The sequence below is a fragment of the Aquarana catesbeiana genome, linkage group LG03, assembly GCF_042186555.1.
Source record: "Aquarana catesbeiana isolate 2022-GZ linkage group LG03, ASM4218655v1, whole genome shotgun sequence".
In the NCBI taxonomy this organism is placed as follows: Eukaryota; Metazoa; Chordata; class Amphibia; order Anura; family Ranidae; genus Aquarana; species Aquarana catesbeiana.
Window position 1 is genome coordinate 725,016,995 of NC_133326.1, and position 72,089 is coordinate 725,089,083.

Sequence of the window (72,089 nt, forward strand, 5' to 3'; positions counted from 1 at the left end):
CTACTTCCTACTAAAGGTATTACCATTTTTTACAGCCTGGTCCAAGATAAGCTCACCTTCTCTAAAACCTCCCCTTATTTAAAATGGGAGACAGATCTTGGAAAATCCTATACAGCTGAACAATGGCAATCCACATTTAAAACAATCTATAAAGCTTGCTGTTGGAAGGCACTATGGTTAAATATCATATATTCCAGGAGTTTTACTGCAAGGTTGATACAGCCATTTGGCCTAAGTTGGGAATTGCCATCTTGGAATGCCAGTACAGGAAGTTTACCCAGCAGGGTGTTCGTAACAAGAAGTCGTAAATGGGAATTAGTTTCCTAACAGGATGTTCTCGCATAGGCCTCCTGATGTGATGTATGGGGGTAGAGGAGCGCCAGATAAGACCTCCTGGGGAGGTTACACCAATATCAAAGGCCAGCTGTTACTGAAAGATGACCCGGGTCAAAAGCAGTGATTCATGAACTAATGGTGCCCCTAGTGGAGAATACAGCATACTTTCTGAAAGACGGACAAGGAAAGAGTATACTTCCTAATCAGATGACCCGGGTCATCTTTCAGTACAAGCTGGCCTTTGAAGTTGCTGTAACCTCCCCAGGAGGTCTTATCTGGTGCTCCTCTACCCCCATACATCACATCAGGAGGCCTATGTGAGAACATCCTGTTAGGAAATGAATTCCCATTTCTGACTCACTGTCACAAACACCCTGCTGGGTAAACTTCCTGTACTGGCATTCCAAAACAGCAATTCCTTTTCATCGGGTGCCCCCCACACATTCCCCTGGGGGCACCCATGTGGGCTCACTCCCGCCCCCCGCTTCCATGTCACAGGATTTGATTGACAGCAGCCAATGGCTCCTGCTGCTATCAGTCCGTCCAATGAGGAGAGAGACAGCGGCTGGTGCACATTGGATCGGATGGGCTCAGGTAAGAAAAAGGGTGGTCTGGGTGGAGCTACAGCACAAAGCATGCATTAAGGTGAAAAAACTTACGTTTTTACAACCATTTTAAGCCTTTTTCGCTTTTCTTTTGTTTTACCTTGTACTATTTTGTACTATGTTATTCAGAAACTAATAAAAAGTAATAATCATAAAAAAAATATTCATACCAGATCCTTTGAAACCTCACGTAAAAAACAAAAACAAAAAGTGTGGTTCTCCCAAAGTCTACACCAGACCCTTTTCTGATCATGCAGCCTTTCTGACCAGGAGAGGCAGGGAACAGGGGTTCTCCTCCTGCTCCTGAACCATACAAGGCCAAATGCCCTCAACATGGGGCTAGTATGAATTTTGAGGGGACCTCATACAATTCTAAATACATCACTTATCACTGAAGATGGAGGTTCAGCCCAGCCGAACACCCAATTAGCTTGGCTGTTCACAAAACCTCTGAACAAGCAATATTCATCTGAACATGGTTTTGGAATGGACCAGAAGCTCATCTTTAATGGATATCCCTATAGAGTAGGGAATGGGCACCAGGACAAATAGAGAGAGTGAATTACAGACAGGAATAAAATCCTAATCCTACTGTACTCCATCAAAAATTAAAACGATTGATATTTACACTATTTACCAGTGGCAGCCCGTAATGCAGGGCGCACAGGCGCCGCCCCCCCCCCACTCCCCAATCCATGCATCTGGCCCCCTAATTTACATGCAGGGAGCCAGACGCATGGATTCAAATGTTTTTTTTTCTTTTTTAGAAGCACGTGATTAGAGCAAGAGATTGGATTGTTTGATTGGAACCCCTGCTTCTGAGGATCTGGCCTAGAGGCTCAAGGTACAGGGTCTGGCTGGTACTGGAAGGAGGCATCCATGTACACAGGGAAACCATGAGTGGAGGCCTGAGAGAGAGAAAGAGATCCTAGTGACTATTGCTGGCTTAAAACTGCTTCTATAATTGGAGCTCTCTGAGCTGTATGCCCATTTTACTGCTAGTCACAGGGAAGCCACCCTGAAGAATCTAGTTGTTACCATAGAGAATCCTCTCTTGCACTTTGCACTAAATTTGGACAATCCCAGGGATCACCATACACCCCAACCAAGTTCAACCAACATTGAACTTCAAAAAGACACCCACTGCCTGGTTACTGAATAGCAAGATTGTAGAATTGCTGTGTGCCTGGCTGCCATGCACCCAATAGTGAATAGAACCTGGGACAAAACTTCAAGGCCGGTCTGGGGACTGTGCTACATGTAGGGGCTCAGTCCTGGATTCCCTTTGGGTGCAGGCAGCCTTTGCTACAAGTAACTGTTTGAGAAACCGGAGTGGGTAAAGTCGCAGCCGGTGACATGTGTATGTCCATGTGGTGAGAAGGGATTGCCGGCAACTATGTTAGTACAAATTGCACCTATTACAGTAAATACTATGGCCAGTCACATAAGCATTTCTGTATGAAAAGAAAAGAGTTAGGCTCTTGCGTGGGAGAAGTGGTGACAGTGAGCCCCAGGGAGAGGGGAAGAGTTGTAGACTAGGTCCCAGAAAAGAAGTACACCCTGCACATGGTAAGGAGCACCAAGTTGGCAGGCCACATGCCATTCTTTAATCTAGGCTGGTCACTTCAAAGTACAAGTATGGCTGCGGAGGGACCGAGCCAAGTGTTGAGAAACGCAGAGTGCCTTACTGACACAGGTGTGATGCTGGTGCATGAAGGCAGCACCATTTTGGTCACCATCCAGGGGGACGAGCATCTGTGTGCTATGCGGGACATGCCGGAAGCCAGGGTTGAGAGTGTGGAGCAGATGCAAGCACTGCAAGGATCCACTGTTGGAGCTAGTGGCCAGCAGTTTGCCTCCTGTTGTTTATAACGCAGAGTGATATACAGGCTTTTGCATGGAGGCCGCTGGACCAGAGTGGCCAGAGGAACATCCGAGTGCGGTTGCAGGCTCACTTTCTACAGTTGAGCAAAGCAGAGGAAAGTTACTATCCAGGCTGGGGAGGAGGACCAGGAGATATGTGTACAGCTGCTGGTGGCATCCTTTTCTAGTGAGTGCAGGAGAGACATCCTCAGTGGTAGGGAGTATGGCCACTGGAGAGGAAACTATAGAGCATTAGTGGTGGTTAGTGTCCAGCACCATGGAAGAGCCTCTGAGGCTGACTGGGTCAGAGGAGTCAAGAGATCAAGGAAGTGATCCAGAGACTGACCTGGGATCCCCCAAGTTTCTTCATTTGACTTGTATTTGCATGAATACCTTAATAAAGCTTTGTGAAAAAAAAAAAAAGAAATAATCACCCTCTTAAAGATAGATAAAGATTGGGTACACAGTATATTATCATCCTTCATACCTGATGCTGCGATCTCTGTGCTCGGTGATATATCGCTGTTTGATACGGAAGTTGTCTATAAAATGTCTTCATTTGTTTTCGTTTTATTTCCCATCTCTGCCCTGATTTCCCCTCCCCTTCTGTTTCCTCCATTGTGTACTTTGCTCTGACTTGGCTCTGTGTTCTGTGACGCTGGTCAGTGATTCTTCATAACGTCTCCACAATAATCACACAGACACACCGACACCCACACACCATTCACTAAAGCAGGAGAGACTCTATAATGCTAGTAAATAAGGTGAAGATGTATTCAGTTTGAATATCCAATCATGTGCTAGGAAATTACACCAACGGGACACACAATGTGAAATGATCTGTCACTTCTCTAACTCTAATTTTCCAAACATCTTATTTACTGGGCAATTTCCCACATCCCTCTACGCCCCCTCCACCCAGATCCCTCTCTACCTCATCACCACCCAGATACCCCATCTACCCCCTCCACCTATATCCACCTCCACCTCGTCTTCAGCTAAATCCCCCTCTACCCCCTCAACTCAGATCCCCCTCCACCTCGCCTTCACCCACATCCCTCTCCACCCCCTCCACCCAGATCCTCCTCCATCCATATCCCCGTCCTCCCCATCATCACTCAGACCCCCCTCCACCCCCTCAACCCAGATCCCCCTCCATCCATATCCCCGTCCTCCTCATCATCACTCAGACCCCTCTCCACCCCCTCCATCCAGATCCCCGTCCTCCCCATCATCACTCAGACCCCCCTCTACCCCCTCCACTCAGATCCCTCTCCACCCCGCCTTCAACCACATCCCTCTCCACCCCCTCCACCCAGATCCCCCTCCATCCATATCCCTAACCTCCTCATCATCACTCAGACCCCCCCTCTACCCCCTCCACTCAGATCCCTCTCTACCTCATTATCACCCAGATCCCCCATCTACCCCCTCCACCCATATCCACCTCCACCCTGTCTTCGCCCAGATCCCCCTTTGCCCTCTCCACTCAGATCCCCCTCCACCCCACCTTCACTCAGATCCCTCTCTACCCCCTCCACCCAGATCCCCCTCCATCCAGATCCCGGTCCTCCCCATCATCATTCAGACCCCTCTCTACCCCCTCCACTCAGATCCCCCTCCACCTTCACTTCATCCACATCCCTCTCTACCCCCTCCACCCAGATCCTCCTCCACCCAGATCCCTCTCTATCTCATTATCACCCAGATCCCCCATCTACCCCCTTCACCTATATCCACCTCTACTCTGTCTTCACCCAGATCCCCCTTTGCTCTTTCCAGTCAGACCCCCTCCACCCCGCCTTCACCCAGATCCCTCTTCAGCCCCTCTACCTAGATCCCCCTCCATCCATATCCCCATCCTACCCATCATCACCCAGATCCCCCTCTAGCCTCTCAACCCAGATCCCCATCCACGCTGCCTTCACCCACATTCCTCTCCACCCCCCTTCGACCAGATCCCCCTCCATCTAGATCCCCGTTCTCCCCATCATCACTCAGACCCCCCCTCTACTTCCTCCACTCAGATCCCCTCCACCCCGCCTTCACCCAGATCCCTCATCAGCCCCTCTACCCAGATCCCCCTCCATCCATATCCCCGTCCTCCCCATCATCACTCAGACACCCCCTCCACTCAGATCCCCCTCCACCTTGACTTCACCCACATCCCTCTCCACCCTCTCCACCCAGATCCTCCTCCACCCAGATCCCTCTCTACCTCATTATCACCCAGATCCCCCATCTACCCCCTCCACCCATATTCACCTCCACCCTGTCTTCACCCAGATCCACCTCTAGCCCCTCAACCCAGATCCCCTCCACCCCACCTTCACCCACATCCCTCTCCACCCCCTCCAACCAGATCCCCCTCCATCCAGATCCCCGTTCTCCCCATCATCACTCAGACCCCCCCTTCTACCCCCTACACTCAGATCCCCCTCCACCTCGCCTTCACCCACAACCCTCTCCACCCTCTCCACCCAGCTCCTCCTCCACCCAGATCCCCGTCCTCCCCATCATCACGCAGATCCCCCTCTAGCCCCTCAACCCAGATCCCCATCCACCCTGTTTTCACCCAGATCCCCCCTCCACCCAGATCCCTCTCCACCCCATCATCACCCAGATCCCATGCCTGGGGGGTGTCCTAATCCTTCATGTGAAGGGACATCTCTGTGAAAGTGCTGCAGCAGCGCTGATATTTACAAAGGAAAAATGTTTTAAAATTGGCAGCAAATGACATTCCATTGCTGACTTCTTTGCGACTCCTTTGAAAGGGTCTGCGTGCTGTTTTTTTTTTTTTTTTTTAAGAAGCCAGCAATGAATGTTATTTCCTGGCAATTTAAATTGTATATTTTTGTATTTATCAGAAGGAAGGCATGTAACGAGAATGCTTTGACAAAACCTTGTACCTTCCACATACATTTACAGATTTATATTTACCTCTGTTTTGGATTTAGAAGTAGATTAGTCTTGCCTTCTTTGCTGAGTTATAAGGTGCATGCTAGGAATGTTTTTGATTGTTTTTTGTTCTGTGCTCCCCTCCCCCAGTCTCTTTGGTCGGTCATCTGGTGATCCTGGAACACGCCTGCTTGTGATGTGGGATAACCTTTGCTGGTTTCTTGCTGACTCCCCAATACAGAAAGCGTGATGTCAGTAATAGGAGGTTTCTCCCAGCCACCAATCAGATTCACACATGTCTTGGGAGTTTTAGTCTGATTGGTGAAGGAGGAAGCAGAGAGAGGAAATTACACAGCACTGACCCCAGGAACTACAATCCTACTGCCCTCCAACTGGGGTCTACTAGACTGCTTTCACAATGGTAATGGCTTGTAAATAAGGATGAGCCGAACAACCTCCGGCTCGGTTTGCAGCAGAACATGCGATCAGGCAAAAAATTTGTCAGAACACACGAACACCATTAAAGTCTATTTGACACGAACCTGAAAATATCAAGTGCTACTTTTAAAGGCTTATATGCAAGTTATTGCCATAAAAAGTGTTTGGGGACCTGGGTCCTGCCCCAGGGGACATGTATCAATGCATTTTTTTTTTAACAACGGTCGTTTTTTCGGGAGCAATGATTTTAATAATGCCTAAAGTGAAACAATAAAAATGAAATATTCCTTTAAATATCGTACCTGGGGGTGTCTATAGTATGCCTGTAAAGTGGCGCATTTTTCCCGTGTTTAGAACAATACCACAGCAAAATGACAATTCTAAAGGAAAAAAAGTCAGCCGCGATCAGTTTTAAATGACTTTTTTTCCTTTAGAAATGTCATTTTGCTGTGGTATTGTTCTAAACACAGGAAACATGCGTCACTTTACAGGCATACTATAGACACCCCCCCCAGGCATGATATTTAAAGGAATATTTCATTTTTATTGTTTCACTTTAAGCATTAAAAAAATCACTGCTCCCGAAAAAACAGACATTTAAAAAAAAAAAAATTTGCATTGATCCATGTCCCCTGGGGCAGGACCCAGGTCCCCAAACACTTTTTATGACAATAACCTGCATATAAGCCTTTAAAATGAGCACTTTTTCATGTTGGTGTCCCATAGACTTAAGCGGTGTTATGGCAGCTTTCAAATTTGCCCCGAACATTGCATATTGTTCTGTGTTCGCCGAACATCCGAACAACCAACGTTTGACCCAAACTTATGCTCGGACCGAACCGTTCGCCCATCCCTACTTGTAAACAACAAACTGAAACCGTAAGTGACAAAATGCTTGCCATTTCTGGTTTCATAGTACCAGTAGGCTCGCTTGCCTTATAGGGACTGGGACTGTTAAAGGTGATGCTACACTAAGCTACAGTATCTCACAAAAGTGAGTACACCCCTCACGTTTTTGCAAATATTTTTTATATCTTTTTATGTGACAACACTGAAGAAATGACACTTGTCTACAATGTAAAGTAGTGAGTGTACAGCTTGTATAACAGTGTAAATTTGCTGTCCCCTCAAAATAACTCAACACACAGCCATTAATGTCTAAACCACCGGCAACACAAGTGAGTACACCCCTAAGTGAAAATGTCCAAATTGGGCCCAAAGTGTCAATATTTTGTGTGGCCACCATTATTTTCCAGCACTGCCTTAACCCTCTTGGATATGGAGTTCACCAGAGATTCACAAGTTGCCACTGGAGTCCTCTTCCACTCCTCCATGATGACATCACAGAGCTAGTGAATGTTAGAGACCTTGTGCTCCTCCACCTTTGGGGTGGTTTGGGAGCGGTGTATACAGCACTCCTAAACTGCCCCTGTCCAATGGAATGCATGGGCAGCGCTTCAGAAGCACATGAAAAGCACTTTGGAGGCGCCGCAACACAGGCAGTTTTAACCTTTTCTTCGGCCGCTAGCGGGGGGTAGTGGCCGAAAAGTGCCGCTAAAACGACAGTAAAGTGCCACTAAAACTAGCAGCAGTTTACCGCTAACTTTACCGCTAACGCGGCGAGGCCCCAGTGTGAAAGTACCCTAAGTATTTCCATGCTGTGTGCTGCAAATATATTATTAAATTGCCAACTTTATGTAAAGAATTAAAAATACCAGAGCCTCCGAAAATGCAATAGGTAGTCAAGAAATTTGATGTGTAATGTATGTCCCTTGAAATCCTGAAATGCTCCTTAGATTTTGGGCCCCTTTGTGTGCATAGGATGTTAAAAAGTCTCATGCATGTGGTATTGCCATATTCGGGAGAAGTAGTAGAATGGGTTTTGGGGTATATTTCTAAGTATGCCTATGCTGTGTGTTAGAAATATTTTATTATTTGAGAATGTTGTGTAAAAAAATAATTTTCATTTTCTTTCCTGTATTTTCCAAAAGCTTGTGGCAAAAAATTACATTTTCGAAAGACTCACTATGCCTTTCAGAATATACCTTGGAGTGTTTGCTTTCCAAAACGAGGTCATTTTGTGGGTTTTTCCACCGTCCCTGTGCTCCATTGCCTCTAAAACCGTGATAGTCAGTGGTAGTCAGGAAATTGGATGTGTAATTTATGCCCCTGGAACACCTGAAGGTGCTCCTTGGATTGTGAGCCCCTCTATGCATACAGGTTGTGAAAAACTCTCACATATGTGGTATCATCATACTCAGAAGGCAAAGCAGAATGTGTTTTGGGGTATAAATGTAAGTATGCCTACGCTGTGTGTGAGAAATAACTTGTTAAAATTACAACTTTGAGAAAAATAAAAAAGCATTTTATTTAATTTCATAATTTTCCAAACAATTGTGAAAAAAAACTCACAATGCCTTTTAATAAATACCTTGGACTGTCTACTTTCCACAAATGGGTCATTTTGGGGGGTATTTGTACTGTCCTGGAACTTTAAGGTCTCAGGAAATTATTTAGGTCACCAGTACATCAGGATTGATACATTTTCAAATATACAGCATGGTTTGTAGACTCCACAATAAACCAATCCCATTTCTCCTCCCTTTGACATCATGGCTCCACAATAAACCAATCCCATTTCTCCTGCCTTTAACATCAGTCGTTTCTGGGTGGAGTTCTAAAATTTCATAATTCCCCCCCATATATCTTTATAAAACCTTTCACTATCCATAGCAAAGCATGGAGGGGCTCAGTGAAGGTGGTGGTGAAGGTGTGGAGATGTCGGATCGGGTCACACAGATCGTAAAAGGAGATCCGCCTGACCTCATAATCCAGAAATATCCTGATTCTGTTACTGGAGTTATTTGTAGATAAGAGGGTCTCTATACTGTCATGCATTACTGAATACTGATTACCAGACCTGAGCCAACCCCAGGACTTGTTATTCTTTCCTATTCATGCCTATTCCTGCCTGAAAGACTTTCCTGTCCATACTGGCATAAAATATCCCAACTCTCAAGCTATCCCCCAATATCGACTTTCCAGTAATATCTCCCTGAGGAGAAACGTTGGCTGCTCAACACCTGAGGACAATCTGTAAATCTCTCTGGTATTTCTGGCCAATTCTGGTCTATATATGACCTGGATACAGTTCTCCAGTCATTTGATATATGTAGCATATTACTAGCAGTGTTCACATCCAGTAATATGTCTGCAGCTTCCTCCACATAGAATTATTTATGTACCTCTGTTAATATATCAGTCAAACATGTATGTAAGACCCCCGCAACATCCAGACACCCTCCTTCATGGAGGAGTTCCTCATGTCTCTCTCTGTCCTCATTATCTCCATCCTCAGTATCACACAAGTCACCTGTGTCTGATTCCTGTAAGACAGTCAGTTGATCCATCATGTTACACAGCTCCTCAATGTGACACATCTTCCTGGACAGCTCCTCCTTCTTTATTTCCAGATCCCGGATGGAGATGGAGATCCGCTCTGCCTGTCTGGATATTTCCCTCAGGACTCTCTTCTCCAGGTCTTCCAGACGTCTCCTGAGATCTCTAAACAGGGCAGTGACTCTCTCGGTGTCACCAGCTGCTTCTTCTTCTACTTTCCTCCTGTGTTCCTGCAGTCTCTGGAGTCTTCCATCTGTCTTTTCAACATTTTTCACTAATTTCTGTTTAAGATTTCTCAAATTTCTTCTTCTTGGAAGCCTCATTCAGTATTTCCACCTGGTGTCTTTGATGTTCTCCAGCCAAACTGAAGGTCACACAGATACAGCTGCAATCATTAATGCAATAATATTTTAATAATTCGCTGTGAATGGAGCATTTCTGGAACTGTAGAGAAGTGGTGAGGTCAGATATGAGATGTTCTGGTGCCTTGTTGTGGGCTCTCAGATGTTTATCACAAAGATAAGCCTCACAATGTAGACAGGATCTAACAGCAGGTACAGGAGAGTCCACACAGCAGGTGCAGAAGATCTCAGACATCTTCTGATCTGGCTGTGCTCTGTAAATCATTGATGTGTTTCTCTGCAGTGCAGGACGACTCCGGAACCTTTTTTTGCATACAGGACAGAAGTAATCTCCAGACCCCTCCTGTGTATCCAGCACATGATTATTACAGACCCGGCAAAATTTGTGTCCACATTGAAGCATTACAGGCAGGGCTTTTTTTCTCAGAGAATAGGTGCAGGAACTCAACCATGCCCGCCACACACACATACCTGCCAAATGGCATCAAATAGTAGCTCTTCCCTCTGCATACAACCCCTCCCTTCACTGCACTCATCTTCTCCCCCCTCCTTAAAAGCTTCACTATCTGTCATATGTCTTACCTTTGTTGCAATATTAAGCTGAAGCATCTATCCGGCTGTAGTACCTCCCAGCATACTGTACTATACTACATTCACTTGCAAGGGATATCATGCAGTAGGAGCATCAACAACTGGTCACCAGGGAAAAAATGGAGACCACAGAGGGTGCAGTCTACCACGCACCCTCTCCTGCCCAGGACTGCACTGAACCCTGGGCACCTGTTCTGTATTTCCCTTGTCCCTGTGTGGCACTCAGTGGGATCTACGCAGGAGATCTGACCTTACATAGTTACATAGTAGGTGAGGTTGAAAAAAGACACATGTCCATCAAGTCCAACCTATGTGTGTGATTATGTGTCAGTATTACCTTACATATCCCTGTATGTTGCGGTCATTCAGGTGATTATCTAATAGTTTCTAGGCATGTGCATTTCGTTTCGTTCCGAATCGAAATTCGGACTAATTTTTCATTATTCGGAAATTCGGATGCATCCGAATTTCCGAATGACAAAAGTAAAGAATTTAAACGAATCCGAAAAAAAACGAACGAATTCGAATCGAATTCGAAAACATATTCGAAAACATATTCGAATTGAATTCGAAAACATAATCAAATTAAAAAAAAATAGAAAACGTTTTTCTAAAAAAAACAATAAGGTAGAATATAAAATAATAAAGCAATAGAATATGTATATATATATATATATATATATATATATATATATATATATAAAATGTTTTTTTATGCTTTTCTTTTCTATTATTTTATATTCTATAATAGTATTTTCAATTCAAAATCAAATTCATTCTATACGAAATTCGAATTTCGGAACATGGCTTCTGAAGTTTGAATTTCGTATAGAATGAATTCGAATTTGAATAGAAAAGATTAGAACAGAAAATAATAGAAAAGTATAGACTAGAAAAACAATAGAACAGAATAGAAGAAAATATAATATATATCTTATATTTTCTTCTATTCTGTTCTATTGTTTTTCTAGTCTATTCTTTTCTATTATTTTCTATTCTATTCTAATCTTTTACATTCAAATTTGATTTCAGTCTATATGAAATTCGAATTTTGGAAGATGTTATATATATATATATATATATATATATATATATATATATATATATATATAATTTTCTATTCTGTTTCATTGTTTTTCTATGCTATTCTTTTCTATTCTATTCTAATTCGAATTCATATTATAAGAAATTCAAATTTCGGAAGATGGTTATATATATATATATATATATATATATATATATATATATATATATATATATATATATATATGTGTGTGTATATATAATATGTGTATATGTATATGTATTTTATATATATATATATATATATATATATATATATATATAAAACCATCTTCCAAAATTTGAATTTCTTATAAAATGAATTCGAATTTGAATAGAAAAGATTAGAACAGAGTAGAAGAGAAAAGACTAGAAAAACAATAGAACAGAATACACAAAATTATATATATTATATTTTATTCTGTTCTATTGTTTGTCTAGTCTATTATTTTCTATTCTAATCTTTTCTATTCAAATTCGAATTCATTCTATACGAAATTCCACTTTCAGAAGCCATCTTCCGAAATTCGAATTTCGTATAGAATGAATTCAAATTCGAATAGAAAAGTTTAGAATAGAATAGAAAAGAATAGCATAGAAAAACAATGAAACAGAATATAAAATTTTATATATATATATATATATATATATATATATATATATATATATATATATATAAAACATCTTCCAAAATTCGAATTTCATATAGACCGAAATCAAATTTGAATATAAAAGATTAGAACAGAATAGAAAATAATAGAAAAGAATAGACTAGAAAAACAATAGAACAGAATAGAAGAAAATATAATATATAATATATATATATATATATATATATATATATATATATATTATATTTTCTTCTATTCTGTTCTATTGTTTTTCTAGTCTATTCTTTTCTATTATTTTCTGTTCTAATTCGAATTCATTCTATAAGAAATTCAAACTTCAGAAGCCATGTTCCGAAATTCGAATTTCGTATAGAATGAATTTGAATTGAAAAGACTATTATAGAATATAAAATAATAGAAAAGAAAAGCATAAAAAAACAATAGAAGAGAATAATACAAAAAAATTACCGTATTTATCGGCGTATAACACGCACTGGTGTATAACACGCACCCCAAGTTTAGGAGGGAATTTTAAGGAAAAAAAAACTTTTAGGAGGGAAGTTTAACGGAAAAAAACTTACATTTAAATGCCCATCATTGCAGCCTTCTCAGTGCAGCCTTGCCCCAGTGCAGCCATGTCAGTGCAGCCTTGTCAGTGCAGCCTTGTCAGTGCAGCCTTGTCAGTGCAGCCTTCCCAGTGTCCATTGCAGCCTTATCCCAGTGCAGTCTTGCCCCAGTGCAGCCTTGCCCCAGTGCAGCCTTGCAGCTCGCAGTTTGAAAATCCTGTGATCCCCTGCGATCCTGAGCTTCAAAATCGCCGACCGCGATTTGAAAATGGTGCCGCCGGCGCCAAAATACACAGAGCCGGTCCTCGGCTCTTCTCGGCGGCTCTCGTTCACTTTCGGCTCCACTCGTAGTCCCGCCCGAGATGGGCGTGACTGTGAGCGGAGCTATCCGAACCTAGCCGAGTACACTCGGCTAGGTTCGGGCGGCACTCGAGTGAAGCCGAAAGTGGCCGAGAAGAGCCGAGGACCGGCTCTGTGTATTTCGGCACCATTTTCAAATCGCGGTCGGCGATTTTGAAGATCTGTCAGCTCAGGATCGCAAGGGATCGGCGTATAACACGCACCCATGATTTTCCCCTGATTTTAAGGGGAAAAAAGTGCGTGTTATATGCCGATAAATACGGTATATATATTTATATATATATTTTTTATTTTTTTTCTATGCTGGTCTATTGTTTTTCTATTCTTTTCTATTCTTTTCTATTTTATTCTAATCTTTTCTATTTGAATGCAAAATCATTCTATATGAAATTTGAATTTCCGAAAATGGTTATACAGAAACAGAATGAAATAGAATGAAATCGAATTCTAATAGAAAAGACTAGAACAGAAAAACAATAGAACAGAATAGAAAAAAAAAAAAAATAAATATATATATATATATATATATATATATATATATATATATATACACACACATCTTCTGAAATTGGAATTTGGTACAGAATGAATTCAAATAGAAAAGATTAGAATAGAACAGAAAATAATATAAAAGAATAGCATAGAAAAACAATAGAACAGAATAGAAAAAAATATAAAATATTCTATTCTAATCTTTTCAATTCTAATTCATTCTGTACCAAATTCCAATTTCGGAAGATGGTTCTATTTATTTTTATATATATATAAAATATTTCTTTCTATTCTGTTCTATTGTTTTTCTATTCTATTCTTTTCTATTAGAATTTGATTTCATTCTATTTCTATATAACTATTTTCTGAAATTCGAATTTTGTATAGAATGAATTTTAATTCAAATAGAAAAGATCAGAATATAATAGAAAATAATAGAAAAACAATAGAACAGAATAGAAAAAAAAAAAAAAATATATATATATATATATATATATATATATATATATATATATATATATATATATATAAAACCATCTTCCAAAATTCGAATTTCGTATAAAATTAATTTGAATATAAAAGATTAAAATAGAGTAGAAAGATTAGACTAGAAAAACAATAGAACAGAATAGAATAAGATATAATATATATATTATATTTTATTCTGTTCTGTTCTATTGTTTTTCTAGTCTATTCTTTTCTATTCAAATTCAAATTCATTCTATACGAAATTCGAATTTCAGAAGCCATCTTCCGAAATTCGAATTTCGTATAGAATGAATTCAAATTCGAATAGAAATGTTTAGAATAGAATAAAAAAGAATAGCATAGAAAAACAATGAAACAGAATAGAAAAAAATATATATATTATATTTTATTCTCTTCTGTTCTGTTGTTTTTCTAGTCTATTCTATTTCTATTCTAATCTTTTCTATTCAAATTCGAATTCATTCTATACGAAATTCTAATTTTAGAAGCCATCTTCCGAAATTCGAATTTCGCATAGAATTAATTCAAATTCGAATAGAAAAGTTTAGAATAGAATAGAAAAGAATAGCATAGAAAAACAATGGAACAGAATAGAAAAAAAATATAATATATATATTTAACCATCTTCCAAAATTGGAATTTGGTACAGAATGAATTCGAATTCAAATAGAAAAGCTTAGAATACAATATATTATATTTTTTTCTATTCTGATCTATTGTTTTTCTATGCTATTCTTTTATACTTTCTATTCTATCCTAATCTTTTCTATTGGAATTCGATTTCATTCTATACGAATTTCAAATTTCGCAAAATGGTTATATATAGTTTACTTTTTCAAATTCAGTTATTGTTTTTTTCGAATTTTATAGTTTTTTTCGAATGTGGTAGAAATTTTTCGAATTTGACAGTTTTTTTCGAATGTGGTAGAATTTTTTCGAATTTGATAGTTTTTTTCGAATACGGTTGAATTTTTTCGAATTTAATATTTTTTTCAAATGTAGTAACATTTTTTTTGAATTTGATAGTTTTTTTCGAATACGGTCGAATTTTTTCGAATTTAATATTTTTTTCAAATGTAGTAACATTTTTTTTGAATTTGACAGTTTTTTCGAATGTGGTAGAATTTTTTCGAATTTGATAGTTTTTTTTCGAATACGGTCGAATTTTTTCGAATTTAATATTTTTTTCAAATGTAGTAACATTTTTTTCGAATTTGACAGTTTTTTTCGAATGTGGTAGAATTTTTTCGAATTTGATAGTTTTTTCGAATACGGTCGAATTTTTTCGAATTTAATATTTTTTTCAAATGTAGTAACATTTTTTTTTAATTTGATAGTTTTTTTCGAATGTGGTAGAATTTTTTCGAATTTGATAGTTTTTTTCGAATACGGTCGAATTTTTTCGAATTTAATATTTTTTTCAAATGTAGTAACATTTTTTTCGAATTTGACAGTTTTTTTTCGAATGTGGTAGAATTTTTTCGAATTTGATAGTTTTTTTCGAATGTGGTAGAATTTTTTCGAATTTGATAGTTTTTTTCGAATGTGGTAGAATTTTTTCGAATTTGACAGTTTTTTTCGAATGTGTTAGAATTTTTTCGAATTTGATAGTTTTTTTCGAATACGGTCGAATTTTTTCGAATGCGGTCGAATTTTTTTGAATGCGGTCGAATTTTTTCGAATTCGAATACGAAACGAAACGAATTCCGAAAACGAATGTAATAAATGCAACGAATTTAACTAAACGAATTAAGTTAAATAACGAATCGAAACTAAACTAAACTAAACAAATTTTTTCATCCTGCACATGTCTGTTTCTTGAAGCTATCAATGCTCCCCGCTGAGACCACCGCCTGTGGAAGGGAATTCCACATCCTTACCGCTCTTACAGTAAAGAACCCTCTACGTAGTTTAAGGTTAAACCTCTTTTCTTCTAATTGTAATGAGTGGCCCTGAGTCTTATTAAACTCTCTTCTGCGAAAAAGTTTTATCCCTATTGTGGGGTCACCAGTACAGTATTTGTAAATTGAAATCATATCCCCTCTCAAGCGTCTCTTCTCCAGAGAGAATAAGTTCAGTGCTCGCAACCTTTCCTCATAACTAAGATCCTCCAGACCCTTTATTAGCTTTGTTGCCCTTCTTTGTACTCGCTCCATTTCCAGTACATCCTTCCTGAGGACTGGTGCCCAGAACTGGACAGCATACTCCAGGTGCGGCCGGACCAGAGTCTTGTAGAGCGGGAGAATTATCGTTTTATCTCTGGAGTTGATCCCCCTTTTAATACATGCCAATATTCTGTTTGCCTTATTAGCAGCAGCTTGGCATTGCATGCCATTGCTGAGCCTATCATCTACTAGGACCCCCAGGTCCTTTTCCATCCTAGATTCCCCCAGAAGTTCTCCCCCCAGTGTATAGATTGCATTCATATTTTTGCCACCCAAATGCATTATTTTACATTTTTCTACATTGAACCTCATTTGCCATGTAGTCGCCCACCCCATTAATTTGTTCAGGTCTTTTTGCAAGGTTTCCACATCCTGCGGGGAAGTTATTGCCCTGCTTAGCTTAGTATCGTCTGCAAATACAGAGATTGAACTGTTTATCCCATCCTCCAGATTGTTTATAAACAAATTAAATAGGATTGGTCCCAGCACAGAACCCTGGGGAACCCCACTACCCACCCCTGACCATTCTGAGTACTCCCCATTTATCACCACCCTCTGAACACGCACTTGTAGCCAGTTTTCAATCCAGGTACTCACCCTATGGTCCATGCCAACGGACCTTATTTTGTACAGTAAACGTTTATGGGGAACTGTGTCAAATGCTTTTGCAAAATCCAGATACACCACGTCTACGGGCCTTCCTTTATCTAGATGGCAACTCACCTCCACATAGAAGGTTAATAGATTGGTTTGGCAAGAACGATTCTTCATGAATCCATGCTGATTACTGCTAATGATATCGTTCTTATTACTAAAATCTTGTATATAGTCCCTTATCATCCCCTCCAAGATTTTACATACTATTGATGTTAGGCTAGCTGGTCTGTAATTCCCAGGGATGTTTTTTGGGCCCTTTTTAAATATTGGTGCTACATTGGCTTTTCTCCAATCAGCTGGTACCATTCCAGTCAATAGACTGCCTGTAAAAATTAGGAACAACGGTCTGGCAATCACCTGACTGAGTTCCCTAAGTACCCTCGGATGCAAGCCATCTGGTCCCTGTGATTTATTAATGTTAAGTTTCTCAAGTCTAATTTTAATTCCGTCCTCTGTTAACCATGGAGGTGCTTCCTGTGTTGTGTCATGAGGATAAACACTGCAGTTTTTGGTTACTGAAGCCCCCCGTTTCACTCGTGAAGACTGAGGAGAAGAATAAATTCAATACCTTTGCCATCTCCCCATCCTTTGTAACCAGATGTCCTTCCTCATTCTTTATGGGGCCAATATGGTCTGTCCTCCCTTTTTTACTGTTTACATACTTAAAGAATTTCTTGGGATTTTTTTTTGCTCTCCTCCGCTATGTGTCTTTCATGTTCTATCTTAGCCGTCCTAATTGCACCCTTACATTTCTTATTGCATTCTTTATAAAGTCTGAATGCTGAGGATGATCCCTCAACCTTGTATTTTTTGAAGGCCTTCTCCTTTGCTTTTATATGCATTTTTACATTGGAGTTAAGCCATCCAGGATTTTTGTTCACTCTTTTAAATTTATTACCCAATGGGATACATTGGCTAATGCCCTTATTTAATATGCTCTTAAAGCAAACCCATCTCTCCTCCGTATTCTTTGTTCCTAATATTTTATCCCAATTTATGCCTTTTAGCAAGGTTTGTAGTTTAGGGAAGTTGGCTCTTTTGAAATTCAGTGTCTTTGTATTCCCTTTATGTTTCCTATTTGTGTGATTTATACTGAAACTAATTGACCTGTGATCGCTGTTACCTAAATTTCCCCTTATTTCCACATCTGTGATCAGGTCTGTATTGTTGGTAATCAGTAGATCCAGTAATGTTTTATTTCTAGTTGGTGCGTCTACCATCTGACCCATAAAATTGTCCTGCAAGACATTAAGGAACTGGCGAGCCTTAAATGAATGCGCGGTTCCCTCCGCCCAGTCTATGTCTGGATAATTAAAATCCCCCATTATGATAACACTTCCCATCCTTGCTGCTAATCCAATTTGTGATAGGAGATCCGTCTCCACTTCCTCCTTCAGGTTAGGGGGCCTACAGCATACTCCCAGTATTATTTTCCCCTTAGCTTCATCCCTTTGGAGCTCTACCCATAAGGATTCCACCTCCTCTCTAGCTCCCTCAGTGATGTCATCTCTCACATTCGCTTGTACATTATTCTTGATATATAGGCATACCCCTCCCCCTTTTTTACCCTCTCTATCCTTGCGGTATAGGGTATACCCTTGAATGTTTGCCAGCCAATCATGAGAGCTGTTGAACCAGGTCTCTGAAATTCCCACAAAATCCAAATCCTCCTTGTACAACAGTATCTCTAGTTCACCCATCTTGTCCGCCATGCTCCTGGCATTGGTGAACATGCCACATAGTTTAGACCGGTCGCATATTGTCCTCGTATTGGGCGTTTCAAAATTGCAACTAGGACTTGCTACTATACTCACCTTGTGTTTTTGTGCTTTGGTTAACCTACCACTAATGCCCCCAACACTACCCTCTGGAATATCATCCGCGCTGGCTATCACTGTCTCTGGACCCTCCCCCCATCGCCTAGTTTAAAAACCCCTCTAACTTTTTGGCCATCTTCATTCCCAGCAGATCTGCACCCTCCTCATTTAGGTGCAGTCCGTCCCTTCTATAGTACCGGTTACCGACTGAGAAGTCGGCCCAGTCCTCCAGGAACCCAAACCCCTCCTTACTACACCAGCTCTTCAGCCACTTGTTTACTTCCCTAATCTCCCTCTGCCTTTCTGGTGTGGCTCGATGTACTGGTAGTATTCCTGAGAATACTACCTTGGAGGTCCTTTTCCTCAATTTAGCACCTAAGTCCCTAAAATCGTTCTTTAGGACACTCCATCTGCCTCTGACTTTGTCATTGGTGCCAACGTGCACCATGACAGCCGGGTCTTCCCCAGCCCCTCCCAGTAATCTGTCCACAAGATCCGTGATGTGCCGAACCCGAGCGCCCGGTAGACAACATACTGTTCGGCGCTTCAGGTCTTGGTTACAGATTGCCCTCTCTGTCCTTCTAAGAATTGAGTCCCCTACCACCAGAATCTGTCTTTCCTTTCCCTTTGCTGCCCCCCCACTCTCACTGGAGGAGTTCTTCCCCTGGCAGCTAGGAGAGTCCCTCATCTCCACCAGTGCTGGTCCCTGACTGGTTTCACCAATGACACTCAATGGAGCGTACTTATTGGGATGCTCCAGTCCTGGATCAGCCTCCCTGGCACTTCCCCCTCTACCCCTCCTGACTGTCACCCATCTACTCTTTGCTAGTGCCTGCGCCTCTTTGTCTCCACCCGCCTCTGTGCTGGCCCCTGCCGACACCTGCCGTGTACATTCCTGGCTCACCTTTAGTATGGAGGGACTTCTCAGTGCTGACAGTTGCTTCCCTAGATTCAGAACCTGGGCTTCCAGGGAAACAATGTGCTTACATTTTGCACAGCAGTATTCACCCTCGATCGGATGACCTGTGGGAGCTACTGGGAGATGAGCTATCACTTGTAAATGCAGAAGCTGGACTTCAGTGTTACCAAGTGATATTGGTGAGTAGGGAGCAGAAGACCTGAGCCAGAGGTGGTGGAACTGAGTTCCCCCTAGTTCCTGCTGAAAAAAAGCCCTGATTACAGGATCTGCATAAATGTTCAGACAGACGGAACATTCCAGCTCATTTCTCAGATCACCAGACGCCATCGCTGACAATAGAAGAGTGGAGTTGGAGTCTCTGATATTCTCTGAGCATCTCTTGACTTGTTTCATGATCCTTTGGATATTACTGTAAATTAAAAAAGTATAATTCATGGTTGGCTGTTCGTACAGTACAAATATAACACAAACATGACATTCTTTTATAGTAAGGTGATGGTTGATATGTTATACTGAATCAGTCAGTCAATGCTGTACTATGCAGCTGCGTGATCAATTTAGCTACACAATTTCATAGTTGCCTAGTTTACAAGTTGGCAAGGTTGAATAAAGACACCAGTCTATCCAGTTCAACCTGTGCGGGTGTGTGTGTGTTTATGTCAATACCATTTCCCATATTCTTGTATATTGCATATGCTGAGATGTCCATCTTAAAGCTTTTTTAAATTATTGACACCCCTGCTGACATCACCAACTGTGTAAGGCACAACCTTACCACTCTGAGAGTAAAGAACCCCTTACACAGTCTAAGGTTAAACAGCTTCTCCTCCAACTTCAATGAGATGCCACATGTTTTCTTAAGCGACCCAAGATGAAATTGTTTTTTTCCCTATGCTATACCATTGAGGTATTTGTATATGGCTATCATATCTCCTCTTAAAAGTCTCTTCTCCAGGGAGAATAAGTTTAATGTGTGTAGCTGTTCCTCATACTGAGGTCCTCCAGCCCCCTTTTAGCTTTGTTGTCCTTCTCTGGACTCTCTCCAGCTTCAGCACCTTCTCCCTATTGACTGATGACCAGAACTAAATGGCATTTCAATTTAACCACTTCAGCCCCGGAAGGATTTAGCCCCTTCCTGACCAGAGCGTTTTTTGCGATTCGGCACTGCGCCGATTTAATTGACAATTGCGCGGTCGTGCGACGCGGCTCTGAAACAAAATTGACGTCCTTTTTTCCCCACAAATAGAGCTTTCTTTTGGTGGTATTTGATCATCTCTGCGATTTTTATTTTTTGCGCCATTAAACAAAATAAGAGCGACAATTTTGAAAACAACGCATTATTTTTTACATTTTGCTATAATAATTATCCCCAAAAAATATATAAAAACATTTTTTTTCCCTCAGTTTAGGCCGATACGTATTCTTCTACATATTTTTGGTAAAAAAAAAATCACAATAAGCGTTTATTGATTTGTTTGCGCAAAAGTTATAGCGTTTACAAAATAAGGGATAGTTTTATGGCATTTTTATTAATAATTTTTTTTTTACTAGTAATGGCGGCGATCAGCGATTTTTATTGTGACTGCGACGTTATGGCGGACATTTTTTACACATTTTTGGGACCATTGTCATTTATACAGCAATCAGTGCTATAAAAATGCATTGATTCCTGTATAAATGACACTGGCAGTGAAGGGGTTAACCACTAGGGGGCGGGGAGGGGTTAAGTATGTCCTAGGGGAGTGATTTCTAACTGTCAGGGGGATGGGCTGGTGTGTGACGTCACTGATCTCTGCTCCGATGACAGGGAGCAGAGATCGAGTGACACTGTCACTAGGCAGAACGGGGAGATGCTGTTTACAACGGCATCTCCCCGTTCATCCACTCCATGAGGCGATCGCGGGTATGCCCGCGGCGATCGAGTCCGCGGGACCCGCGACCCGACTCACGGAGATCGCGGCGCGCGCGCGCACGGTGCAAAGTTCAAAGCAACGTACGGGTACGTTACTTTGCGCAGCCGCGCCATTCTGCCGACGTATAAGTACAGGAGCCGGTCGGGAACTGGTTAAAGTGAACCTGTCATCCAGGACAAACCAACAGGTAAACCAAATTTCTGTTCTTCCTATTCTTTTTTTTATTGTTTTCCAGTTACCTTGAGTTTATATTTATTGATATTTGTTTCAATACTTGCTTGTGGATGACAGCCACTGCCAACTCACCATTTACTTGCCAAAAATGTTGTGGTTTCATCTCTTTCCCACCCTTCTTCCTCTAAAATTTCCCTTCACCCTTTGGACCTCGGTAAACACCTCTGTTCAGTAGTGGAACTATAGGGGTCTCTGCAGTCGCACTTGCCACTGGGCCCTGATGTTCTGCCCTTGTGGGGGGGCCCCAAGACCCGGCATCTCCCCCTGCACCCCTGGCTGTCTGTTTAACATGCAGGGGGGAGGTGGAAGGCATTGATCAGCAGCTCTATGGTGCCCACGAGCCACGGGATCTCCGTAGGGCTTGTAGTTCTCTCTCTGAATGTATACAGTGGAGAGGGGAGGGGCCTCTGATCCGGGCATGTATCGGCTTTACTCTTCAGTGAGTCGCTCTGCTTCATCACTCTTGATGATAAATGCCCATGTCAGAGGCCCCTCCCCTCTCCAGTTGATACAGTCAGAGAGAGAACTACAAGCCCCAAGGAGATCCTTCGGCCAGTGGACACCATAGAGATGCCGATCGCCGCCTCCCACCTCCATCCAGATGGGGGAGTACAGAGATGTGCTGGGGGTCCAAGGTGCATAGCGGAGACCAGCCAGGTACAGGGGAACCTCTGGAAGGGGGGGGTGACTGTCTGGGGACCCTGATGTAAGTGGGGGCTCTCTGGAGACCCTAATGTAAGGAAGGGGATCTCTGGGGACCCTGAGGTAAGGAAGGGGCTTTCTGGGGATCCTGATGTAAGGGGGGACTCTCTGGGGATCCTTAGGTAAGTAGGGAGGCTCTCTGATGATCCTGATGTTAGGGAAGGCTCTCTGAGGACCCTGATGTACGGGGGGCTCTCTGGGGACCCTGATGTAAGGGGGGAGACTCTCTGCGGACCCTGATGTAAGGAGGGCTCTCTGGGGACCCTGATGAAGGGAAGGGGCTCTCTGGGGACCCTGATGAAGGGAAGGGGCTCTCTGGGGACCCTGATGAAGGGAAGGGGCTCTCTGGGGACCCTGATGTAAGGGGGGCTCTCTGGGGACCATGATGTAAGGAAGGGGCTCTCTGGGGACCCTGATGTAAGGGGGGGCTCTCTCTGGGGACCCTGATGTAATGGGGGCCCTCTGGGGACCCTGATGTAAGGAGGGGCTCTCTGGGGACCCTGATGTAAGGAAGGGGATCTCCGGGGACCCTGATGTAAAGAGGGAGCTCTCTGGAGACCCTGATATAAGGAGGAGCTCTCTGAGGACCCTGATGTATGGGGGGCTCTCTGGGGACCCTGATGTAAAGGGGGAGACTCTCTGGGGATCCTAATGTAAGTAGGGAGCCTCTCTGGGGACCCTGATGTAAGGAAGGGGCTCTCTGGGGACCCTGATGTAAGGAAGGGGCTCTCTGGGGACCCTGATGTAAGGCGGGCTCTCTGGGGACCCTGATGTAAGGAAGGGGCTCTCTGGGGACCCTGATGTAAGGGGGGCCCTCTGGGACCCTGATGTAAGGGGGGGCTCTATGGGGACCCTGAAGTAATGAAGGGGCTCTCTGGGGACCCTGATGTAAGGGGGGGCTCTATGGGGACCATGAAGTAATGAAGGGGCTCTCTGGGGACCCTGATGTAAGGGGGGAGACTCTCTGGGGATCCTAATGTAAGTAGGGAGGCTCAGATCCTAATGTTAGGGGAGGCTCTCTGAGGACCCTGATGTTAGGGGAGGTTCTCTGGGGACCCTGATGTAAAGGGGGGGGCTCTCTGGGGACCCAGATGTAAGGGGGGGGCTCTGGGGATCCTAATGTAAGTAGGGGATGAGGATCTCTGAGGATCTTGATGTTAGGGGAGGCTCTCTGGGGACCCTACAAAAATAACAAGGAAAAAGAGATTCCCCAAAGGAAGGCAAAACCCAAACTCAATCTGTCAAAAAACAATATATTTATTAGGCTATAAACACCACACAAAGATACAAAAATTGGCAATTATGGGCAAATCAGGGAAGAATTCAAATGACTAAATAAAATTGATAACGTTATCAATTTTATTTAGTCATTTGAATTCTTCCCTGATTTGCCCATAATTGCCAATTTTTGTATCTTTGTGTGGTGTTTATAGCCTAATAAATATATTGTTTTTTGACAGATTGAGTTTGGGTTTTGCCTTCCTTTGGGGAATCTCTTTTTCCTTGTTATTTTTGTATGCCTTATAAGGCGACCCAAACTGCACCCATCATTATTATTATTATTTTTTGGATGAATATCTGCTCATACTCAATTAATTGATATAACCTGGTGGTTGATCCGGGCTAAAATCACTTTTTCCTCTCTGGGGACCCTGATGTAAAGGGGGATCCGCACTATGTAACAATATTTTATATATTATTATTATAATTATATATATATATATATATATATATATACCCTGTTTCCCCGAAAATAAGACCTAGCGTGACTGTCGGTGATGGCTGCAATATAAGCCCTACCCCCCAAATAATTAAAGTCCTTGTAGGTCTTATTTTTAGGGTAGGGCTTATCTTCGGGGAAACAGGGTAGGGCTTATTTGGGGGGTAGGGCTTATATTGCAGCCATCACCGACAATCACGCTAGTTCTTATTTTCAGGGAAACAGGGTATATATATATATATATTTATATATATATATATATATATATATATACACACACACACATATGTATATTATATACATGTGTATGCCCGCCCACGCGTATGACTTTCTTTACTTTGCTGCTATGGGCTCTAGCCCGATATCTTTTGTAGACCTAGCAAAGCCCCTGGTGGGGGCCCTTCATGGTTTCTTGCACCGGGGCCCTGAAGATTCTAGTTATGTCTCTGCCTCTGTTGTAACCTTTTGCTTACTTTGAGTGGTGATAGGTTGTATGACTGCTTATTATGCTGCCAAAATTGTTATATTTGAATGCACAGGGGCTAAATTCCTAAATAAGAGAACATGCAATTCAAATCATCCCTGACCATATAATTTGCTGTAAGCACCACATCTGTGCCCTGCTGAGCAAACATACTGTAAAGGCAGATATGCTGGTTTTGAAATTGATTTCATATCAAGTGAAACAAACCTGATACTCTTCTGGCCTATAGACTTAAAAAACACCACATGTGGTTTTAAATCTATTCTGTTAAATGTTAAAAATGTTGGCCAACCCTGGAAAAATAGTGCATGAATTCCACACTCTTTTTTTCACACTTTTTATGGTTCTACCTCCTCTGACTTGTGCCCCGACGCATTATCCCTCTTCTCACATATCTGCCTTCCCAGTCTTTCCACAGACCTCTAATATTGGAGGTCCAAAGAGAAATTACATTTACATACAAGGAATTACATACAAGGCTATCCCCCCTTCAGTCTATTATGAATGCTGCTGCTAGACTAATACACGTCACTAATCGATCCGTGACTGCTGCTCCTCTCTGCCAATCCCTTCACTGGCTTCCCCTACCCCACCGTATAAAATTCAAAATGCTAACCATAACATACAACACCATCCACAACATCGCCCCCAACCTCATCTGCAGATATCGCCCAAATCGCCCCCTCCGCTCCTCCCAGGACCTCCTGCTCTCTGGCTCCCTTGTTACCTCCTCCCATGCTCGCCTTCAGGACTTCTCCAGAGCCTCTCCCATCCTCTGGAACTCCCTGCCCCAGTATGTCCGATCAGCCCCTACCCTGTCCACCTTTAGGAGATCCTTGAAAACTCATTTATTCAGGGAAGCCTATCCCACACCCACATAACTGTCCCTGAGCCACCCCCATCAAATCATTCTTTGCAGCTATTACCTTTTGTACCACCACCCCCTCCCTTTAGAATGTAAGCTCTATGAGCAGGGCCCTCCTGTACCTTTTGTATTGGACTGTACTGTCCCCCTTATACATTGTAAAGGGCTGAGTAAACAGTTGGCGCTATTTAAATCTCGTATTATAATAATAATAATAATAATAATAATAATAATTTCTGAACTTTAACAAGCAGCCTGGTCCAGATGGATTCACTGTGTGCTATTATTAACAAATTATATATACTCATTACCCCAACATTGCTTTTTTAACAAGCTGTTTTTAACAAGCTGAGTGAACTGCGAGCGCCCAGCATGGCACTCGCTGTTCACCTTTTTGATGCCTATTAGAGCCTTTGGCTCTAATCAGGTGCTTCAAAAAAAAAATACCCCGCCACTGTAATTCAGGCGCCCGGCGCTCGAAAAGGGGCCGGGTGCCTGAATAGGGGGTGTCAGCGGCAGCCATAGATATATAGATTCATGCAATGCATGAATCTATCTATTGGTGATAGAGGGGGTGGATGGAGAGAGGGGGGCGGCGCTCGTGCGCCCTTATGGACTGTAAAGCACTGTTGGCTCCAGCTGTCCAATAAAAATGCGGCAGCGGAGGCTGTCCCCTCACTGCAGTGTCATAGAAAGGGGCGTGTCTAAAATACAAATGCTCCCTTCCAGTCCAGCCTTCTTAACTAGAAGGAAAAAACGTGTTTATGGGTATAAGATTTACCCACAATCCCATGTTTTTCTCACACAGTTAAGAGGGAGAATGAGAATCGGCTGCTGCTGAAAAGGTACAAGATAAATCATATATTATTATGCTATATGTTATAAGACAATCATTTATTATTTATCTATTTACTGTGAAATTACTGGTTGGAAGTTATAACTTCAAACTTCAGTAATTTGTCCATTAACCACTTGCTGACCACCTAACGCAGATATACGTCGGCAGAATGGCTTGGCTGGGCAAAGCAACAGACCTGTATGTTGCTTTGAAAATCCCGCCGTGCGGGCGCCCGCCGCAAGCTCAGTGACCATGCCCGATTGTGTCACGGAGCGGCAGAATGGGGAGATGCCTTTGTAAACAAGGCATTTCCCTGTTCTGCCTAGTGACAGGACAGGGATCTACTGCTCCCTGTGATCGGGAGCAGCAACCAGTGTCGTGTCACTGGTAGCCCATCCCCTACACAGTAATGCCCCGTACACACGGTCGGATTTTCCGACGGAAAATGTGTGAAAGGACCTTGTTGTCGGAAATTCCGACCGTGTGTGGGCTCCATCACACATTTTCCATCGGATTTTCCGACACACAAAGTTTGAGAGCAGGCTATAAAATTTTCCAACAACAAAATCCGCTGTTGGAAATTCCGATCGTGTGTACACAAATCCGACGGACAAAGTGCCACGCATGCTCAGAATAAATAAAGAGATGAAAGCTATTGGCCACTGCCCCGTTTATAGTCCCGACGTACGTGTTTTACGTCACCGCGTTCAGAATGATCGGATTTTCCCACAACTTTGTGTGACCGTGTGTATGCAAGACAAGTTTGAGCCAACACCCGTTGGAAAAAATCCTAGGATTTTGTTGACAGAATGTCCGAACAAAGTCCGACCGTGTGTACGGGGCATTAGAATCACTCCCTAGGACACACTTAACCCCTTCCTCGCCCCCTAGTGGTTAACCTTTTTTTTTATAGTTATTATTTTTATAGCTCTGATCGCTGTATAAATGACAATGGTCCCAAAATAGTGTCAAAAGTGTCCGCTGTGTCCGCCATAATGTCACGATAAAAAACGCTGATCGCCGCCATTACTAATAAAAAAAAATAATAATAATAAAAATGCCATAAATCTATCCCCTATTTTGTAGACGCTATTACACAAACTAATCATTAAACACTTATTGCGTTTTTTTTACCTAAAATATGTAGAAGAATACATATCGGGCCTAAACTGAGAAAGAAATTTGTCTTTTATATATTTTTTGGGGATATTTATTATAGCAAAAAGTAAAAAATATTGCTTTTTTTTCAAAATTGTCGCTCTTTTTTTGTTTAAAGCGCAAAAAATAAAAACTGCAGAGGTGATCAAATACCACCAAAAAAAAGCTCTATTTGTGGGGGAAAAAGGACGTCAATTTTGTTTGTGTACAACGTCGCACGACTGCACTATTGTCAGTTAAAGCGACGCAGTCCTCTATCGCAAAAAGTGCTCTGGTCAGGAAGGGGGTAAAATCCTCCGGGGTTGAAGTGGTTAAGCCACCTGCTTGAGTACAGATTTTGAAAATATAGTAAATTACCTTAAAAACAATATATAATAATTATTTGTATATTACTTATGGTAATTAACTCCTTGCCACCCAGGCCAATTCTGACTTTTCTCTCCTACATGTAAAAATCATCATTTCTTTGCTAGAAAATTACTCAGAACCCCCAAACATTATATATATATATATATATTATTTTAGAAGACACCCTAGGGAATAAAATGGCGGTTGTTGCAACTTTTTATGTCACACGGTATTTGCACAGCAACTGAAAGAAACTGTTTCGTGAATAAAAAAAAGCAAAAAAAAAACCCCACAAAAGTTAGCCCGATTTTTTTGTATACTATGAAAGATGATGTTACACCGAGTAAATAGATACCTAACATGTCACGCTTTAAAATTGTGAACACTTGTGGAATGGCGCCCAACTTCAGTACTTAAAAATCTCCATAGGCGACACTTTTTCACCGTATGTAACCTGTGTGTATCCGGCTCTGATACTAGCCAGTGCCTCACCAGCCACTCATCTCACCGCACGTCCCTGTGTGCTGGCTACTAGATTGAGGGACTGCTACTACCAGTGAATCGTGTTCTGTGTTGCTGAGAGCCTATAGAGCCCAGTGTACCTGCTGTGTCCAGTCTGCTGTGATGGATCCAGGTCCTGTGGTTCGAGAGGAAGTTGTTTTTAGATTCCAGGTTTTCTGGGCATGCCGTTCCAGATGTGGCTCAGGACCAGCTACCTGCAAGAAAAGGGCTTGTATCTTCCATAACTTAAAAAGGCCCCTAGAGAACTCAATGGACAACAGCAGCCACCCTGAAGATGATGGGACCTTTGAGAAGCCTCTAGGTTGCAGGCTTCCTTCACTGCCTGTTCCTTTGGACAGTACTTCCCTTTTAGGATTACAAATTGATTTGAGCACTCCAATGCAGGACTTTGAGCCCCAGAGCATGTCAATGTATGTCAATGTATGTCAATGTGAGTGCTACATACAGACAGGACAGGGGAATAATTTTGTAACCCCTTCGTAACACAAAGTACCCAGACAAGGATCTTTATATCAGTATCTCACCAGTAGAGATGGGTCAAACACCACCCTGTTCGTTCTGCATGGGTCGGTGACATCACAAGAGGGGCCGTAATGCACTTACAAGAAAGAAGACATCAAAAGCATATCTGCGGTATGGAAGGTCCTCCTTGAGGGGTGCCTGTGCAGGATGCTGAATCTAAGACAAGGAAGTGAGGAGAATCCAGGGAGCCTGGCGTGGACCCCACAAAAGGAAATTATATCACCCGGTGGGCAGGCCTCGGTGTAGGAAGGACAGGAAGCTTCTGATGTCTTCTTTCTTGTAAGTGCATTACTTTGCACTATTAAAATATCTTTACTACACTTGGGTGCGCCTCCCTCCTTTTCTCTTTTGCATTTCTCACAGAGTACTCTGGATACGCTCTGGGGATGGCTGGCACCTGAACTTTCTTAAGTATATATGGACTAACTCCAATCATATTAAGGACAATACCACCCACATATATAAATTTGAATTACTATGCAAGCTTTCTCATTGTTATGCGCTGGGTAACCTTTTCTCTTTGTTGCATTCTGTTTGATGCTCTGGAATGGCAGGTCAGCAACCCAGACCGAGATCTATCAGTCACCTGTCCATGATCTACTGGTCTAAAGGTTCTAAAGATACACTATTGCCTGGTTTCCACTGAGCGGATCGGTTCGGGTCGGTACAGTTTGGAAGGCCTATTCAGGTGAGCATTTCCACTGCAGGGGACTGACAGGGGCCATACGTGGGTTTAGAAAAAATGCCTAGCATGGCGTCACATGTCCACCAATCAGTGGAATGTATCGTAGCTCCGCCCTAACCAAACCGTACCATTTTCTATGGCCCCACATCTGAAGCAGGACCCTGAATGGTTTGGTTCGGTTGTATGGGCCGCTTTCATAATGGAAACACTCAAAATAGTATACCGTACCGAACAGAACCGATTCGCTCAGTGGAAACGAGGCATAATTTGTCAGACAAATGTTCCCTGTTATCTGTCAATTAAGGCCTGAGAGGATAGAAACTGTTATCTACTGTACCCCAACAATCACCCAACTGTAGGAGGTACAAGATGGAGCCAACAAGGAAACTAAAGTCTTTCCCCTGCACTGCCCCCTAGTGGCAGAAATGCATACTTCTCTTGTTTGAAAACTGCATTGAGAAGGACAGTGCTACTTGAATTGTATTCCAGGATTTGCTTGTCTTTAGCAGAGAGAACTTGCAATAATTTAAGACTTTACGTAAAGTTCCAGAAATCTTTTATTAAGGTTGTTGTTATATAGTCTGAATACCATGTATAGATATGTTATTTATCATTGTAGAAGAACATATTACACTTTTCTTTTTTTTTTCAGAAAAAAAATGAAAAAATGGCTTTGAAAAAAAAATTTTTTTTCCCATTTTTTCCCCAGGCCTTCCCTTCTCTAGATATGGATGTAAGATTTAAATCTGATAATTGACTAATGACTTGCAAATGTTGGGGTTAGCACTGTGTGCAACACAACTGTCTTATTCTCCTCATTCATCACACCCAATGTCATCATAGAGAGAGAATAAGCTCCCAGCCGCCAATGTGGCCAAAAACAGTTCTTCTGTTCTAGCATGTCATTTAATAACCAAGGAAGGAAAGGGATAGCATTGTGGGGTGGTGATGATGCCCTAGACTGTGCGGCTCTGCATTGAAGCGACTGCCAGGCAGAGCTACAGCTGTATGTAGACAAGTGAGGACGCACTCATCATATATTTGTCATCTCTGTTTATTACAATAAACCACTTTGCTTGGATTAAGGATCATCCTTCTGACTTGAATAAACACAGTGGACTAACACCAGCAGATGACATGGCTACCCAAATCATCACTGACTGTGGAGACTTCACACTGGACCTCATGCAATTTGGATTCTGTGCCTCAGCACTCTTCCTCCAAACTCCGGGGCTTTGATTTCCAAATGAAATGCAAAATTTTCCACAGTCTGTGACAATTTGGGGAGCCATGTCATCTGCAGGTGTTGGTCCACTGTGTTTTATTAAGTCCAATATCAACGCTGCCCTCTACCATGAAATTTTAGAGCACTTCATGCCGACCAGCTTTATGGAGATGCTGATTACATTTTCCATCAGGGCATTTTCACCTGCCCACACTGCCAACAGTACCAATACCTGGTCACATGATCATAGTATCACTGTATTATCAAGAGGAAGATGAGAAACCGCCTCCATACCCTGCCGCATTGATGCAGTAATTCACGCAAAAGGAGCCCCAACCAAGTATTGAGTACAGAGTTTCCCCTTACCCCCTCCTGTGTTGTGTTGGCTGTGTGTGTAGGATGGTTCTAATGTTGGAAGGTGAATCTTCAGCCCAGTCTGAGGTTCTGAGTGCTGTGAAACAGGTTTTCATTGAGAATATCTCTGTAGTTTGCTCCATTCAGCTTTGCCTCAACCCTGACCAGTCTCCCAGTCCTTGCTGCAAAACACCCCCCCCCCCCACAGCATGATGTTGCCACCACAATGATTCACTGTTGGGATGGTATTGGGCAGGTGATGAGTGGTGCCTGGTTTCTTCCAGACAGAATGTTTAGATTTGAGGCCAAACAGTTCAATCTTGGTTGCATCAGGCCAGTGAATCATGTTCCTCACAGTCTGAGAGTCCTTCAGGTACTTTTATGCAAACTTTTATGCAAACGCCAAGCGGGCTTTCATGTGTTTTGCACTGAGGAGAGGCTTCTGTGTATATTTTTAAAAAATAATAATTTGTTATATTTAAACATTCCACATGCTCCAAGCATTGAACCAATCCCACCCTTCCTGCCTGTGATGTCACCAGACTCTGGGAGGAGTTCTCACATCTCTTAAGTCCCTCCACATATCTTTATACAACCTATACATACACATAACACAGCATGGAGGGGCTCAGTGAAGGTGGTGGTGAAGGTGTGGAGGTGTCGGATCGGGTCACACAGATCATACAAGGAGATCCGCCCGGCCTCATAATCCAGATATATCCTGACTCTGTTACTGGAGATATTTGTAGATAAGGGGGCTTCTGTACTGTTATGTCTCACAAAATACCGATTTCTAGACCTGATCAAACCCCAGGACTTGTTATTCTTTCCTATTCCTGCCTGCAAATCTTTCCTGTCCATACTGGGGTAACACATCCCAACCCTCCAGAATAGTGATCCCCCGACATCCACTTCCCAGTAATGTCTCCCTGAGGAGAAACTCTGACTGCTCAACACCTGAGGATAATCTGTAAATCTCTCTGGTGTGTCTGGGCGCTTCTGGTTCCTATCTGACCAGGATAACATTTTCCTGTCATCTGATATATGCAGCTTATTACCAGCTGTGTTTACATTCAGTAATATGTCTGCGGCTTCCTGTATATAGAAGTATACATTTACCTCTGTTATTATATCAGATAAACCTGTGTGTAAGACCCCCGCCACATCCAGACCCCCTCCATCATGGAGGAGTTCCTCATGTCTCTCTCTGTCCTCATTATCTCCATCCTCAGTATCACACAAGTCACCTGTGTCTGATTCCTGTAAGACAGTCAGTGGATCCGTCATGGTACACAGCTTCTCGATGTGACGCATCTTCCTGGACAGCTCCTCCTTCTTTATTTCCAGATCCCGGGTGAAGACGGAGACCCGCTCTGCCTGCCCCGAGATCTCCTTCAGGACTCTCTTCTCCAGGTCTTCCAGACGTCTCCTGAGATCTCTAAACAGGGCAGTGACTCTCTCTGTGTCACCAGCTGCTTTTTCTTCTACTTTCCTCCTGTGTTCCTGCAGACTCTGGACTCTTCCCTCCATCTCCTCTTTCATTGTCAAAAGTTTCTGCAGAACATTCCTCAGTGTCTCCTTCTTCTTCTCAGAAGCCTCATCCAACATTTCCACCTGATGTCCTTGATGTTCTCCATCCAAACGGCAGCTCACACAGATACAGGTATCATCCTCAGTGCAGTAATAATCCAGGATCTTCTTATGGACGGAGCATTTCCTGCTCTCCATGGACAATGTGGGGTCACATAAGATGTGTTCTGGGGACTTTTTGTGGACTTTCAGGTGTTTATCACACAAAGAAACCTCACAGTGCAGACAGGATCTAACAGCAGGTACAGGAGAGTCCACACAGTAAGTACAGAAGACCCCGGACTCCTCCTGATCTGGATGAGCAGACAGGAAATTCTCCACTATGTTACGCAGTGTTATGTTCCTGTGTAGTACAGGACGGCTCCTGAACCTTTTTCTGCACAAAGGACAGAAGTAATTTCCAGACCCCTCCTGTGTATCCAGCACATGATTAATACAGACCCAGCAGAAGTTGTGTCCACATTTCAGGTTTACAGGATCCGTATAAATGTTCAGACAGACGGAACATTCCAGCTCAGCTCTCAGATCACCAGATGCCATCACTGACAGCAGAAGAATAAATGTCTTTGATATTCTCTGAGGTTACCTCTTGAGTTGTTTCAAGGACTTTTGGACATTGCTATAAATGACAAAAACATTAATAGTTGGCTGTTATTAAAGAACATAAAGATCATAAACTTGACATTTCTTTCTACAGTAAGGTGTCAGCTGATCACACATTTGTGCCTCATGTCGTACTCACTGAGTCATCACTTGCAATGAGCTTCTGGTTCAGAACAAACTTTGCTTGTTGGGAAGCAAACCAGAGTTTTAGCCTAATCAGCAGAAGCCAGCTTCCTTCCCCCATGATTTATACCAAGCTCTTCAGGTCTGGTATGAGCGTTAATGGGAACCCCATCCCAAAAAAAAGCAAACAAACAGCATGGGGTCCCCCTCCAATTTTATACCAGACTTTGTGTCCAGAAATGGATCTTATAGGACACAGGGCGCCAGACGTATGGATTTTAATGTTTTTTTTTTAAGCACATGATTGGAGCCCGAGGCTCTAATTGGCTTCAAAAAGTGTGTGCTCGGGGCACAAAGCACTGCGCCCTGAGCCCACCCAGTTTGTGACATTAGCAAATTTATATTCCCTAATGTCTTCCTGCTTCTCCTCCAAGCCAATCAGGAAGCGGGTCCTGAACACGATTGTCCGGGAGTCCTAAGACCCAGTTGGCTGTGAGTCCTAAGTCCCAATTGGCCGGGAGGAGAAGCGACCGCAGGGACTCGGCAGGAGACGCAGGGGGGGAGCCGCAGCTAAAGCCACGACCTGGATGAGGTAAGTGCGGGGCTGGTGGTTGATTGATCGAGCGGGGTTATGGGTGGGTGGCTGGGGAGGGGGATTGCATGGCTGGCTGGGTGGGGGTTGCAGGCTGCCCCCTCAAGAAAATTGAGTACCAGCCGCCACTGGGGAAAACCCCAAGCAAAATTAAGAAGAAAGATTGTGGATACCCCCCAAAAATTTACATCAAACTGTTATCCAAGCTTTCAGCCTGGCAAGCCAGTAAAGTGGCTTGCCAGCCCCCCTCATTACATCACGGTTCCCAGAGAGCCTCCCCTTAAATCAGGGTCCCCAGAGAGCCTCCCTACTCACATTAGGTCCCCAGAGCCCCCTCATTACATCAGGGTCCCCAAAAAGCCTCCCCTTACATCAGGGTCCCCAGAGAGCCCCTCCTTACATTAGGGTCCCCAGAGAGCCCCTCCTTACATCAGGGTCCCCAGAGAGCCTCCCCTTACATAAGGGTCCCCAGAGAGCCTCCCCTTACATAAGGGTCCCCAGAGAGCCCCTCTTTACATCAGGGTCCCCAGAGAACCCCCCCTTACATCAGGGTCCCCAGAGAACCCCCCCTTACATCAGTGTCCCCAGACAGCCCCCCCTTACATCAGTGTCCTCAGAGAGCCCCTCCTTACATCAGGGTCCCCAGAGAGTGCCCCCTTACATCAGAGTCCCCGGAGAGCCTCCCCTTATATCAGGGTCCCCGGAGAGCCTCCCCTTACATTAGGGTCCCCAGAGGGTCCCTCCTTACATCACTGTCCCCAGAGAGCCCCCCCTTACATAAGGGTTCCCAGAGAGCCCCTCTTTACATCAGGGTCCCCAGAGAGCCTCCCCTTACATAAGGGTCCCCAGAGAGCCCCTCTTTACATCAGGGTCCCCAGAGAGCCTCCCCTTACATAAGGGTTCCCAGAGAGCCCCTCTTTACATCAGGGTCCCCAGAGGCCCCCCCTTACATCAGGGTCCCCAGAGAACCCCCCCTTACATCAGTGTCCCCAGACAGCCCCCCCTTACATCAGTGTCCCCAGAGAGCCCCCCCTTACATAAGGGTTCCCAGAGAGCCCCTCTTTACATCAGGGTCCCCAGAGGCCCCCCCTTACATCAGGGTCCCCAGAGAACCCCCCCTTACATCAGTGTCCCCAGACAGCCCCCCCTTACATCAGTGTCCCCAGAGAGCCCCCCCTTACATAAGGGTTCCCAGAGAGCCCCTCTTTACATCAGGGTCCCCAGAGGCCCCCCTTACATCAGGGTCCCCAGAGAACCCCCCCTTACATCAGTGTCCCCAGACAGCCCCCCCTTACATCAGTGTCCCCAGAGAGCCCCCCCTTACATAAGGGTTCCCAGAGAGCCCCTCTTTACATCAGGGTCCCCAGAGGCCCCCCCTTACATCAGGGTCCCCAGAGAACCCCCCCTTACATCAGTGTCCCCAGACAGCCCCCCCTTACATCAGTGTCCCCAGAGAGCCCCCCCTTACATAAGGGTTCCCAGAGAGCCCCTCTTTACATCAGGGTCCCCAGAGGCCCCCCCTTACATCAGGGTCCCCAGAGAACCCCCCCTTACATCAGTGTCCCCAGACAGCCCCCCCTTACATCAGTGTCCCCAGAGAGCCCCCCCTTACATAAGGGTTCCCAGAGAGCCCCTCTTTACATCAGGGTCCCCAGAGGCCCCCCCTTACATCAGGGTCCCCAGAGAACCCCCCCTTACATCAGTGTCCCCAGACAGCCCCCCCTTACATCAGTGTCCCCAGAGAGCCCCCCCTTACATAAGGGTTCCCAGAGAGCCCCTCTTTACATCAGGGTCCCCAGAGGCCCCCCCTTACATCAGGGTCCCCAGAGAACCCCCCCTTACATCAGTGTCCCCAGACAGCCCCCCCTTACATCAGTGTCCCCAGAGAGCCCCCACTTACATAAGGGTTCCCAGAGAGCCCCTCTTTACATCAGGGTCCCCAGAGAGCCCCCCCTTACATAAGGGTTCCCAGAGAGCCCCTCTTTACATCAGGGTCCCCAGAGAGCCTCCCCTTACATAAGGGTCCCCAGAGAGCCCCTCTTTACATCAGGGTCCCCAGAGGCCCCCCCTTACATCAGGGTCCCCAGAGAACCCCCCCTTACATCAGTGTCCCCAGACAGCCCCCCCTTACATCAGTGTCCTCAGAGAGCCCCTCCTTACATCAGGGTCCCCAGAGAGTGCCCCCTTACATCAGGGTCCCCAGAAAGCCTCCCCTTACATTAGAGTCCCCGGAGAGCCTCCCCTTATATCAGGGTCCCCGGAGAGCCTCCCCTTACATTAGGGTCCCCAGAGGGTCCCTCCTTACATCACTGTCTCCAGAGAGCCCCCCCTTACATCAGTGTCCCCAGAGAGGCCCCCCTCACATCAGTGTCCCCAAGAGCCCCCCTTACATCAGGGTCCCAAGAGAGCTCCCCTTTACATCAGTGTCCCCAGAGGGCCCCTTCCTTACATCAGGGTCCCCAGAAAGCCCCTCTTACATTAGTGTCCCCAGAGAGCCCCTTCCTTACATCAGGGTCCCCAGAAAGCTCCCCTTACATAAGTGTCCCCAGGGGGCCCCTTCCTTACATCAGTGTCCCCAGAAAGCCCCCTTTACATCAGGGTCCCCAGAGAGCCACATCCTTACATCAGGGTCCCCAGAAAGCCCCCCTTACATTAGTGTCCCCAAAGGGCCTCTTCCTTATATCAGTGTCCCCAGAAAGCCCCCCCTTACATAAGGGTCCCCAGAGGGCCCCTTCCTTACATCAGTGTCCCAAGAGGCCCCCCCTTACATCAGGGTCCCCAGAGAACCCCTCCTTACATCGGTGTCCCCAGAGAGCCCCCCCTTACATCAGTGTCCCCAGACCGCCCCCCTTACATCAGTGTCCTCAGACAGCCCCTCCTTACATCAGGGTCCCCAGAGAGTGCCCCCTTACATCAGGGTCCACAGAAAGCCTCCCCTTACATCAGAGTCCCCGGAGAGCCTCCCCTTATATCAGGGTCCCCGGAGAGCCTCCCCTTACATTAGGGTCCCCAGAGGGCCCCCCTTACATCAGGGTCCCCAGAGAGCCCTTCCTTACATCAGTGTCCTCAGAGAGCCCCCCTTACATCAGTGTCCCCAGAGAGCCCCCCTTACATCAGGGTCCCACGAGAGCTCCCCTTTACATCAGTGTCCCTAGAAGGCCCCTTCCTTACATCAGGGTCCCCAGAAAGCCCCCCTTACATTAGTGTCCCCAAAGGGCCTCTTCCTTATATCAGTGTCCCCAGAAAGCCCCCTTTACATCAGGGTCCCCAGAGGGCCTCTTCCCTACATCAGTGTCCTCAGACAGTGCCCCCCCCCCTTCCAGAGGTTCCCCTGTACCTGGCTGGTCTCCGCTGTGCACCTCCAACCCCCAACACATCTCTGTACCTCCCACCTAGGATGAGGTGTGAAGGGGCAATTGGCAGCTCTATGGTATCCATGGGCGGCGGGATTTCCCTGGGGCTAGTAGTTCTCTTCCCCAATGTATACAGTGGAGAGGGAAGGGGCCTCTGATCCGGGCACCCAAACCTTTACCCCAATACCTTAACATGCATCCCTCTATCCCTCTACCCCCAGGAAACCTATTACATTCCCCCTTATTACTATCTTATCTATAGGGATCCCCTATTACCTTATCCCACTGATATTAATTCAGGGTAAGCCTGAGCAAGCTGCCCGTCCAGGTATCTGGGTGGATCCTGACTTTTGAGTGACATCAGCCAACAGCAGGCTTTATCCCTCTGTTGGCTGAAAACAGGTCACAGGAGTACAAAACCAAATGCACTCCTGTGATTCATAGGAGAAGGCCACATTCCTCCTTTTAAACTGGGTGACTAAACACTAACATAAAAAGGCACATTAACAAGAAAAGAAATGGTTCTTTAATAAATATAAGACTCAAAGATCAATATCAGCATACCAAAACTACAAAGAATGCAATGAACAATGCAAGAGCGAGATCAGGGCAGATGGAACCAAAGACTCAACCAAGGCTTGTCATTTCTTGAATGTAAAGCAGAACAATTTCATGAGTTGAATGGTGTAAGCCCCAACTAGAAATATTATGTTTGCCATACATTATAGGTAAAATGGATTATTAGTATTCTCCTGCTAATCTTCCTGCCCAGGCCATTTTTCAGCTTTCAGCGCTGTCACACTTTGAATTTTTACTAAAAAAAAAAAAAAGGACCAAAAAATGTGAATATATTCTTTATTTTTATATTTTTTTTACTTTGTTTTTGTCAGTAAATTTTGTAATTAAGTAATTATTATTATTATAATACAGGATTTATATAGCACCGACAGTTTACGCAGTGCTTTGCAACATTAGGGCAGACAGAACAATTACAATACAATTCAATACAGGAGGAATCAGAGAGCCCTGCTCGTTAGAGCTTACAATCTAGGAGGGAGGGTCAAGGTATACAAAAGGGTAATAGATGTGGGAGATGAGCTAATGGAGAAAATAGTGCAGTTGTTAGATGGAGGCAGGATAGACTTCTCTGAAGAGGAAAGTTTTCAGGGATCGCCTAAAAGTGGATACATTTGGAGACAGTCTGACAGATTGGGGTAGGGAATTCCAGAGGATGGGCGAGGCTCGGGAGAAGTCCTGGAGGTGGATATGGGAGGAGGTGATGAGGGAGCTAGAGAGCAGGAGGTCCTGGGAGGAACAGAGAGGGCAATTAGGTTGGTATTTTGAGACTAGGTTAGTGATGTAACTGGGCACAGAGTTGTGGATGGCTTTGTAACTTATTGTTAGTATTTTGAATTTAATTTGTTGGGTGACTGGCAGCCAATGGAGGGATTGACAGAGAGGGGTAGCAATATTAGTAATATTGCTCCTTCAGTAATATAAGTAATATTTCTCCTTCACTGATGTGCGCTGATGAGGTGGCACTGATGGGCACTGATAGGCTGAACTGGCGGGCATTGATGAGGTGGCACTTATGGACACTGATGAGGCAGCACTTATGGGCACTGATTAGGTGGCACTGATGAGAAGGCACTAATATGCTGCACTTATGGGCACTGATAGGTGGCACTGATAGGTGGCACTGATGAGCAATGATAGGGGGTACGGATGGGCACTGTTAGGTGGCATTGATTGGCACTGATAGGCAGCACTGGTGGGCACTAATAGGAGGCACTGCTGGGCACTGATGGTGGGCACAGATGGGCATTGATGGGTGGCACTGATAGGAGACACTGATGAGCATTGATGGACAGCAGTGATGGGCATTGATGGGCAGCACTGATAGGCGGGACTGATAGCCAGCACGGACTGGCATCACTAATGGGCACTAATTGGTGGCACTTGTGGGCAGTGGTGGGCACTCATCGCTGGCACTGATTTGTGGCACTGGTGAAGCTATTGTAATCAGGGCACTGATGATCAGTGCCCTGATTACATGTGTAGATGTCTCCTGTGAGGAGATGCCGCTGATTGGCTCTCCTCGCCACACACTCTGACAGTGTGAGGCGAGGAGCGCAGCTCTTTACAGAGATTGCGGTAGCGCCGTGTCCTAGCACCATGCCGCGTGCCCCCGCAGGTGCGCAAGAGCGGCCGTTCTGGGATGCCATCATATGACGGTGGGCGGGTGGCAACTAGTTAAATATAGAGCTGAAAGACCAACATCAGCATGCCAAAACTACAAAGAACGGAATAAACAATGCAAGGGCGAGATGAGGGCAGCTCAAATACATTATGTGAGACACATAGTGGAGGAGAGTAAAAAAATCTCCATAATGATTTCAAAAATTTTAACAGTAAAAAGGCGAGGTCAGAACATATTAGCCCCATAAAAGATGATCAGGGGAAATTGATCACAAGTGACCAGGAGATGGCAGCTGCAGTAAATACATTCTTCTCAGATATATGAATGAAAAGGATGGTTATAAAAAAACAACGAAAGTTTGGCCCGAACTTATGCTCGGGCCGAACCGTTCGCCCAACCCTAGTAAGGACTCCTCTTGCATAGGGACAGGCCCAGGATTCATTGCAACTTGAGCACATGGAGTAGGCCTCAGTGCCTATGGAGAGCCTCCACCTTCGTCTCCCCACCACCCACTGCATGGTGGTTGGGGGAGAAGCCTGCAGGACAGGCCCAGGCTTGATGTTTCCTCCAACTGAGAGCAAAGCAGAGTGAGCCAACAGCACCTTGCAAAACAGCACCACCTGGTGGAGAAGCTCCTCTGGTGCAGCGACTGATGTAACTGGCTCAGTGTTCTCTGCACAGCGCTGCGGTATATGTCAGAGCTATATAAATGTATAATAATAATAGTGTGTGACTCTGGGGGGAGGGGACATTAGAGTGTAAGCTCCTCTGATACAGAGACTGATGTGACTGGCTCAGTGATCTCTGTACAGCACTATGGGAAGACTACTCCATGTATTGGGGGAGTCAGAAGAAAGATTTCTGCCTATAACAGATAGGTAAAGATGGGATACACAGTATACTCTCGTTCTTCATACCTGTCCTCTGGGCTCGGTGATATCTCGCTGTGTGATATGGAAGTCGCCTATAACACGTCTTCATTGTTTAGTTTCGTTTCCCAGCTCTGCTCTTAAATCACCCCTCCCCCTCCTGTTTCCTCCATCGTGTAGTGTGCTCAGACTTGGCTCTGTGTTCTGGGACGCTATGAGGTAGATGAGGTTTAATGATAAATGTAAAGTTCTGCACTTGGGGGCTAAGACTATGCATCATACATACTAGGGGGAGTACAACTGGGGGGGGGATTCGTAGTGGAGAAGGATCTGAGGGTCTTGGTAGATCATAAGCTCAATAATAGCATGCAAGCTGCAGTTTCCAAAGCGAGCAAAGTCCTTTCTTGTATAAGAGAGGTCTCCAGAGAGAGAGAGATATCATTTTGCCCCCCTGTACAAATCATTAGTAAGTAAAAAAATGTTTACCCTGTGAGGGGTCCCCCACTGATTGTCGGTCAGTAAAAAATATATACAGTATCTCACAAAAGTGAGTACACCCCTCACATTTTTGTAAATATTTTCTTCTATCTTTTCATGTGACAACACTGAAGAAATGACACTTTGCTACAATGTAAAGTAGTGAGTGTACAGCTTGTATAACAGTGTAAATTTGCTGTCCCCTCAAAATAACTCAACACACAGCCATTAATGCCTAAACCGCTGGCAACAAAAGTGACTATGAAATGTCCAAATTGGGCCCAATTAGCCATTTTCCCTCCCCAGGATCATGTGACTCGTTACAAGGTCTCAGGTGTGAATGGGGAGCAGGTGTGTTACATTTGGTGTTATCGCTCTCACTCTCTCATACTGCTCACTGGAAGTTCAACATGGCACCTCATGGTAAAGAACTCTCTGAGGATCTGAAAAAAAGAATTGTTGTTCTACATAAAGATGGCCTAGGCTATAAGAAGATTGCCAAGACCCTGAAACTGAGCTGCAGCACGATGGCCAAGACCATACAGCGGTTTAACAGGACAGGTTCCACTCAGAACAGGCCTCGCCATGGTCCACCAAAGAAGTTGAGTGCACGTGCTCAGCGTCATATCCAGAGGTTGTCTTTGGGAAATAGACGTATGAGTGTTGCCAGCATTGCTGCAGAGGTTGAAGGGGTGGGGGGGTCAGCCTGTCAGTGCTCAGACCATACGCCGCACACTGCATCAAATTGGTCTGCATGGCTGTTGTCTCAGAAGGAAACCACTTCTAAAGATAATGCACAAGAAAGTCCACAAACAGTTTCCTGAAGACAAGCAGACTAAGGACATGGATTACTGGAACCATGTCCTGTGTAGGGATGAGCTTCGAGTTCGAGTTGAACTTATGTTCGACTCGAACATTGGCTGTTCGCAAGTTCGCCAAACAGCAAACAATTTGGGGGGTTCGCGGCAAATTCGAAAGCCGTGGAACACCCTTTAAAAGTCTATGGGAGAAATCAAAAGTGCTCATTTTAAAGGCTTATATGCAAGTTTTTGTCATAAAAAGTGTTTGGGGACCCGGGTCCTGCCCCAGGGGACATGGATCAATGCATAAAGAAGTTTTAAGAAAGGCAGTTTTTTCGGGAGCAGTGATTTTAATAATGCTTAAAGTGAAACAATAAAAGTGTAATATTCCTTTAAATGTTGTACCTGGGGGGTGTCTATAGTATGCCTGTAAAGGGGCGCATGTTTCCCGTGTTTAGAACAGTCTGACAGCAAAATGACATTTCAAAGGAAAAAAAGTAATTTAAAAATACTCGCAGCTATTAATGAATTGCCGGCCCCACAATACACATAAAAGTTCATTGACAAAAACAGCATGGGATTTCCCCACAGGGTAACACCGAACCAAAATTTAAAAAAAAATGCGTGGGGGTCCCCCTAAATTCCATACCAGGCCCTTTAGGTCTGGTATGGATATTAAGGGGAACCCCGCACCAAAATTAAAAAAAAATGGCGTGGGGTCCCCCCAAAAATCCATACCAGACCCTTATCCAAGCACGCAACGTGGCAGGCCGCAGGAAAGGAGGAGGAGACAAGAGAGCACCCCCCCCGAACCGTACCAGGCCACATGCCCTCAACATTGGCAGGGTGCTTTGAGGTAGCCCCCCCAAAGCACCTTGTCCCCATCTTGATGGGGAGAAGAGCCTCATCCCCACAACCCTTGCACGGTGGTTGTGGGGGTCTGCGGGCGGGGGGCTTATCGGAATCTGGAAGCCCCATTTAACAAGGGGACCCTCAGATCCCGGCCCCACCCTGTGTGAATTGGTAATGGGTACAAATGTACCCCTACCATTTCACAAAAAAAATGTCAAAAGGTTAAAAAAACACAAGAGATGGTTTTTGACAAGTCATTTATTAATTTCTTCTTCCTTCATCTTCTTTCTTCTGGTCTTCCTTCGGTGTTCTTCTTTTTCCTCAATCTTCTTCCCTGAAAAACAACCCCACACCATAATCCCCCCTCCACCAAATGATTGGGACCAGTGCACAAAGCAAGGTCCATAAAGACATGGATGAGCGAGTTTGGGGTGGAGGAGCTTGACTGGCCTGCACAGAGTCCTAACCTCAACCCGATAGAACACCTTTGGGGTGAAGTAGAGTGGAGACTGTGACTTCTATGACCATTTCATGTCAGCCACCAGTCAAAACTCACTCACCGGACTCACTGTGACCCCTTATAATTAAAAAGGTTTGTTTGCCTGTGTATATCCTCCTGCTTTCCACTGGTTCTATAACTGAGCCAGCCTTCAGCTGTCTCCATGCCACCATATAAAATAAATAAATAATAATACCACTTTTTATTAAAAATTTGAATCACAATGCTTAAAACTGCTCTCACATTCAATACAAAAAATGGGTGCTATGTACAACCAAACTGTGCCACTGATCCCAATCCAAGATTGTTGTGCGCTCCAATTACCGAAAGTGACATCATGGATGTAGGCCTCTCCAACGCGTTTCATCTATTGGACGTCTTCAGGGATCTGTGCTGCACGCCGCCACTCCTTTACTTTTAAAATTATTTCAAAATATAAAAAGGCGCCAACCCTATGTAAATGCGTGTGACAGCTGCCCCTTTAAGTGTGAATCACACTAATAAATGAAATAAAAAATATAAAGTAGGCGCTAGTTAAACTATATACATCCTAAAATTAACTTTTGCAAAGTATTGATAGTTTTTCTGTTTTCGGTATTGTACAATAGTGATTATTACAGTGGGTGTAATCTTCATTACTTAGCATGCCAACCAGCCGCCGCAGTTATACGGTTGGCATGGCTACGCAAATCGCTGTAGCTATACGTCGGCTCTTTAAGATGATATAGCAGGTACCTGCGCACCCGCAGCGTGTCCCCAAAGCCGACCTGCGATCGTTAATGACAGAACAATAACGGGGATGAGTGTGTGTAAACACACAAATCCCGGTTCGCACAGGGGAGTAGAGACAGATCGCGTGTTCCTACTAAGTAGGAACAAAGATCTGTCTCCTCCCCCCATCAGTCCCATCCCCCACAGTTATAACAGACCCAGGGAACACATTTAATCCCTTGATCGCCCCCTAGTGTTAACCCCTTCCTTTCCAGTGACATTTATACAGTAATCAGTGGCTATTTTTTTTAGCTCTGATCGTTGTATAGATGTCAGTGATCCCAAAAAATGTGTCAAAAGTGTCCGATGCAGTGTCGCAGTCCCAATAAAAATCTCAAATCACTGCAATTACTAGCAAAGAAGATAATAATAAAAATGCCATAAATCTATCCCATATTTTGTAGACGCTATAACTTTTGTGCAAACCAATCAATATACACTTATTGCGATTTTTTTTTTTTTAACAAAAATATGTAGAAGAATATATATCGGCATAAACTGAGGAAGAACTTTGTTTTTGTTTTGTTTTTTGGGATATTTATTATAGCAAAAAGTACAAAATATTGCTTTTTTTCCCAAAATTGTAGCTCTTTTTTGTTTATAGCGCAAAAAAAACTAAAAAAATAAAAAACGCAGAGGTGATCAAATACCACCAAAAGAAAGCTCTATTTGTGGGGAAAAAATGACGTCAATTTTGTTTGGGTACAGCGCCACACGGCCGCGCAATTGTCAGTTAAGGCGACGCAGCGCCGAATCGCAAAGAATGGTCTGGTCAGGAAGGGGGCACATTTTTTTTCTGGGGGCTGAGGTGGTTAATCCATGCAAGCAAAAAAAATAATAGGAAGGACAGTGGAAAGGAGGAAATTGAAACTGCAAGAGGTGGAATTGAAAATGCAGCTGGTTAACCAGTTCCCACCCGGGGCCAATTCTGTCATTTCTCTCCTAAATGTAAAAATCTGTATTTCTCAGAACCCTCAGACATTATATATATATTTTTTTAGCAGAGACCCTAAAGAATAAAAAAGGCGGTGGTTGCAATATTTTATGTCACATCGGTATTTGCGCAGTGATTTTTTTTTTAAATACACTTTCATGAATTTTTATACAAAAAACACAATCTATAATGCCATTTTTTGGCATAATATAAAAGATGATGTTACGCCGAGAAAATAGATACCTAACATGTCAGGCTTTAAAATTGTACACGTCTGTGGAATGGCGCCAAACTACGGTACTTAACAATTTCCATAGACGGCGTTTTAAATGTTTTTCCAGGTTACCAGTTTAGCATTACAGAGGAGGTCTGATACTCGAATTATTGTTCTCACTATAACATTCACAGTGATACTGCACGTGTGGTGCAAAGAATGTTTAAATTTCGGGCGCAACCTACATATGGGTTCCCTACTGCGTGTGAGTACGAGGGCGATTTACTTTTATTATTTTTACACTGTCTCTTTCATTTTTTAATTTTTATTCCTATCACAAGGAATGTATTCCGTTCTAAGAGGCGGGGTCACCCTGCGATGTCACCTGGTGTCACCAGTCAACCCTGTGACATCATCATTCGGTGCATACTGGGCTGCCGATGTCACAGGAGGGAAGTGCCACCAGGTGATGTAGCCAGGTGGCCCTGCCCCTAACTATTTAAGAACTGTTAGATGACGGAGCAGGCAGACAGCGGGAGCCTTTGGCGCAAACTGAGCTTTTTTTTTTTTGGGCCCAGCGAAGACTCATCGGAGGGCATTGTTTTTTTTTTTTTTTAATAAAGGACTGATCAAAAACCTTGTGTAAAGACTCTTTAATCACTTTTTACCCTTTTTTGGTGAATGGGTACTTATTCACATATGGGGATCGGGATTTGTGGGGCCCCCTTGTTAAATGAGGGCTTCCAGTTTCTGATAAGCCCCCTACTTGCAGATCCCCACAACCACCAGCCAGGGTTGTAGGAAAGAGACCCTTGTCCCCATCAACATGGGTACAAGGTTCTTTGGGTTGGGGGGTAAGAGCCAAAGAACCCCCCTATGTTGAGGTCACGTGGCCAGGTATGGTTCAGGAGATGGGGGGACACTTGTCCCCACCATTTCCTGACCTGCCGCTGAGCTGCATGCTCGGATAAGGGCCTGGTATGAATTGGGGGGGGGGCACACCATTTTTTTTTTTTACATTTTTGTATTGCTGGTACTGTTTTGTAGAGCGGACGATCGGCTTTCCTGGTATAACAACCGATGCGGCTTAAAGCCGCACGGCTGTTATACCGGGAGGAGCGGGAGGGGACATCCCCCCACTCCTGCCGCCTCCCGCCGCTCTTACCGGGCCTCCCGTTCGATCGGGAGGCCCAGTGACCAAGCGGCTGCCTCCGGCGGCCAGGGGAGGGCTGGAACAAAGTGGTGGGCAGCTTCGTTCTAGCCTCCTAATCGTAAACGCGAAAGCGACGTCATGACGTCACTTCCCGTTTACTCGGCTGCCAATGGCGCCGGTTTAAAAAAAAATACACAGTATTCAGAATTGCCGTTTTCGGCGATCTGAATACTTTGAAGTCCCTCCATAAAGAGTACCTGTCACCACCTATTAATGTCACAAGGGAGGTTTACATTCCTTGTGACAGCAATTTGGGGTGGTCGCGGCAAATTCGAAAGCCGCAGAACACCCCTTAAAAAAAAAGTCTATGGGAGCAATCAAAAGTGCTAATTTTAAAGACTTATATGCAAGTTGTCATAAAAAGTGTTTGGGGACCTGGGTCTTGCTCCAGGGGACATGGGTCAATGCAAAAAAAAGTTATAAAAAAGGCATTTTTTCGGGAGCAGTGATTTTAATAATGCTTAAAGTGAAACAATAAAAGTGTAATATCCCTTTAAATTTCATACCTGGGGGGTTTCTATAGTGTGCCTGTAAAGGGGCGCATGTTTCCCGTGTTTAGAACAATCTGACAGCAAAATGACATTTCAAAAGGAAAAAAAAAGCCATTTAAAACTACTCGCGGCTAATAATGAATTGCCGGTCCGACAATACACATAAAAGTTCATTGATAAAAACGGCAGGGGAACCCCGAACCAAAATTTAAAAAAAACGTGGGGGTCCCCCTAAATTCCATACCAGGCCCTTCAGGTCTGGTATGGATATTAAAGGGAACCCCCTCCAAAATTAAAAAAAAAAATGGCGTGAGTTCCCCCAAAAAAACCTATACCAGACCCTTATCCGAGCACACAACCTGGCAGGCCGCAGGAAAAGAGGGGGGGGGCGAGAGAGCGCCCCCCCTCTTGAACTGTACCAGGCCACATGCCCTCAACATTGGAAGGGTACTTTGGGTAGCCCCCCAAAACACCTTGTCCCCATGTTGATGGGGACAAGGGCCTCATCCCCACAACCCTTGCCCGGTGGTTGTGGGGGTCTGCGGGCGGGGGGGGGCTTATCGGAATCTGGAAGCCCCCTTTAACAAGGGGACCCCCAGATCCCGGCCCTCCCCCCTGTGTGAAATGGTAAGGGGGTACAAGAGTACCCCTGCCATTTCACAAAAAGGCTGTCAAAAATGTTAAAAATGACAAGAGACAGTTTTTGACAATTACTTTATTTAAATGCATCTTCTATCTTCCTTCGGTTTCTTCCTCCATCTTCTTCTTCTGGTTCTTCCTCCGGTGTTCTCGTTCAGCATCTCCTCCTCTTCATCTTCTTCTCCCGCTCCGCATCCATGATGGCACGGAGGGAGGCTCCCGCTGTGTGACGCTTCTCCTCTTCTGACTGTTCTTAACGGAGGGCGGGGCCACACGGTGACCCCGCCCCCTCTGACGTCACGGGGAATGCCACAGGGAAGTCCACGTGCGTCAGAGTGAGGCGGAGTCACTGGGTGGCCCCCGCCCTCCGTTATATAAGAACCGCCAGAAGAGGAGAAGCGTCACACAGCGGGAGCCTCCCTCCGTGCCATCATGGATGCGGAGCGGCCGGGAGAAGAATATGGAGAAGAAGACGCCGTGGAGGAGATGCCGGAGGAGAACACCAGAGGAAGAACCAGAAGAACAAGAAGATGGAGGAAGAAACCGATAGAAGAAAGAAGAAGCATTTAAATAAAAGGAATTGTCAAAAACTGTCTCTTGTCATTTTTAACATTTTTGACCCCCTCTTTTCCTGCAGCCTGCCAGGTTGCGTGCTCGGATAAGGGTCTGGTATGGATTTTTAGGGGGACCCCAAACCAATTTTTTTTTAAATTTTGGCGCGGGATTCCCCTTAAAATCCATACCAGACCTGAAGGGGGGACCCCACGCCATTTTTTTTTTTTTTTGGCTGGGGTTCCCTTTAATATCCATACCAGACCTGAAGGGCCTGATATGGAATTTAGGGGGACTCCCCACATCATTTTTTTTTTATTTTGGTTCGGGGTTCCCCTCTGGGGAATTCCCATGCCGTTTTTAATCAATGAACTTTTATGTGTATTGTCGGACCGGCAATTCATTAATAGCCGTGAGTAGTTTTAAATGACTTTTTTTCCTTTGAAATGTCATTTTGCTGTCAGACTGTTCTAAACACGGGAAACATGCGCCCCTTTACAGGCATAATATAGACACCCCCCAGGTACGAAATTTAAAGGAATATTACACTTTTATTGTTTCACTTTAATAATTAATAAAATCACTGCTCTCAAAAAAACTTTTTAAAACTTTTTTTTGCATTGATACATGTCCCCTGGGGCAGGACCCGGGTCCCCAAACATTTTTTATGACAATAACTTGCATATAAGCCTTTAAAATTAGCACTTTTGATTATTCATGTTCGTGTCCCATAGACCAACGGTGTTCGAGCAAATTTTTTGCCTGTTCGCAAGTTCTGGTGTGAACCAAACAGGGGGGTGTTCGGCTCATCCCTAGTCACCAGTACGGTGTTTATTGAAATCATATCCCCTCTAAAGCGTCTCTTCTCCAGAGAGAATAAGTTCGGTGCTCACAACCTTTCCTTTTAACTAATATCCTCCAGACCCTTTATTAGCTTTGTTGCCCTTCTTTGTACTCGCTCCATTTCCAGTACATCCCTCCTGAGGACTGGTGCCCAGAACTGGACAGCATACTCCACGTGCGGCCGAACCAGAGTCTTGTAGAGCGGGAGAATTATCATTTTATCTCTGGAGTTGATCCCCTTTTTAAGGACAATATTCTGTTTGCTTTGGTAGCAACAGCTTGGCATTGCATGTCATTGCTGAGCCCATCTACTAGGACCCCCAGGTCCATTTCCATCCCAGATTCCGCCAGACGTTCTCCCCCCCCAGTGCGAATGAATATTTGCTGTTGCAACACTGATCCTCCTCCCGGCCAATCGGGAAGCGGGTCTGATACCCATCACCCGATTGGCTGAAAAGACAGGCACTCTTACTGGATGCTTAGGAGGAAGGGAGGAAACGGGGGAGCGAGGAGGAGAAGACACAGGAGCTGCTACCCGATGCCTGCCACAGCCTGATGTCTGCCGATGCCCCGATCCCCGCCGCTCCTTGATGTCCTCCGCTGCCCGATCCCCGCTGCCTAGATGGGGTAAGTAGACCGACAGGCAGACAGCGAGCGGAGCTTTATGGTGCTGCAGGGGGGGGGGGGGGTTTGTTTGCCGCCAATGCTGTGTACCCCTGACAATCACACCTATAGGAGCTTGGCAATGAGTATGAAGCTGCAATAGTCAAAGAGCAGCTCCTGCCTTAGTCCTCATTTGTACTCAGCATTTATCCCCGATGCAGGAGGATGGTTTGGGTACACCGTCCAACCCCGTCACCAGCAGCCTGTCAAACTCTGTGAGAGGCTAATACAGTAACTACTGTGGCTGGATGGTACACCGAGTGGTACTACTGTTTAGTTCAGTATGTGCCCAGGGATGAATGGGGGGACCCCGACTGCTTGCATCCTGAGAAATCATCCCTGGGTATATATCGCAGCAAACGTTAGTACAGTGGAACCTTGGATTGTGAGTAACGCAGTTAACGAGCATTTTGCAATACAAGCTATTTTTTTTTTTTTTTAAATCCTGACCCGGTTTGCGAAGTTTCTCACAAAACGAACAGGATTCAAGCCTCTGCAGTGTGCAGTACCGCATCTGGCCAGAGGTGCGGGGGCGCCGGTGACACTCAGAGCCACTCGGAAATACTCCGTTCCTGAGTGTTTCCGAGCCTTTCTGAGTGCATCTCAAGCGGTCTGAGTATTTCCTAGTCTCTCCGGCGCCCCCCACCTCTGACCAGATGCGGTATTGCATGCAACAGAAGTCAATGTGGAACGAATTATCTTTATTTTCATTGACTTCTATGGGGAAACTTGCTTTGATATGCGAGTGCTTTGGATTACAAGCATTCTCCTGGAACGGATTATGCTCGTAATACAAGGTTCCACTTAGTGCACCCTCCAGCCCCATCCAGTCACAGCAACTGTCAGCCTCTCAGAGTTTGACAGGATCCAGTTTGGAGCTGGATGGTGTACCTTCTACTGTCATCTAAACACTGGAGCCTCATGCACCAGACCAAACAATCACTATGCGTGAGGCATTAGGCTCCTCGCAGGTTTTTCATTCATGGGAGGTTCTCTTTGACTGCCTCATGTTAGGCGATTTGTGACATGTGTAAAAGGGGAGCTGTCAGAATGGAGATTAGGGATCTGAAATTTTTACAGCCTCCTGGGGACATCACCGGGATTCTAGTTTTCCTACCTTGTGAGCCACCGACCTACCACAAGGATGGAGGACAGAATTCAGATATTCTGGAAATTGGTCAAAGGTTCCTTCACCCATTTTTTTTTTTCAGTTACAGGAATGCATGACTTTTATTAGAGATAAATATAGATTTTTTTTTTTTAATTTAATCCTCACTTGTTTATTTTATTTTTAACCATATTAAAAGAAAAGCAGACCAAATATTTTGCAAAAAAATAAAATCCTGTTTTCCTTAGTGTCTTTTACATGCGCACGGGGTGTGCCTAATCACCCAATGCGGCGTCAATTCCCCCTGCTTCCCGTTCCCCCCCCCCCCCCCCCCCGCAGTGCTGCCAGCTTCCCTCTTGGGCAAGGAAGGGGCAGGCATATATTATTTTAACCACTTCAGCCCCAGAGGATTTGGCTGCCCAATCACCGGGCCATTTTTTGTGGTTCGGCACTGCGTCGTTTTAACTGACAATTGCGTGGCCGTGCGACACTGCACCCAAACTTTATTGACATCCCTTTTTTTCCCCCACAAATAGAGCTTTCTTTAAGTGGTATTTGATCACCTCTGTGGTTTTTATTTTTTGCGCTTTAAACAAAAAAAAAAAAAAGCTATATTTTTTGCTATAATAAAATATCCCCCCAAAAAATATATATATATATATATATATATATATATATATATATATATATATATATATATATATATATATATATATATATATATATATATATATATATATATATATATATATATATATATATATATAAAAATATTTTTTTTTCCCTCAGTTTAGGCCGATATGTATTCTGGTTTGCGCAAAAGTTATAGCGTCTCCAAAATAGGGGACAGATTTATGGCATTTTTAATAATTATTTTTTTACTAGTAATGGCGGCGATCTGCGGTTTTTATCGTGACTGCGACATTACGGCAGGCACATCAGACACTTTTGACACTATTTTAGGACCATTGTCCTTTATACAGCAATCAGTGCTATAAAAATTTACGGATTACTGTGTACATGACACTGGAAGAGAAGGGGTTAAACACTAGGGGGGTGATCAAGGGGTTAAGTGTGTCCTAGGGAGCGATTCTAACTGGAGGGGGGGTGGGCTACAAGTGACACGACAGCGATCACTGCTCCAGATGACAGGGAGCAGTAGATCAGTGTCCTGTCACTAGGCAGAACAGGGAAATTCCTTGTTTGCATAGGCATCTTCCCGTTCTGCCTCTCCATGGCGCGATGGCCGGGACATCAAGTCCACGGGTATGCTCACCTAGCACGCGGCAGTGGCGGGCGCACCCACACATTCAAAGGGATGTACAGGTACGTCCCTATGAGCAGCCATGTCATTCTGCCGACATAAATTTACATGCGGCAGTCGGCAAGTGGTTAACTGGCCTTCCTTTTCTGAATGAACACAGCGAGTGATCTGCACTGTTCGCTCCTGTCTTCAGACCGCCCGCCCTTGTTATACGTTGGTCCTTTGAAGAAGGGTATCGCTCTTCTTCAGCGGGCCGTCCGCTTTCAGATAAAAGTGGTCTCTGCAGTGGATTTGCCGCGAGATCACTTTTCAGTGGCGGGAGAGGGGCTCCCGCCGCTCTCCAGAGCCAATCGGTAGTGGCGGAGGCGATCGCGTCCATCTTCATATATCACTGCAGGGTGGAAGGGACGTCAAAACATCACTTCCGCCCATAGATCTTAAAAGGGGCATTTAAAAAAAAAAAAAAATTTACATTTTTTTTTTATTGCATTTTAGTGTAAATATGAGGTCTTTTTGACCCCAGATCTCATATTTAAGAGGTCCTGTCCTGCGTTTTTCTCCCCTTTTACAAGTGATGTTTACATTCCTTTTAATAGTAATAAAAGCAACACTTTTTTTTATTTTTTTTTTTAAAGAGCAGTGAAAAAAAAAAAAAAAAAAAAAAAAAAAAAAAAAAAAAAAGTAAAATTTAAATGCGCCCCGTCCCACTCACATGCGTGAGTAGCGCCCGCATATGAAATCAGTATTCATACCACACATGTGAGGTACTGCCGTGATCGGCAGAGCGAGAGCAACAATTCTAGCCCTAGACCTCCTCTGTAACTCTAAACATGCAACCTGTAGAAGAAGTTTTTAAACATCGCCTATGGAGAGTAAGGGTAAAAGTTTGACACCATTTCACGAGCGTGCACAATTTGAGCGTGACATTACATTATCAATTATTACAATTATCATTGTGAAAGAGAAAAGGGGCGCTTGCAAAACCGCTGAGAGAAAAAAAAAAATAAATAAAAAAATTAAAAAAAAGGAAGAAGAAGAGGAGAAAAAAAAAAAAAAGAGAGAGAAAAGAGAAAGGGACGCTTGCAAGACCGCTGAGAGAAAAAGAGAAAGGGGCGCTTGCAAGACCGCTGAGAGAAAAAGAGAAAGGGGCGCTTGCAAGACCGCTGAGAAAAGAGAAAAAAAAAGAGAAAAGAGAAAAGAGAAAAAAAAAGAAGAAGGAGAAAAGAGAAAAAAAAAAAGAGAAAGAAAAAAAAAAAAAAAAAAAAAAAAAGAGAGAAAAGAGAAAGGGGCGCTTGCAAGACCGCTGAGAGAAAAAGAGAAAGGGGCGCTTGCAAAACCGCTAAGAGAAAAAAAAAAAAAAAAAAAAAAAAAGGAGAAAAGAAGAGAAAAAAAAAAAAAGAGAAAGGGGCGCTTGCAAGACCACCAAGAGGAAAGGGGAAAGAGGAAAGAGGAAAGAGAGAGAAGAGAGAAAGAGAAAAAGAAAAAAAAAAAAAAGAGAAAAAAAAAAAAGAAAGAAAAGAATGTTTGGTGGGTTGTAAGTAATTTTCTAGCAAAAAAAAAAAAATTATTAACTTGTAAAAATAACAAGTTTGAAAGAATAGGCCCGGTCCTTAAGTGGCCAACTGAAGCATAGTAAACTGTTTGCTGGAGAGAAAGACTGGGGAATCTCTGTCCTTAGTTTCTTTGTCCTTTCAAAAGTGATACATCAGGGGTCTGTTTAGAACCTTGATTTTTCACCAAAGCCCCATAACAGGGCTCCTTTTGTAAAAGATAAACAAACAATAGTGTAAAAAAAAAAAAAATACTGCCCCGCTGACACCAATCTGCTGTAATGACACCGTCCACTGCTATACAAACATGTGCGTTTGTGCTCTGGGGTGCACACCCAAATGCAATAGGCTGCACACACCTATGGTCTTTAATAAAACTTTGCAAATTCCTAGACAATTCAAACTCGGAACATTCGCCGGGTTTCCAGTGGACATCAGGTCCACCTGACCCGCTGATTGGCTCCCGCTATGTCCATGTGCACCCCCAGACCTAATGCACAAAATGACGTACATGTATGCGATTTCACGCAATAGAGCCGCCGCCCCGCAGTACATGTACGTGGGGCGGACGGTAAGCGGTTAATGTTGCTCTTTAGGCCACCTGAAAAGATCCTATCCCCTGAGAAAGATCTTTTTTTTTCTCATATCATAGTGACCACAACACAACCCAATCTGAGGAAATGCTTCATCTCCATTATAAAGAAATCACTTCCAATACAATTCCATACAATCACTTCTAATTACTAGACATGATTGGGACAGAAAAGATCTGAACATTTTTTTTGACAGAACTGATCACATGACTCCAGTGATAGAGATAGAAAATGACCAATAGAAACATGAACATTCCTAAATCAGGTCCTCTGGTGGACAGCAGGATGACTAACAGATGATAGATGTCTCTGGGGTTATTATAGGGGACATCTGACGTGGATTGTCAGCTCTTCTGCGAAAAAAGAAAAAAAGAAAAAAAGAAAAAAAAGAAAAAAAAAAGAAGAAGAAGACACTGATATATTTATGAATTATTACCAATTTTTATATCAAAGATTGATATCATGAAGACATTTCCAGGACTGCAAACTGCCGACCTGAACTGAAACAGGAAAATGAAAAAAACAAAAAAAAAAAAACAACCCCACACAACATAACCAATCACCGTTTTAGATAACAATAATAGACATATATTCAAACTGACTTAAATTAGCAATATTTCTAAATCCTGGGACTGTCCGTGGAATCCACACACACACCTGCCAGTTATACGGTCTCGGTCTTTGACTCAAAACACATATAGAGATAAAGAATTGACACTTTACTGATTCTTCTTCACAGCATGCTGGTTTCTGGTTGGAGACTTAAAGCACGATTAAACTCCAAAACAAAAATTATATAAATCTTTATTAGAGATTACCAATCCTTAGATGTGCTGGCTGCATTTGTTTTCTGGGGTTGTTTTACCTTTATTTCCACCTGGCGATCCTGCCAGTAATACGCTTTCCGTCTTGGGGTGGCTTCCCCATCTATGGAGGAGCAGTGGAGACACTCTTGGACAAGAGCATTGTCTGGAGAGGGGGGGGAGGTAACACTTTATAGGTGCATTTTTGTTCCCTTTTGTGATAAAGGACTTACACAAATGAATAAAAACCTTGGTCAGTGGCTAATGGTTTGTCCCAACCTTGGGACAACAAGAGTTGAGAAGAGACGGAAGGAAGAGACGGAAGGAAGAGACGGAAGGAAGAGACGGAAGGAAGAGACGGAAGGAAGAGACGGAAGGAAGAGACGGAAGGAAGAGACGGAAGGAAGAGACGGAAGGAAGAGACGGAAGGAAGAGACGGAAGGAAGGGACGGAAGGAAGGGACGGAAGGAAGGGACGGAAGGAAGAGACGGAGGGAAGAGACGGAGGGAAGAGACGGAGGGAAGAGACGGAGGGAAGAGACGGAGGGAAGAGACGGAGGGAAGGGACGGAGGGAAGGGACGGAGGGAAGGGACGGAGGGAAGGGACGGAGGGAAGGGACGGAGGGAAGGGACGGAGGGAAGGGACGGAGGGAAGGGACGGAAGGAAGGGACGGAAGGAAGGGACGGAAGGAAGGGACGGACGGACGGGACGGACGGAGAAAAAAAAAAAAAAAAAAAAACACACACAAAAACACACACGACGACAACTACCAAGTTACAGGGAGAGTCAAAAAGAAAGTCATCTCTGTAATTTTTCATTTTGTTTTTAGCACCACTTTACCGGTTTTACGTTAGACACAGTCAGGTAAGAAAGTCTGCAAGGACAGCCCTTATACTTTTCCCAGGAACCACCACTTCCTAAAAGCATTGGTTGAACAATAAACCAATCCCACCGCCTGTCCCTGTGATGTCACCAGACTCTGGGTGGAGTTATCACAACTCATAATTCCTCCCCACATATCTTTAAATAGCCATCCCACACACCTAATATAGCATGGAGGGGCTCAGTGAAGATGGCGAAGGTGTGGAGGGGTCGGATCGGGTCACACAGATCATAAAAGGAGATCCGCCCGCCCTCATAATCCAGCTCTACCCTGACTCTGTTACTGGAGAAGGCAGGTATAGGGATCTCATCAATGTTATGTACCACATAATACCGATCCTCTTCCCTGTACAAACCCCAGGACCTGGTATCCTCTCCAATCTGTGTGTGACATCTGTTACCCCTGCCTATACTGGGGTAACATATCCCGACTGCCCAACTCTCTGATCCTCCAATTTCCACTTCCCAGTAATGTCTCCCCGAGAAGAAACTCTGGATGCTCATCACCTGAGCACTATGCTCAAATCTCTGCGGTCTTTCTGGGCGATTTTGGTATCTAACTGACATGGATACAGTTTTCCTGTCATCTGATATCTGTAGGTAATTATAAGCTGTGTTTACATCCAGTAATATGTCTGCCTCCTGTATAGGGAAGCATACATTTACCTCTGTTACTATATCTGCTATAATCGTGTGAAAGACTCCTGAACATTCCAGACCCCCTCTACAATGGAGGAGTTTCTCATATCTCTCTCTGTCCTCATTATCTCCATCCTCAGTATCACACAAGTCACCTGTATCTGATTCTTGTAAGACAGTCAGTGGATCCGTCATGTTACACAGCTCCTCAATGTGACGCATCTTCCTGGACAGCTCCTCCTTCTTTATTTCCATATCCTGGATGGAGATGGAGATCCACTCTGCCCACCGGAAGATGTGCCTCTCCAGGTCTCCCAGACGTCTCCTGAGAGCTCTAAACAGGGCAATGACTCTCTCGATGTTACCAGCTGCTGTTTCTTCTACTTTCCTCCTGTGTTCCTGCAGACTCTGGACTCTTTTTTTAATCTCCTTTTTCTTTGTCAGAACTTTCTTCAGAACATTCCTCAGCAGGTCCTTCTTTCCATAATCCTCATTCACTGACACCACATTATGTCCTTTATGTCTTCCAGTACAGCAGTGTTCACAGACACAGGTCTCATCATCAGTGCAGTAATACTCCAGGATCTTCTTATGGACGGGGCATTTCCTGCTCTCCATGAACAAGGTGGGGTCACATAAGATGTGTTCTGGGGACTTGTTGTGGACTCTCAGGTGTTTATCACACAGAGAAACGAAACAGAGCAGACAGGATCTAACAGCAGGTACAGGAGAGTTCACACAGTAATTACAGAAGACTCTGAACTCCTCCTGATTTGGCTGAGCAGACAGGAAGTGCACCGCTATGTTACGAAGGGTTATGTTCCTCTGCAGTGCAGGACGACTCCTGAACCCTTTTCTACATACAGGACAGACGTAATATCTAGACTCCTCCTGTGCATTTAGCACACGATCAATACAGACCCGGCAGAAGTTGTGTCCACATGGCAACATTATAGGATCGGTAAAAATGTTTAGACAGATGCCACATTTCAGCTCAGCTCTCAGATCAGCAGACGCCATCGCTGACAGCAGAATATAAATGAAAGTCTTTGATTCTCTCTAGGTTGTTACACGGACCTTTGAAGATAGCTATAAAATTAAAAAAAAAAAAAAAAAAATTCAAGTTAGACTTACCGGTAACTTGTTTTCCCAGGAGTCTTTCAGGACAGCACATGAAAGAGTGGCTCCACCCACTAGGAAACACAAACGCCACCACATTTTAAAAGGAGGCTTCTCCTCTCAGTTGTAGTAAAGTACCTCCGGCCCAAGCTGGAACACATAATCATAATATGGCTAACCACAGCGCATTGCTATCTATCTACAATAATTATATATAGATATATCTCTATCTATATACATACACATATATACATATATACACATACTGTATATACACACACGAAGGGCAGGTAGTTTGCTGTCCTGAAAGACTCCTGGAAAACAAGTTACCGGTAAGTCTAACTTGAATTTTCCCTTCTCGTCTTTCAGGACAGCACATGGGAGGGACAACAGCCCGCAGGACCTTTCTGCCAAATGCCTGATCACCAGCTGACAGAAGATCCAGTCTGTAATGACGAACAAACATTGGATAACTTGACGACGTAGCCGCCTTACAAATTTGATCTGGGGTGGCACCAGCTTTTTCTGCCCATGTAGTGGCTAGAGCTCTTACTAGAGAGTGTGGTCGAATTCCCGGAGGAGACAAACCCATCTGGAAATAAGCTTCTGAAATAGTCACTCTTAGCCATCTGGCAATTGATCCCTTTGATGCTTGGCGCCCCCTTCTGGTGCCAGGAAAAAGGACAAATAGAGTCTGAAGACCTAAAGTCTTTTGTTATTTCCATGTAATGTAATAAAAATATTCTTACATCTAAATTATGGAATAATTCTTCTTTACATCCTGAAGGATTTGAACAAAAAGTTGGCAGGATGATTTCCTGCGATCTGTTATGAACTGTCGCCACCTTTGGTAAAAACCCCGACTCTGTTTTAAGTACAATCCTGTCTGGGTAAAACATATGCCTCTTAGGGCTCTTTAACAAAGAGCATGTAGTTCACCAATTCAAGTCTTAAGAGTCAAGCACCTTAATGAGATTGTATAACGATTCAAAAGGATCTTTTGTGAGTGCTTGCAAAACTACTGACAGGTCCCATTTTGGAAAAGGTTTAGTAGGAACTGGTCTGGACCTAAAAAAAAAAAAAAAAAAAAAAAAATCTAACCAAGGGAACTGAGGAAATAGGTTGTTCCAGGTATACTCCCAGGGCAGCCACTTGCACTTTAAGAGTGCTAATTGCAAGACCTTTGTCCTCCCAATTTTGCAGAAATTCCAGAATCGACACAATGTCCTCCAAGGTTCGGTTTGCCGGACACCAAAAGTTGTAAATTCTACAAACTTTAGCGTAGATATCTCTAGTTACTTTCATTCTACTGGCGAGTAGAGTGGACACTAGAGGCTCTGACAAACCTTTGTTTTTTTAACAGCTGCTCCTCAGATACCAAGCAGTGAGACTTATGCTGGCCATACACTATACAGAAAAATCGGCCGAACCCATTTTCGAAAAACGAACGTTCGACCGTGACCGCAAACGATCGTACCATCATGTAATGACCGATAAATTGTTCAGTGGACATGAATAAATAATTTTTTGTTCGTTTTTTTTACATATACCTAGTGCAGACAGTTCGGACGGGAAACACATTAACCTTTCAATTTATCGTACGTTCGGCAGAAATTTTCCAAACTTCCCGTTCGTTTTTTTCCCACAAAAACGTCACAAACGATTATCGATTTGTGCCCATTAACTTGCCGAAAAACGAACGAAGTGTCTATACGAACGATTTTTCGGCCGATTTTTCCTATAGTGTATGGCCAGCATTATTCTGGCTACATCCGGATGATATACTGGGCCTTGAAGTAGTAAGTCCTGTCTGTAGGGAAGCTGTCAGAATGGTTTGATCGATATTTGTAGGATGGAGGAAAACCGGCCCCGTTTTGGCCAGAACGGAGTGACCAAGATTACTGACACACTTTTGCATTTTCCTCAATACCAGAGGAATTAGCTGAAAGGGGGGGGGGGGGGAGCATAGCCCAGGTGAAAGTTCCAGGGATGTGCAAGGGCATCTATCCCTATCGATCCGCTGTCTCGGAGCAGAGAGAAAAAAAAAAAAAAAAAAAAAAAAAAAAAAACTGAGGGAGCTGAGCATTTTCTTTTGATGCAAACAAATCCACTTGCAGGCACCTCCACATCCGGGTGATTAAAGTGAATATTTCCGGATTCAGGCTCCACTCTGCTTTCTGAATCTTGTCTGCTTAAGAAGTCTGCTACTCCGTTTAGTGTGCCCTTGAGATGTATTGCTGATAGGGAGAGTAGATGCCTCTCTGCCCATTCTAGGATTTCTGATAGAAATAGAAGAGTCCCGCTCCTTGTGCCCCCCCGTTTGTTCAGGTATGCCACCGTGGTGGCATTGTCTGACAGAATCTGCACATGGGACCCTTGAAGGTCTGGAGAGAATGCAGCTAAGGCTAGAGTGACAGCTTTTAACTCCCTCCAGTTTGATGACCTTCCTGCTTCTGCTTGGGACCAAACTCCCCGTGCTATGTTTTGACCCCAGTGGGCTCCCCATCCCCAACTGCTGGCATCTGTCATGACCCTTCTCTGTTGGGAAGGACCAGAGTAAGCCCTTTGACAGAACTGCTTGATTTTTCCACCACCGTGTCCTCTTTACTCTGGTGTGAAGCTTTACTCTTGAGTCTAAGGTTTCTGGACTGCGATTCCAAACTCTTAAGAGAAGGGGCCTGAAATGGAGTCTTGCCCATTGAATGGCCATCTTAGTTGAGGTCAAGGTCCCCAGAACTGACATAATCCTTCCGATTGATACCCCTTGGTTTGTCTGAAGGCTGGATACTACACCTAATACTTTTTCCTTTCTTCTCTTCTGGAAGAAATATCCTTTGCTCTACAGAGTCTATCAGATAAACTGGAAACTGAACTCTTTGTGCTGGATTGAAATTAGATTTTTGAATGTTTACAATCCAGCCCAAGGCCTCCAGATGACTGCAAGCCTTGACCAAGTCCACTTGTAGGATAATGAGTAGCAGCGCTAAGCCTATTATTGAATAGAAAATACCAACAGTGTTTTACAATGTGCAATATCAAAACATAGATGTGAAAAACTATATAAAATAAAAGTCCATCTATATGGGATAGGCAGTGTTCAAATTATCCGGAAAGTGAGTGTAGTTCAATTAGTTGGATACATCCTCAACTGCAACCCCAGTGATACACCACACAAAATGCTTGCTTACCAGACAGCAAGCTCTATAAGCCTGCGACCCATACCCGGCCAGGGCCTTTATCCAAAAGAGGACCAAGAGGGCAATATCCAGGCAAACCCCACAGGGTGGTCAGCATTCAGAGCAGAACCCGCCAAACTCGCCAGTCACGGATCAAATATGTGGGCCGATTGTGGTACCATTCAGATGTTTCCCAGAACGAGAAAGGATCACCATAGCATAATACTGATAGATATTTATTGAGTAAAAAGAATGTCAATTACAATAATTCGGAATTATAAAAGCAAACAGCTGGCCGGCTAATGCGGACACCCATCCCACGAACGGCACACGCGAGACGTCAGCTCCTCTCGACGTGCGTTTCATCATACGATGACGAGGTCATCAGCTCCTCCTGACGCGCATTGTCATACGATGGCGAGGTAATCGTATGACGAAACATGCATCGGGAGGAGCTGACGTCTCGCGTGTGCCGTTCGTGGGACGGGTGTCCGCATTAGCCGGCCGGCTGTTTGCTTTTATAATTCCGAATTATTGTAAGTGACATTCTTTTTACTCAATAAATATTGATTATCAGTATTATGCTATGGTGATATAGACTTATTTTATATAGTTTTTCACATCTATGTTTTGATATTGCACATTGTAAAACACGGTTGGTATTTTCTATTCAATAATAGGCTTAACGCTGCTACTCATTATCCTATTTACGTTTGTGTGCATCTCACTTTTAGCAGCTGATTTTTTAGTTTTTCTTATTATACATTATATGTAAAATTTTGCATTTCATTATTTTTCTCACTTCAAGTTTTAAGAATATTTCATCTACAGCGTGGTATTTTTTACATAATTAAGTCCACTTGTAACTTCTCTCTAGAAGGGGCAAAGAATAGAAGATCGTCCAGATAAGGGACGACCGCAATTCCCTGTAGCCGGAGAGGAGCTAGGGCTTCCGCCATAATTTTGGTAAATATACGGGGGGGCGGAAAAAAAAGACCAAACGGGAGGGCCCTGAATTGAAGATGCAGCACCTCCCTCCCCATATTTACTGCCAGCCTGAGGTATTTCTGACACTGAGCAGCTATAGGTACATGTAGGTACGCATCTCATAAGTCGATCGCTGCCATGAAGCATCCCTTGACTAAGATTTACCTTACCGAAAAGATGGAGTCCATGTGGAATCGCCTGTATTGGACTGATCTGTTTAACGGTTTTAAATTGAGGATGAGACAAAAGCTTCCTGACGGTTTCCTTACCAGGAAAATATGGGAATAGAAATCGTGGTAACGTTCCTCTGGAGACACCTCAATCACAACATCCTGTTTTATCAGATCCCCCAACAGGTTCTTCATGGCTAGGGATTTTGTTGTGTCCTTTGGCAGGTCTGTTAGACGTTCCTCCAGAGAGATACTGTGTAACAGCTCTATTTTGTATCCCTGGGCCAGCAAGTCCAAAATAAAAGGGTTTTTTGTCACGTTTGCCCAAAGAGGAAGGAATTTTTGAAGCCTTCCTCCCACAGGCAAAACCAAGTCATTGTGTTTTATTAGCTGGCGTAGGAGGATTGAAAAGGACATTCCCTCTGCCTTTGCGCCGACCAATTCCTTCTTTTTTTCTTGGGGCCCGTTACCCTGCTCCTGATTTTTTTGAGGTCAAAAAAAAAAAAAAAAAAAAAAAAAAAAAAAAAAAAAAAAAAAAAAATCGCTTAACCGGCTGTTTTTTCTTTTTTATAGGAAAGGATTTCTATCAGCTGTTCTATCGAAAACAGACTCCAAATCAGGACCGAATAAGATCTCCCAAAAAAGGAACACCACACAATTTATTTTTGGAAGCTGCATCTCCAGACCATGTTTTCAGCCATAGAGCTCTCCTAGCTGAGTTAGTCAAGGCCCCTGATCTGGCTGACATCCCTATTGATTCTGCAGAGGCATCAGAAATAAGCTACAGCTGCTGTTAGAGTTGGAAAGGAATCGAGAATCTCCTGCTTGGGTGAATCAGCTATGTGTGCCTTTAGCTGATTCAGCCAGAACTCCATATTTCTAGAGACACAGGTGGTAGCCATAGCTGGTTTAAGATTCCCCATAATGGATTGCCAGGCTTTTTTAAGTTGCTGATCCATCCTCTTGTCCATAGGATCCTTCAGAATACCCATGTCCTCAAATGCCAAATCCGTTGATCTGGACACTTGGGAAAAAGCTGCATCCAACTTCGGAACTTTGATCCAAAGTGACTCTGGGTCTATAATAAATGGAAAACGCCTCTTAAGGCGCTCTTGGGAAAAAGGGTTTTTTCTCTGGATCAGCCCATTCCTTCTTAATGGTCTCCAAGATTACCGAATGTAAAGGGAAAGTGCCACTTCTTGCTTCACTAAGCCCTGTATACATTCGATAATGCAGCGAATTCTCTTTTTTCTTCCTCTAATCCCAACGTGGCATATATTGCTTTCAACAGACTGTCTACTTGCTCTAAGGACAGTTTGTATCTTGAAGGTGCATCCTCTGCTTCTTCCTCTTCCTCCTCCTCCTCCTCTTCCCTGGAGTGTGAGGGGGAACATTCCCTTTGGGTAGGAAGCCAGCCTCGGCCTCTACCGTTGGGATTAACTGAGTCCTTAGAGGGGTCTGAGGTAGTTGTCTGACTCGGTGCTGGTGTTACAAGAGAAGAGCGAAAAGCTTGTATGGTAGCATCTAGCTCCTTAACTGATGCGATTATGTCGCTCCATGCAGAAGAAGCCTCTTCCTTGACTAAGGAGTCAATGCAAACTTGGCATAAAGTCTTCTTCCAGCCCTCTAGCAATTTCATCTTACATGAAGGGCATCTCTGTTTGATAGCTGGTTCAGAGCTCTTAGTCTGCCAGAAAAAAAAAAATAAAAAAAAAAAAAAAAGGACAAAAAAGAGAACACCAGCATCCCAGTGAGTCAAAGCTTCCTCCTAACGGGCTCACCACAGGTGCACAGGTAGAACACCAGCTAACTCCCTGTGCCCAGACAGGCCCCAGCCACCAAGGGGGGAAAAACAGTGTGAGAGAGGCACCATAGTGCATAGGGTAGACTCCCCATCCCCTGTTATTTGGGCCTTGCTGGTGCCTGTCCCACTCGCGGCTGCCACAGAAACCATAGTGGTGCCGCTTTACTTTCGGTGGCTTCCAAACGCCGGTTCCAGAGTCCAAAGACCTGGCTGCGCCAGACCGGAATATAGGCACCAGGACCGCTCCTCCCTTCTTCCCCTGCACCATTTCCGCCAGAAATTACGATGTGCCTGTTCCTAGGGCCGCCCCCTTGCCGGTTAAATCACTTCTGGCTGTCCGAGTCTCTACTCTGCCTCTACCAAGATGACGGCTGCTAGTAACGCCGTCATGCGGTTAAAAAAAAAAAAAAAAACCCAGTGAACGGCAGCCACCATCTAAGGAGCGGCTCTAGGAACAGTCCTGCTCGCTTCTGAGCAGGAAAGGAAAAACAAAAAAGGAGCCCACTTACCAGCTACCCTCTGGTGCGGTGTGGAAGGAACAGACTCTGGAGGAAATAAGGTATGGTGGGGTAGGCAGCACCATAAGAGACCCTGGCGCCTACTAGGTGTTCCCTTGCCGGAGGTAACACAAAAACTGATGAGCTGTGGGGAGAAGCCTCCTTTTAAAACGGGGTGGAGTTTGTTTCCTGTTTCCTAGTGGGTGGAGCCACTCTCTCATGTGCTGTCCTGAAAGACGATCAGGGAAAAAAAGATTAACTCATGGTTGGTTGTTCTTACAGGACAAATAACATGACATTTTTCTATAGTAAGGTCTGTTGCTCACACTTTTTGTCCTCCATGTTTTACTGACTCATCACTCTACTAAGCAGCTGTCTGGTCAGTTTAGGGGAACCTGTCCTTTGGCCATTCCGGGTGAAATCAACAGTTTAACCTCCCTCCCCAGTATCACATTGTAATATTGGGTTCATCTCTATTAATTATTTTTTGATGACAGGTTACTCTGCTTTAACTTTTCAGATACTTGTATGCAGTGCGCTAATTTAACTCACGCAAAGTATATTAAAAGACAATTATCGCATTTATCGGCGAACAACATGCACCCCAAGTTTAGGAAGGAATTTTGAGAAAAAAAAAAAAAAACAAAACAAACACTTACATTTAAATGCCCATCAATGCAGCCTTATCAGTGTCCATCTGCAGTGGGGATGAGCTTTCTGTTAGAGTCGAACAGGAGTTCGACTCGAACATCGGCTGATCGATGAAGGTTGAACATTATGGGGCGTTCATGCCAAATTCGAGCGGCTCGTCATGCCCCATAATGCACTGCGTCATTGCAGTGCATTGCTGGCTGAGGATTGGCCAAGCATAGCGCCGTCAGCAAAGAGCCATAATTAGCCAAAGGCAGGGTGCCTTTGGCCAATTATGGCTCAGGGGGTTAAGTCCACGCCCCACACTATATAAGGCCGCATGCACGTCGGCCCTGTGTAGTGTGTTGCTGGAGATAGATAGATCCATACATTTTCTAAATCCAATTGTCATTGGGACAGAAAGTGAGGTGAAATCTTCTGAAGAGGAGCACAGACAGCAAAACAAATGTTACAGGCGTGATAACCCTTCCCTATGTTTTCCAAAAAGCTTAAAAGATATTTTTTTTGGCTGGAGCTACACTTACAAAATGTAAATGTTCCAAATTACAAACAGATTCAACTTAAGAACAAACCTACAGTCCCTGTCTTGTTTGGACCGCCTGTATACTGCTATTCAGTGTATATAGGGCCTGGGGGCCCCATGCCTTTTCCTTTTTTTAATTCGGGTGCGGGGTTCCCCTTAATATCCATACAAGACCCAAAGGGCCTGGTAATGGACTGGGGGGTACCCATGCCATTTGTCTCACTGATTTTCATCCATATTGCCAGGACCCGACATTACATTAAAGCCGCAAGCAGTTTTAAATGACGACTTTTTTTCCTTTAAAAATGACATTTGGTGCAGGGACTGTTCTAAACACGGGAAACATGCGCCACTTTACAGGCATACTATAGACACCCCCCAGGTACGATATTTAAAGAAATATTACACTTTTATTTTTTCACTTTAAGCATCATTAAAATCACTGCTCCCGAAAAAACAACCGTTTTTAAAACCTTTTTTTGCATTGATACATGTCCCCTGGGGCATGACCCGGGTCCCCAAACACTTTTTAGGACAAAAGGAGGGGGCTGAACCGCGCTAGACAAGATTGGCGATAATATACATCATCGCCAAACCAAATAAATGAGTGAAAGGATTCCCATCAGTGTAATAACATGAAAATTCAAAACATATTAGTAGTCACTCAAAAACAATGAAACCAAAAATAATTATGAAAAAGTCCATGTGTTAAATTTGTGAATCACCCCAATGATATAAATATGTGTAAGACTCAAAAAGTTCCAAAAAACAGATTCTTGCTGTGAAGAGAAAAACAGTGCTTGTTCCACCACCGTGAAAAAGGACTGGCCGCTTACCAGAAACTCATGATCCCCTGTTACAGAGGATCAGAGAAAGCTGTTTGTCAATAATGAACCGAGCCACGACCAATGGACCAGAAAAAATACACCGAGATGGAGGATCAGGAACCTTGATGTCCTACTAAGGATGTTCTCACTGATAGGTGCTCAGACAACAGCTCATAGCGTAGCGGATATAGCATGAAAGAAAAGAATACTCCATATAGTGTAAAATCGTTAATTTTAATAAAAGAAATAAGAGTAAAAATCACATATTGGTAGACAATAGGAGGTGTTTTGTATGGTCTAGAGCTCCGGCCGAGAGCTCCCAGACAGCCCGTCCTACTGGAAACAACAGCAGCAATAGGAGGTGACGAACACACGCCGCTCTGCCCTACGCAGTGTTTCGTGATAGAGTCATGTCATCCAGGGGCCTTTTTAGGACGATAACTTGCATATTAGCCTTTAAAATGAGCACTTTTGATTTCTCACGTTCGAGTCCCATAGACTTTAGCGGTTGTTGAATGTTCTGGATGCAAACCCAACCAGGGGGTGTTCGGCTCATCCCTAATATGCAGCCTTGCCCAGTCTCATTGTAGCCTTGCTTGTTTAAAATTAGCGCCGCCGAGATACAAAGAGCCGGATGTCCTGTGTACTAGGCTCTTCTCGCATTCCCGCTCAGTCCCGCCCCTTGGCCCAGCTCCTATGATGGACATAACGGGTCCAATGGCGGGACTGGGCATGACTGCGAGCGGAGCACACAGAACACTCGGCTATGTGTATTTCGGCGGCGCTTGCTCCTCTCCCCCTCACAGTCAGCGGGATCGGCGTATAACATAAACCCATGATTTTCCCCTGATTTTAAAGGGGAAAAAAAGTGCGGGTTATATGCCGATAAATACGGTACTTAGCTTGTGTAGCCCTCTTTTGGGGGTCATGGGAAATGGTCCTGCCCAAAAAGGCTGTGATGCGAAACCTGTAGGTATTTAGAAGGACCAGAGCCTTCACAAAGTGGGGGGTTATGAAAATGGCCCTCTCCAAAACAGGCTGTGGTGCCAAACCTGTAGGTAACTAGAAGGTCCAGAACCTTCACCAAGTGGAAGAGTGAGTTTGATAATAAAGTTGGTAGGGCCTCTCAGCAGAGGGGGTTCCCTTTCTAGGAACTTAACCAGTAATCTAAATAATTTGAGAAAGTTCAAGGAAGAAAAATGCTGCTCCAGGCGAGCAATCATTACAGTCCAGATGCACTGGGTGCAAGCCACGGCTCGCCACTGATGATCAATGAGAAGAAAAAAAAAAAAACCCAAAAAAACAGCAAATGCCAACCAAGACAGAGGGCCCAAATCCAGGAGGTGACACATTACACACTGAACTCTGCTTCTTCAAACGAGGTTTGAAGAAGCACAGGGTTCAGTGTTGAACACGTCACCTCCTGGGTTCGGGCCCTCTGTCTTGGTGGCTGTCATTTGCCATTTTGGAATAAATACGTTGGAGCGTTCCTTTGGTGTGCAGCCGGTTTTTTCTTCTCAAAGTAATTTGAGAGCCAAGGAACTACTTCAACCAGCATATAACCAATAGGTATATAGGAACACACCAGTATGGAATTAGTACAAACTTCATATGATAAATTATTAATAGCAAGTCATCCCCTATACAAACATACATCAGCAAATAAACCCAAAAGAAACCCTGGGGAGGAGTTGTGCATATATACAGTTATTTAACAAAGACATCACCTGACAATAGTTAAAGCAAGGTCCACTTGCAGGAGCTTCTAGGGAAGATTATAGGTATGGAGCTCAGTTCATTAAGTGGTATCTACCGCTTGGAGAAGAACTGCAGAAAATACCTCTTAGCGGTTTTCACAAATATGTTTGCAATTCACTTAAGAAAATGCTGCTAAAATACAGCATGAGCTATTTTATGAAGTGATGCAGTATTTTAGTAGTGAAAGCTAGCACTATTTGAAGAAGCTGGCAGCAGCCAGCATCCTTAACCAGTATACATGGTTGTTAAGGAGAGGGCAACCGCCGCATCCTTAACAACCAGTACATACCATGGTTGCTAAGGAATAGGCGGCCGACAATGTCCTTAACAATCATGACTCATCTGCTGTCAGCAGGGTTCCCCACTGACAGCAGATTGTAGACAATAGAGCCAGCATTGGGTGTTTTTTAATACGGTTCAGTGGACCGGCGTTCATCGTGATTGATGATGGAGCTTCACCGGATGACTTTTTAAATTATTTCTTTTAAATAAAGAACTTGTCAAAAAATGTCTCCTATATTCATTAACAATGCTCTTTTTTTGTGAATGAGTAGGGGTACAATGTATTGCATGATCATTCTCGTGGGGGGGTGGGGGGGGGGTTATACGTGTTGAAAGGGGCTACCAGATTACAATAACTCACACCCCACATACACTGAGTCATAGTTGTTGGGAAGAGGCCTGTGTCCTCACTAACATGGGTACAAGGTGCTTGGTATGGATCAGAGGGGCTAGTACAAATTAAACTATACATTTGCTGCTGACATCCATAGTGCTTCTCCCCACACCATACAATTAGTTATCATATACTAACAGGCACCATTGCTTTGTGCACTGGTGCGCAGTCATGTTTGAACAGGAAGGGGCCATCCCCAAACTTCCCACAAAAGTTGGGAGCATGAAATTGTCCAAAATGTCTTGGTATGCTGACGCTTTAAGCGTTCCCTTTACTGGAACTAAGAGGCCAAACCCGACCCCTGAAAAACAAGCCCAACACCATAATCCCCCCTCCATCAAATGATTGGGACCAGTGCACAAAGCAAGATCCATAAAGACAAGGGGGAGCAGGTTTGGGGTGGAGGAACTTGACTGGCCTGCACAGAGTCCTGACCTCAACCTGATAGAACACCTTTTGGGATGAATTAAAGCGAGGCCTTCTCGTCCGACATCAGTGCCTGACATCACAAATGTGCTTCTGGAAGAATGGTCAAACATTCCCATAGACACACTCCTAAACCTTGTGGACAGCCTTCCCAGAAGAGTTGAAGCTGTTATAGCTGCAAAGGGTGGGCCAACTCAATATTGAACAGTGGCGGTGGTTTTTTTTTTTTTTTGGAGAGGGGGTGGCGAACAATCCACCCGGCCAGAGCCCCAGGACTTGTAATCATCTCCAATACCAGAGTTAAATCCTTCCTCCATGCTATTCCGGGGGAGGGTGCCAGACCCCCGGTCTACTAGTCAGTCGGGGCCCTGCACTTACCCCATTTCGCGGGCGGCTGTTGTCTCCTCCTGGCGGTCAATCTGATTGGATCTCCAATCGGGTGACGAGTCTCATGACCCGCTTCCTGATTGGCTGGGAGGAGAATCAGTGTTACAATAGCGAATATTCATTCGCTATTGTCACACAACTGGGTGGGTTTCGGGTGCAGTGATATATGACCCGAGCCCACCCCTTTTTTGAAGCCTATTAGAGTCTCTGGCTCTAATCACGTGCTTCTAAAAAAAATTTAAATTAAAACACCACCCCTGATTGGAATCCATGCGTCCAGTGCCCTGCATTTAGATTTGGGGCCGGATACATGAATAGATGGGGGGGGGGGCGCAGTGCCTGTGTGCCCGTAATGGGTGGGCCGCCACTGATATAGGACACTACAGACTAAGACTGGGATGCCATTAAAGTTTATGTGCGTGTAATGGCAGGCGTCCCAATACTTTTTGGCCATTTAGTGAATGTTAAAAGGTCCACTTATCAAGGTGAGCATATAGACTGCACTGAGTGGTTGGAGTGTCAGCAAGAATCAAATACACAGAATATTTCACATGCGTTATTTATGAAAAATGTGTCAGATCACCCATGGTGTCCATGGTGTCTGTTCTGGTTATGAAAAGCTGAATCAATAGTGATATGGAGATCCTAATTTATCATCCTGAGAAGCTTCTTACTGAAGAAGACATCAGTGGTGTGACACTGGAACCCAATGTCAACCTGTCTACTCAACTTCTCAGTCCCTCACTAGTAGGGATGAGCCGAACACCCCCCGGTTCGGTTCGCACCAGAACCTGCGAACGGACCAAAAATTTGCACGAACGTTAGAACCCCATTGACGTCTATGAGACTCAAACGTTCGAAATCAAAAGTGCTCATTTTAAAGGCTAATTTGCATAGTATTGTCCTAAAAAGGGTTTGGGGACCCGGGTCCTGCCCCAGGGGACATGCATCAATGCAAAAAAAAAAAAAAATTAAAGTAATATATTCCTTTAAATATCGTACCTGGGGCGTGTATAGTATGCCTGTAAAGTGGCGCGTGTTTCCCGTGCTTAGAACAGTCCCTGCACAAAATGACATTTTTAAAAGGAAAAAAAAAGTCATCTAAAACTGCTTGCGGCTTTAATGTAATGTCGGGTCCTGGCAATATGGATGAAAATCAGTGAGACAAACAGCATGGGTACCCCCCAGTCCATTACCAGGCCCTTTGGGTCTTGTATGGATATTAAGGAGAACCCCGCACCCAAATTAAAAAAAAGGAAAGGCGTGGTGCCCCCAGGCCCTATATACTCTGAACAGCAGTATACAGGCGGTGCAAATAAGACAGGGACTGTAGGATTGTTGTTAAGTAGAATCTGTTTGTAATTTTGAACTGGTACATTTTTAAAGTGTAGCTCCAGCCAAAAAATCTATTTTAAGCTTTTTGGAAAACATAGGGAAGAGTTATCACCCCTGTGACATTTGTTTTGCTGTCTGTGCTCCTCTTCAGAAGATTTAACCTCACTTTTTGTCCCAATGACAAATGTTTTTTGAAAATTTGGGTTTTTAGTGAAACAAGGATTGGTGATAAAGCATCAGTGGAAAGGAGAAAAGTTTTTCCCATAGTAACTCTTACAGGAGAGAATTTCCCTTCCTAGGGGTAGATTTCATCTCGCTTCCTGTTGTCTCCTTCCGTTTGCAAGTAGGAGTCGTTTGTAAGTTGGATGTTTGAAAGTAGGGGCCTGCCCTATATACTCAGCAGAAATTGGGGGCCTTAAGTGTTGTTGTGGCCTCAACACTGTAAGCCCTCAAAGGGCCCTGCTGTGAAATATTAGATCAAGAATTGTAATTACATGCCCCTGTTGAACAGGGGCTGAAAAATTGGGCCCTTAGGCACTGGTGCCACAACACTGCAACCACTCACAGATACTCTAGTTGGAACGCAGGAACGAGCCCTGCTGCAAAGAATTGCATCAAAAATTGTAATTACATGCCCCTGTTAAATAGGGGCTTAAACATTGGGCCTTAGGCACTGGTTGCGGCGCCCAGAACCAAAAATGTCACTAAGGGACGACATGGTCCGCAGCTACCTCCTCCCAGCCACGTACAAGTCCATGTGTTTCTTGGGACTGATACCTTAAAGACTGCTACTGATGCTGAGTGCTAGGCTCCACCTCCATACTGACACAATCCTCCTCCTCCTGTGTGATCGGCAGGCACGCAGGAACACTGTCTGGATAAAGGGGGCCTTGAGAACTAAGGAAGTCCTCTTCTTCCTGCCTCAAGTGCCCTGTCCATTATTCCACGCAGCGTATGCTCTAACAGGTGGACAAGGGGGACAGTGTCCTCGTAGCCTCCTCAAATGGTGACAGGACAGTGCATGCATCCCTGATCATAGCGCACTGGCGTGGGAAAAAAGCAAGCTCCCCCTGACCCTGTCCTGGTGCCATAGTCACACAGGTACTCATTGATGGCCCTCTGCTGCGTGTGCAGCCGCTGCAGCATGGCCAATGTTGAGTTCCACCTGGTGACGTCACAGATTTGGCAGTTCATGGGCAGGTTAAACTCCTTTTGGAGGTCTGCCAGCCGAGCACTGGCATTATATGACCGGCGGAAATGCACACAGACTTTCCTGGCCTGCCTCAGGACATCCTGTAAGCCCGGGTACCTGCCCAAGAACCGCTGCACCACCAAGTTAAGGACGTGAGCCAAACAGGGCACATGGGTCAGTTGTCCCTGTCGGAGGAGGAGAGGAGGTTAGTGCCATTGTCGCAAACCACCATTCCCGCCTTAAG

The 72,089-nt window shown here is 44.3% G+C and overlaps 3 protein-coding genes across 3 annotated transcripts in view; all 3 read right to left on the reverse strand.

The window, feature by feature from the left end:
• The window catches only part of LOC141133742 (E3 ubiquitin-protein ligase TRIM11-like), a 14,861-nt gene extending 11,075 nt beyond the window's left edge, over window positions 1–3,786 (reverse strand). Inside the window, exon 1 of the mRNA XM_073623275.1 lies at window positions 3,292–3,786. The gene's annotated coding sequence lies outside the window, so the exon portion shown is untranslated. The remainder of the gene's footprint in view (window positions 1–3,291) is intronic.
• Window positions 3,787–30,160: 26,374 nt separating this feature from the next.
• Window positions 30,161–40,688, reverse strand: LOC141133743 (E3 ubiquitin-protein ligase TRIM39-like). The gene is made up of 2 exons (XM_073623276.1): window positions 40,579–40,688; window positions 30,161–33,409 (listed from the first exon to the last, which is right to left on the reverse strand). Exon 2 carries the CDS (start codon window positions 33,328–33,330, stop codon window positions 31,768–31,770), a length of 1,563 nt encoding a protein of 520 aa, XP_073479377.1. The 5' UTR covers window positions 33,331–33,409; window positions 40,579–40,688; the 3' UTR covers window positions 30,161–31,767.
• Window positions 40,689–55,520: 14,832 nt separating this feature from the next.
• On the reverse strand, window positions 55,521–57,394 carry LOC141134941 (E3 ubiquitin/ISG15 ligase TRIM25-like). Its single transcript, XM_073624375.1, has one exon. It carries the CDS (start codon window positions 57,335–57,337, stop codon window positions 55,796–55,798), a length of 1,542 nt encoding a protein of 513 aa, XP_073480476.1. The 5' UTR covers window positions 57,338–57,394; the 3' UTR covers window positions 55,521–55,795.
• Window positions 57,395–72,089: the final 14,695 nt, after the last annotated feature.

Excerpts from the sequence above, each read along its gene's own strand:
- LOC141133743 (XM_073623276.1), bottom strand. The coding sequence starts at position 33,330 with ATGGCATCTGGTGATCTGAGAGCTGAGCTGGAATGTTCCGTCTGTCTG.
- LOC141134941 (XM_073624375.1), bottom strand. The coding sequence starts at position 57,337 with ATGGCGTCTGCTGATCTGAGAGCTGAGCTGAAATGTGGCATCTGTCTA.